The sequence below is a fragment of the Cajanus cajan genome, chromosome 6 (assembly GCF_000230855.2).
Source record: "Cajanus cajan strain Asha chromosome 6, NIPB_CcT2T_4, whole genome shotgun sequence".
Taxonomy (NCBI): domain Eukaryota; kingdom Viridiplantae; phylum Streptophyta; class Magnoliopsida; order Fabales; family Fabaceae; genus Cajanus; species Cajanus cajan.
This window is the reverse complement of record NC_138522.1, coordinates 44,826,986-44,899,074: the sequence shown is the minus strand read 5'-3', so window position 1 is coordinate 44,899,074 and position 72,089 is coordinate 44,826,986. Positions and strand designations below refer to the sequence as shown.

General features: G+C 31.3%; 7 protein-coding genes across 11 annotated transcripts in view; 3 read left to right on the top strand and 4 right to left on the bottom strand.

The window, feature by feature from the left end:
* LOC109800205 (YebC-like protein) overlaps positions 1-4,312 on the bottom strand; it is a 5,474-nt gene extending 1,162 nt beyond the window's left edge. Inside the window, exons 1-5 of the mRNA XM_020360953.3 lie at positions 4,046-4,312; positions 3,728-3,789; positions 3,227-3,383; positions 2,012-2,289; positions 775-895 (exon numbers count right to left, since the gene is read on the bottom strand). Of these exons, the coding sequence (XP_020216542.1) occupies positions 775-895; positions 2,012-2,289; positions 3,227-3,383; positions 3,728-3,789; positions 4,046-4,228 (801 nt within the window). The 5' untranslated portion in view covers positions 4,229-4,312. The remainder of the gene's footprint in view (positions 1-774; positions 896-2,011; positions 2,290-3,226; positions 3,384-3,727; positions 3,790-4,045) is intronic.
* A 10,833-nt stretch (positions 4,313-15,145) lies between these two features.
* Positions 15,146-20,521, top strand: LOC109800203 (elongation factor Ts (DUF810)). Its single transcript, XM_020360949.3, has 5 exons — positions 15,146-15,759; positions 16,035-16,904; positions 17,814-18,269; positions 18,705-18,894; positions 18,980-20,521. Exons 1-5 carry the CDS (start codon positions 15,187-15,189, stop codon positions 19,909-19,911), a joined length of 3,021 nt encoding a protein of 1,006 aa, XP_020216538.1. The 5' UTR covers positions 15,146-15,186; the 3' UTR covers positions 19,912-20,521.
* Positions 20,522-21,485: 964 nt separating this feature from the next.
* On the bottom strand, positions 21,486-24,495 carry LOC109800204 (Regulator of chromosome condensation (RCC1) family protein). 2 transcript variants are annotated; one of them, XM_020360950.3, is made up of 5 exons: positions 24,328-24,495; positions 24,066-24,245; positions 23,204-23,239; positions 22,922-23,079; positions 21,486-22,837 (listed from the first exon to the last, which is right to left on the bottom strand). In XM_020360950.3, the coding sequence occupies exons 1-5, from the start codon at positions 24,419-24,421 to the stop codon at positions 21,551-21,553; spliced, it is 1,755 nt and encodes a 584-aa protein (XP_020216539.1). In that variant the 5' UTR covers positions 24,422-24,495; the 3' UTR covers positions 21,486-21,550. The 2 variants fall into 2 exon arrangements, with proteins under 2 accessions (XP_020216539.1, XP_020216541.1); XM_020360952.3 differs by having other exon boundaries at positions 21,486-22,828; positions 24,328-24,494.
* A 3,161-nt stretch (positions 24,496-27,656) lies between these two features.
* LOC109800207 (SWIM zinc finger family protein / mitogen-activated protein kinase kinase kinase (MAPKKK)-like protein) lies at positions 27,657-37,725 on the bottom strand. 4 transcript variants are annotated; one of them, XM_020360956.3, is made up of 3 exons: positions 37,569-37,725; positions 36,159-36,229; positions 27,657-28,838 (listed from the first exon to the last, which is right to left on the bottom strand). In XM_020360956.3, exon 3 carries the CDS (start codon positions 28,567-28,569, stop codon positions 27,859-27,861), a length of 711 nt encoding a protein of 236 aa, XP_020216545.1. In that variant the 5' UTR covers positions 28,570-28,838; positions 36,159-36,229; positions 37,569-37,725; the 3' UTR covers positions 27,657-27,858. The 4 variants fall into 4 exon arrangements, with proteins under 4 accessions (XP_020216545.1, XP_020216544.1, XP_082933303.1 ...); XM_020360955.3 differs by having other exon boundaries at positions 36,164-36,229; XM_083077177.1 differs by lacking the exon at positions 37,569-37,725 and adding an exon at positions 37,323-37,468.
* Positions 37,726-43,503: 5,778 nt separating this feature from the next.
* LOC109800208 (Peptidyl-tRNA hydrolase II (PTH2) family protein) lies at positions 43,504-46,343 on the top strand. Its single transcript, XM_020360958.3, has 8 exons — positions 43,504-43,664; positions 43,982-44,188; positions 44,793-44,853; positions 45,011-45,047; positions 45,351-45,428; positions 45,517-45,589; positions 45,745-45,784; positions 45,928-46,343. The coding sequence occupies exons 1-8, from the start codon at positions 43,623-43,625 to the stop codon at positions 45,975-45,977; spliced, it is 588 nt and encodes a 195-aa protein (XP_020216547.1). The 5' UTR covers positions 43,504-43,622; the 3' UTR covers positions 45,978-46,343.
* Positions 46,344-47,257: 914 nt separating this feature from the next.
* LOC109800209 (protein NONRESPONDING TO OXYLIPINS 2, mitochondrial) lies at positions 47,258-50,815 on the top strand. Its single transcript, XM_083077176.1, has 3 exons — positions 47,258-47,511; positions 47,596-47,714; positions 50,507-50,815. The coding sequence occupies exons 1-3, from the start codon at positions 47,396-47,398 to the stop codon at positions 50,530-50,532; spliced, it is 261 nt and encodes an 86-aa protein (XP_082933302.1). The 5' UTR covers positions 47,258-47,395; the 3' UTR covers positions 50,533-50,815.
* A 7,539-nt stretch (positions 50,816-58,354) lies between these two features.
* On the bottom strand, positions 58,355-59,786 carry GATA9 (GATA transcription factor 9). Its single transcript, XM_020360954.3, has 2 exons — positions 59,418-59,786; positions 58,355-59,263 (listed from the first exon to the last, which is right to left on the bottom strand). The coding sequence occupies exons 1-2, from the start codon at positions 59,634-59,636 to the stop codon at positions 58,649-58,651; spliced, it is 834 nt and encodes a 277-aa protein (XP_020216543.2). The 5' UTR covers positions 59,637-59,786; the 3' UTR covers positions 58,355-58,648.
* Between the last annotated feature and the right edge of the window lie 12,303 nt (positions 59,787-72,089).

The window sequence follows — 72,089 nt, the reverse complement described above, 5'->3', positions numbered from 1 at the left end:
TTCAGCTCAAGAATGTGCCTAACTAACACTCAATTTGGATTCCGGAAAAGAAAGGAAATTAAAGGGAAAGGACTTTTGAAAATCAAAATTCTCACCTGGATGAAGAGAAGAAAAGTTGGGGTGGGGGTGGTGAATGTAAAGAATTTCACACTTTCTCCTCAATTTTTACTTCACTGTAACATTTTAAAATTTTATTCCTTCGTCCCAAAAGATTGGAAATGAAGGCCACAATCAGCATAATGGTTCTGGCTCCCTCCAAAGTGAGCAACTCACTTTAAAGGGCAAAGGAAATAATCTTCACCGATGATGAGCAAATCTACAGATAACATTATGTGCACGTACATAATAAATAATGCGTGTAGTGACATATTAATAGTTGACTTTCTCATCAATTACTTACTTTTCCTTTGCTTACTTCAGAAGAGCCAAATCAAAAACATAATAAGGGTGGTTTATAACATGTAAAACTGGAAAACAATTGTTAGAAACACTATTATACTCTCCAAGAAAGCTTCTCCAAAAAGGAAAAGTTTGCCTGCAGATGAAAACACTAAAAAATGCAACACAAAAAGAACAGAACAGTGAGTCAGAAAAAGACAATTCCCAAACTCATTTTAGAAATTGCACACTGCCATATCACAGATTAAACTTATACCTTCAGGATGGTTTGCCTGTCAACAATTGCATGCCATATGAATCCAAAAGGAGAAGGAAGAAAACAAAATGAAAATCCAAGAAAGGAAATAGCATATGCAACAGCCAGTAGAAACAAACCTCAACCGTGGTATTTGGAAGAAGCTCAGAACCATTATCAGGCTCAAAATCTATGCCCTCCTCTCGCAGCTTGGATAGTATTGATGAATAGTTCTCCGAAGAACCCACAATTTTATAATACCTGACAAAATGAAATAAAATGAATACCAGTAGGCAAGCTACAATTTTATACTCTCCTCTCCTTGTTGTGAAGGTGTAATCAAATAGAACAACAGAGATTGGAACATATTTCAGCCATTATTACAGCCACTGTTAGGAAACCATAAAATTGCTTACAATTATCTGAACTCTCATAAACCATGGGCTCTATCAGCTATCAAAGCTACCGAGTTAGTAAACTAATTTCAGTGTGAGACTACAAGATCAAGCAACCCTATTACAGAATACATATCATGTCATGGTGTAAGAAATGCCTACCCTATATATACAGAAATTAGAAAATCTGGGCAGTGAATCAATTTCACACCAATATAAGATTTGATACACTTATATCCAAGAACTCCTAAAAAAAAGTGATTTTTATGAATATATCTGTTAAGTTGCAACTATATCTCATTGATTTTGCTTGCAATATTTTTAGAAATTTTGAACAAACAATAGGTATCTATTTAAATAGTTGACATTTTTTTTATTTCAAAAACATATTATTTAAATGAGAGACCAGCATTTCCTTTATACCATGCCAGCCCTCATAATTGTAAGATGTGAATTGCTGCACATGGCAGTCAAAAAATGACAACAGGCAATAGACAAGCCTTCACTTTAAATATTAGAAGCTTGGGTTTCAAAGCAGACAATCAATTTCCACCGTTATCCATAAAGTTCATTACTCAAATCAAGGTGTTACAAAGCTTTTGGTTGGCTGGGGCATTCAGATGTAGATAAAGTGATCCATTCATGGATGTTTAATTGTACATTGTTAACCACACATATCAATCTACGATTGTACCTCCGACCTCTCAAAGTCAGCCACATTAAGTAGTGATTTTACTCAGACTAGCCAATGTATTATTCAATAATTGATAAAAAAAAATTGATTTTAAATAAGATGAGTCAAATGGATGATTTCATCATTGCTGGTTTCAAGTTTCCCCCACCAAGACCAAGCACCAAACCTATTATCTTGTAGACAGAACATAGACACAGGAATAAAAAGGTCATAAATTTTTTTTCCTGTGAAGACCAGAAATCTAATTGTACCAAAGAAACACAATAAAAATTAATATCAGATCATTACCTTTCTGACCTATCCTCTTCAGTGTCATCTTCATAAGTTGGAGGTTCAATTACATCCTCAGCTCCAGCATCTAAAGCAATGTCAAGCAGCTGATCTTTGTCAGCATTGGTGACTTTAATATTTACTACGCGAACACGTCTAAACTTAAACATCACAGATCCAGAATCTGCCATCTTTCCTCCATAGTCCCTTATCACTTCTCTAATCTTTGCCACAGATCGATGTACCTTATCAGTTGATACCTCAACTACAATACTAACTCCTCCATAACCATAAACCTGAAGGGTAAATGTAGAAGGATATGAGTTAAAATAATATTCCAGGAACAAATTTCCAAAAAATCTTAATCCAGCAAGAAGAGTGGAAGGTATTTAGTACCCAAGGATGGGTCCAAAACCAAAAATTATTATCTGGAAGAATGGAACATAATGCTTGTTTGGATAACTGGGATGAATCAATTTTAAGGAGATGTATTCTGGAATAGTTAGTAATGAAATAATACTTTGGAAGAATAATTATTATTTTCATGAATGTTTACCAAAATTAACTTTTAAGAAGAAGAAAAAATGTCAGTAGATAAAAATTTCTTTTTAGTAGCTATTTAAAAAAAATGAAAAGTAAAGATTCTATTTCATAATATTTTTTAGATATTAAAAGTGAGGATGGGTTATAAACTGATTTTTTCCCAGACATCCATTTGGGCAAAAGTAACAAAATGTTACTTCTGCCCAAACATAATGGCTTTGGAACCTGAATGTTATTCGCAGCATGGAATTGTCCAAAATGTAGTTGGTTTCATTCTTTTACCATAAGAGCATGACAGTGTCATCTTACAAGAGAGGAAAAATAAACTACTTCTGTGTAAGATTTGTGAATTCCTCGTAATGAAGAATTACACGAGAATATTTATGCCTCTATCTCGAAACATGACACTGTCATGTTCTTAAGAAAAGGGAGATGATACAAATACACTAAAGATGAAATTCTACAGAGCAAACATCATCTTGAAATCCTTTCCAAACATGCTCATTATGGTTAAACAACAATCAAGTCTTTAAGAAAATAACATAATGCTTAATATATATTTCATGTTTGGTTACAACTTACAGGGTGAGGTGCATTCTATACTACCTAGCCCCAGAACTGGACCTGCAAAAATACCCAGACCTATCTGTTTCCACTTGGCAAACAAATCAAGAGTAGCATTCTACCAACCTCGTAGACTTTTTCAATATAAGCCTCTTGTCCCTTCTCGGTAGCTCTCTTGATATTGCGCTCAACAATATCTTTAGGCACATCAAGCTCCTTGGCTTTCTCAAGTAAAGCAGCCAAAACAGAATTAGATGTTACATTAGGACCACCTTTCTTTACACTGCCATTCAGCATGATGAAAGTCATGCACAATACATTTCCTTAATCAAGAAAGAAAAAACAAGACAGTAACAAACTCCTCCCATTCAAACAAATACGAATTACGGAATAGATTATGGTCAAAATGAGGAAAATCTGGCATGGAATCCAAATGCAGTAAAGAAAAACCAAAAAAAAAAAAAAAAGGATAAGGAAAAATCGGGTTAACTATTTGGCATCATTAAATCCAGGGCATTGGAAGGTGGGTTCGCTAAATACCTATATCACCTCAAAATAAGTTGGGACCATTAATAACAGTGATGCAATGCAACATAAAAGGTAGGGGTTAGTTGATGAAGGACTTACGCAGACACAACCTCCTTTCCAATCCTTGAGTATAGTTTGGCCTTCTTTGCATCTTGGGCTTCCTGTAGTTGAGTCAAATAGAATTCAATCCTTTACCTTTTCAGAGAAATAAGCATAATGGTGTGCAACTATGCATAAAACGGCTACCCCGCTCATTCAGAAACAATGATAGAAGTATAACCTCATTTATGTAAATGAAAATAGTTAGTTTAATTATGTGTTTAAAGAAGTGAACTGGGAAGGAAGGTGGTAAATGGTAATACTAGTTGGGAAAATGAAGGGTGGGGGAATTTGATCAAACAGGTGGCATGCAAAAACCTTTCTGCCAGCAATTTTGCTGGATCTTCGGCCCATACAAAGAGGAGTGGAAGTCCATATCCTTCTGTGCGCTCTATTTGCGTTTGCATTTGCATCAAACCATAAGCTTTTGCCGCGAACAAAGGTGGAGGACGAAAGTGAAACCCGACTTGTCAAAGCCTGAAGCTGAAGCAGTGCTCTCATCGTTTTATTCCTCGCGCGCGACACACACGCAGGCTCACGCTATTTATATCTTTCACTGTTCCACATAACTTCAATGCATTTCTCTTCTATACTTCCGCTCTTATTTTTATTTTTATCCATATGGAAAGACTTAAAATATAATTCATTCATCCTACTCAAGTAATCAACTAAATTAACTTCACACAAATTCCATAATAAATCAACTTTTTTAATTTTGATATTGGATTGGTGTTAGTGCCTTTTTTTATAACTCCCCAAAAAAAATAAAAAAAATTAATTTTACAAAATAAACCACTAAAAATAGCATGCATTTGGTAGTACGAGTAGATGATTATGAAAAAATTGTCTTTATTTTTAAAAAATTCAAAAGTTTGATGTAGTTAGTTATTTAAACAACTGAGGGCTGTTTTGATAAAGAAGATGTGATTTTTTTTTTTAATAAGCTCTGACATAATTTGAGTAATAACTTATAACTTAATAAACTCAAAATATATTATAAGATATTTTATAAATTTGTTCAAATAATCTTATAAATATTGATAAAATAAGATAAATAAAAATAAGTTATTTATAAATTCTTTCAAATGAAGTTTAAGTTTCTTAATTTAGGGTTTATTTTTACAAATAACTTATTTAAGATTAAGAACAAACAACTTATTTAAGATTAAGAACTTATATTATAAATGTATAAATTTTAATAAGTTATTACATTTATATATATATATATATATATATATATATTAAAAATAGTTATATAATTTTAAAGTGTATGATGTATCATTATTTAAGTACGTATAAGATGTTATTTTATTTTTAAAATTTTAAAATTAAAAATTAGGTTTTGACTGAAAATAAAATAAAAAGCCTTAAAAATAATTTTACTCCCTACAAAATTAGTTTGTTTTTATTTTAGTCCTATAAAAAAATTTCTTTATTTTTCATCTATCCAAAATTGAAACTATTATTTTTAGTCCCTATTTTTTATGTGATCATTTTTAACCACTTTTTTGTTAACATAAAATATTACTAATATCATGTGAATATTTAATACTTCTAAAAGTTTGTTTAGATCTTTAAAATAATTGTTATTCATTTACCTTAAAATAATAGTTAGAAACAAAAAAATAATGACTTTGAATTTTATATGGATGAAAATTGAAAAAAAAATGTATTTTACAAAGATCAAATCAAAATTTATTTATTTTATAAGGATCAAAACAATGTTTACATATTTATAAGGATAAAAAAATAAAAAAATAATTTACAAATATAAAAAACAAAACTCTTAATTTTAAATGGAATAAAATCATATTCAAGTCAAATAAAAATATAAAAATTATTAAATAATTTTTAAAATGAAATTATACATCACAGTAATATTAAAAATAATAATAAAAATAAAAAAATTGATGGTCACCTTTCACCTAATTTTAATTTATACAAAAATAATATTAATAAAATATAATAAACCAATTATATATACAATTATGATTAAAAATTAAGGATCATAAATTTTAAAATTTATGATTCTTAATTTTTAATTTTTAAAATTTTTAAAATAATCTTTAATGATTATAAAGTTTGTTTTACGACTTGATGCTCGTACATCAATTTATGTTAATATTAAAATAATATTTAATCAATATGAGTTATATTTCATAATAGATCATATCTATAAAAAAATAAAAAGTTTTTTTTTTTAAAATTCAAAACTAATCCAACAAAACATGAAATATGTTATTGGATTAAACAATATTTTGTGTATAATATAACTAATTCATCAAATAAAATAAAACTTAAATTAAGATGTAACTTATAACATTTATTTATACAAATAATATTATTATACAAAATATTAGTTATTAAATAAAAATTGTTATTGACTAACAATTGTTAAGAAAAAAGAATTGTATTTTTTTTTTTTAAATGTGGATTTTTGAATTAGATTGGAACAACGTGGAGTATAACATGAAATTTTTCATGTCATGAAACACATATATTGGATCTAAATTCAAAATATTAATTCATCCAAATCAACTTCGTGATGAGGATTGGAAACATTTTTTGATATAAGTTAAAAGTGATTTTGAGAGTTTCTTTATTAAAAATAAAATGTATTTTTTGTGAAAAAAATTTAAAAAAAATTATAAATTCTATTGGTATTTCTCATCTATTTTTTTTACATATGATTGTTTGTTGTTTACTAAGACCAAGTCTTCCTAGATAAAACTTGTTAAAGAAGTTTTTGATGCATTCTGTCTAGCCTTTGGACTGAAAGTTAATATTCAAAAGTCCATAATTATGATGTCTAATGTGAAGGTGGACATATATGTGACTATAACTTAATTCTGACATACTTGCCAAATTAGAAAATATTTGGGTTTCCCAATGTTATCTAGTACTAGTAGGGTCCAAAATAGTGATTTCAACTATATTCTTACAATCATGATGTTTCTTTTCGGCATTAGAATTATTGTCTACCAAAGTTAACTTCTCTATTATTATTTGATGTTATGTGAATTTTATACTTGAGTTTGTAATTTTTGTTTCTTGTTTGCGTTTTTTAATTCTTACTTAAAAAAAATAAAATCTCTTACTCATCCTAAATTAGTGGCTAATATAATTAATCTTTTTAATAATTTATTATTGACAGCAAGCAAAGGGTGATCCCAATCCAACAATCCTTATATACGTTTGTTTAATGGGCTTTCTTATGCAAATGTGCTATTGAACAAGGAACAGGCCGTCGGTGCTAAAATAGACATGGGTCGATCCACACATCACAAGGCAAAAGTGACAAGCTAAATTTTCTCTACTAGACATTGCCTAGGAAAATTTCATTATTTCTTTTACAAATAAACATATTGGATCTTTTTTCTATAACAATGTGTGAATTAGGGATAAAAAGAAATAACCATGTGTGAATACATTATTAATGTCTATTGCATAGTTATGAATTAATAAAGTAGCAGTTGGTATTGATAATCATGGCCCATGAACCATGGGGGAAAACAACAAAATATTATGAATAATTTTAAATTGTGTTAAAGTGAATTGGCAGCTGGTTGTTGGCATGATTGAAGCAAACAATGATGCAGTAGTTAAAAAAAGGCAATGAGATTTTGTGCCAGTTATGCAATAACTACAAATTCATCTGCTACTATTCACAATCATAACCATCAGCACCTATGCTTTTCATCTATATTAACTCGCAAATTCCTACACATGAAAGCTCTCAACACCCACCTGTTCTGTGAATTAAACACCACATTGTATGGAGTATCAACATTTTGCCTTTGCCTGCAACTTCCAAATTAATATATATATATATCTTCTTATTATCTTTCTCATATTATATTTATAAAAAAATATATATATAAAATCATGTGATGCTTGGCTGTCTCTATATTACGCGTTTTTCTTCGTTCCCACGCCACATGGTTATAACACGTAACTTTCCTTCCTTGTTTGCTTCTTAAAATACAGACAACATACAACCAAATATGCTCTTACATCTTTATCCCATTTACATTACATTTTAACTATTACTTCTTCCATTTCAAGTATCGATTAAAGAAAAAAAATAGTTTCAAATTTAGTAGGAATGAAAAAAAAAAACTGGACTAAAATGGTCATTGTTTTAAAAATGCTAAATAAATATTACGCGTTAAACGATGTATATTTTGAGAGAGATGATGTATTGATAATATTGAAAAAAACAGCAAAATTCAGAGCTATTAGCAATCATAAAAGTCATAATTCATCTTGTTGTTAGACTGGTCATATCGTGTGTTGATTGATGTTGAAGTTATAACTCACAACAATGAATAAAAATAAATAAATGATAAATGTAAAGAATAGAAGTAAAGGAATAAAGGGAATGATAAATACAGGGTTCCTTTTGACTTCCCGCTTCTCTTGCGCGTGACTGCCTTCCTAGTCGACACCACAATCACACGCAATCCCATTCACATTTTCACAAATAAAATCATACTTTTAAAAACCGGTATTCGAATGGTTAAGGTACTGGGTTAGTAAGTCAAAAGTTGAACCGGTGAGTTATTAGTTGAACTGCATGACTCAATTTTTATTTATTTTTATTAAAAAATATTTATATTAAATATATTTTATACTTATAAATTTTAATAAATTCATATTTTATTTAAATTTCAAATTTTCTATCTTATTTAAAATTATTTTTATTTTTATTTTGTAAAAATATATATAAAAAACTGCATGTTAAACTGTATATTAATACAACTTAAAAATATAAATAATATGTACATATATAATATGCTTGCAATTAATATCATAAAATATATATGTAATATCTACATAGATATTATATTATTAAATATATAATTTAAAATTAATAATATACTATAAAAGTTATTTAAGTTGTATATATTATAAACAAATACAATAAAACAAATAGTCATTGTTATATTTAATAAGAATCTTTGTTCTTCCATTAAGAGATTCAATTATTATTATTATTTTTGTGGTTTATGGTCCCTTAAAATTTTTTTAAAAAAAATAAGAAAAAAAAGTGGTTGAACCGGTTTGACCCACCGGTTCACCGGTTGAACCGAAAAATTGACCGGTTCAATCTGGTTTGAAAGGTCGACTGCATAACCGATCCAACTTAAGATTCGGACCGGCTGGACCACCGGTTCCCGGTCCAACCAGTCCGACCGGCCGGTTTGATCCGGGTTTTTAAACACTGAAGAAAACAACCAATCCTGTTTAAAAATATTTCTGAAAAACTATTATTTTTAAAATTATAATAAGATATATTTTAATTATTTTTTTTCACATTTTTAGACTTTAAATACACTCTTTATGTACACGTCTATGGGAGATTAATTATTCCATCTAACATATTTTCAAATATAATGATTATATATATATATATATATATATGTTGTTTTTCCTTTCTAGATTAGTTCCAAAAGATATAAATATAGTACGTTATATATTAATTGATAGAAAGTCATTTTTACATTAAATGTGATGAAAGTTAACCTCTAATTTTTATTTTCTACATTAATTGTAACTACTAAAGTTGATTTATAGGTTTCACTTTCTACATCAAAACCAGACTCATGAATTGCCTAAACTGCTACCATCAGTACTATTCAACGAGTAGATAGCATGACTGAAATACTAATACAAGATAAAAACATATAATACAACACATGTCTAATATAAATCATCTAACACTCCAAGGTGTCATACAAGACATCAAAGAAAGGTGCATGAAGCATAAAGTAAAAGCTCTCATACATTGGGAGGTACATAAATAAAACACTACCTTATTCAATCAACTCCAAAAACTATATATGTTAGATTCTCAAAAAATATCTATATGATTAACCCAACAAAACATGAAAGTCAAAATAATGAGACTTTGGAATAAATTATGTATTTTCTAAGTTAATAAAAATCATTTTCACAAAAATACGAATATTTTTTTTATCTCTAATTTCTTATTAAAATTTGAGATTTTCACATTAATCATTATGATACTTCATTAATTTTATAATCATTTTTGAAGAAAAAACATGTTATGTACTGTTAGTTAAAAATAATTTTACACTATCATTTGTTTACAAACCTTCATAAATAATAGTTTTATTATAATAATTATCATAAAATTATATTAATAGTAATTTTTAATTAGTTGATAGTATAACTTTTTTTTACTAATAAAATATAACTATTATGTAACGATAAAAAATGATCCTTATATTTAATAAAATCAACAACTAACAACAAAAAACAACCAAATATCTAGGATTAATATATAAATAGTTGCTAGGAATGTAATAATAATATAAATATATACATAAGTATAAATCAACCAAAAGAGTAATTGTTCCTCAATAAAAAAAATAAAAAAATGTTACTCCTACACACACATATATACGCAGTAATAAAAAAATAACTGTAATATGTAATCTTAGATTATCAGTCAAACAACTCTATAACACCCAAACAAAGTAGCAACAATTACACTGCCAACTTGCATGGCTTCCAAAAGACAACAACATCCGACATATCCCTACTTTGCTCCCATGTAAAAACATGATCATCACAATCCAACTAGTAGGAAAACATATAAAGATAAGATAGATTTCAAAGTATCAACAAGGTATAGAAGAATTTAGTAACTATACTACAACTTAACTACACAACACAACACAACATGTCCTTAACTTACAACATAATCATACATTCACCACCATCTCAAATATAACACATAATTGACACCACAAAATCTTCAACTCTTCTATAATGTCACATAGTATATGCCCAACATCATATCTAGCTTGATACATATGACATAACACAACCAAAGTAACTCAACTTAAAAGCAACACAAGCATAACACCTCAATCCAACACTCCACAATCTTTCAAAAGATAAACAATTTATTCATGACACCATAATTCCTCAAATATATGAATTCATAGCATCTCAACTTAAATGCATCATAGCAATATAGATCAATCATACCAAGTGTAGAAGAAAATATAACCATACTACCAACACTGGTATGTAAGCCATACAATAAACACCTAATTGTCTACAACATGTTAACACAACAAACACCTTAACACGGAGTTCAACACCTTATAAAAGTAAGCAACTCAACAACATATGATCACATTCCATCACATCAATGGCATTCAACAATCAATCTGCAAAGTATATGAACACACCAAAACAACACATCATATGCTTACACCTTAACTAATGCATCATCAAACATCCACCTACGAAGATCTCTTATAACACCTGGTCGTTTAAGTGACTTGAACTTACCGAATCAATTCAATCATTTTCGTGCCTTAAACGTCTACTAGATTGACAACTAAATTAGGATACAAATTCCTATCTTTCGATTTCTCAAATGTTGCCACTTAAACTAGGAAAATCCAGTATAACAGTCAAATAGAATATAACTTGGGTATGAGTCTATCACGACATTGTCATGAATTGACCTAATCACTTATGGGAATAATCCACTAATTATCCTTGTGATACCACACACCTCTCCGGTTATTAGTTAAGAGTTGCAGTCTTCAATTTCATACCTTACTCTAACATTAACTAAGGATTTAGAGGAGACTCTATAGTCCACTCCAAGAGTTATTGCATATTCACGGAGAGTTTTTCAATAATTGACCTCGTAGAACACCATACCAATATTCACGCAATTGGGTATTTGACTTTCAAAAACATCATCTCTTTTAGTCTTCAGTCAATTAACATGTTTTAATGCCTATAACATTATCAACATCAACACCTCAACGATCATCATCTATATGCATTACTTCAAGTCAATGGATATAAAGATCAAAAACATCATTAATTCATAACATATTAATGCAATTTTACAATTTCAACCACATAATCACATATATATATATATATATATATATATATATATATATATATATATATATATATATATATATATATGTATGTATACACACACACACCATTTCAAATCAATATAATGCAATTCAATTAAGCCCCACATGGTGTGATTTCAATTTAAGGCAATTCTTTCTCTTCACGTTCAATGCCACCAATCATGCACCCGATCGGTCAAGATTAGAAGTCCCTTGATGAAGTCATGTTCGACACCTTGAAAGTAGGAATGGCAACGGGGGGCGGGTACGGGTTTCATGATACTCGTTCCCATCCCCGCGAGTCAAACTCGTCCCCATCCCCGTACTCGTACCCGTCAGGTATATGATTTTCATCCCAATCCCCGTCCCCATCGGGTATCAGGTATACCCGTACTCGTACCCATACCTCTCAATTTTTTATTAAAAAAATGATATTTTTAAATTATTTTTTCATTATATTATAATTATAATTATGTTATTTCTCTATCTCATATTATAATAAATAATCACATATAAAAAATATTAAAATTCTTTAATATAATTAAATTAAAAGTGAGTATTTAAAAATGGGAACAGGGACGGGTACGGGGAAGGGGCAGGTAAGTGCATACCCATACTCGTACCTGTACCCGATTTAATATATCAGGTTTTACCCGTACTCGTACCGGTACCCCCATCAAACCGGGTATTTTTCGTCAAAGTCGGAACGGGTTCAAATATTTATCGCGGGTACAGGTATATTTGTCATCCCTACTTGAAAGCGCGCTTGACATGATGATGAATTCAACACTTAGCATATTCAAAATTTGCCTCAATCTCACTTTAAAAACAGGAAACCAAGCATGCAACAACACAAATCAACTATACTCATCACAACCAACCCATATCTATAGTTAGATGCAACATGCAACACCATTTGATCAAAATCATCAAAATTTCACTCCACCTATGCTTCATAGGTAACTAACTTAATTTCATCCATTCAATCCCAAATCAAGCAGCACAGTTCGATCATGGGTGACTTCATTCAATCAACAATAAAGTATTATAAATTCATTAGATTTAAAGAGAACGAGAAAGAAGGAAGAAAAAGAACAAACTAATCCAAGTTAACTCCAAAAGCTCCATACCAACTTAGATCCTTAGCTTATAGTATGCCAACTAACTAATAAGGAAAGAAAAGAAACCTTCTAGTGAAATCAAATTGACAATCAGATTTCAATGGCCCGAAAACATCTCTCGCTAACTTCTTTATAAAATTTTAGAATTATGAACTTATGAAGTTCATTCTTCAAAATTATTCTTATATATATATATATATATATATATATATCAATTTTTCCTAAACTAACTCTCATGTACTTAAATTATATATTTTATAACTTAAATTTAGAGTTATCACAATTCTAACTTTTATCACACAAAAATTATAACAATAAAATAATACAAACTATATTACTTAATTACAATATTAATTATCACCATAAACATCTTTAAGAAAGTATGGTGCTACACATTAACCTTTTATCTTAAAAATTGTCATGATTGATCAACAATATCATTTTTTATACTTAAATAAAAATGAAATATTTGATTCTAATTAAAAATATAATTCATTTTATCTTAAGAAATTGCAATACGATCTAAAATGCTATCTACATCTGCTATTTAAAAAATGTTTAGTTACTTTTTATTTTCTATAGTTTTACGAGTTTTTATTCTTTTAGAAATATTTAATTTAATTCTTATATATTATTTTGTTTTTTAGTTCTATAGTATTATAATGTTGTTTTAACGTTTATAACATTAAGTAGATTAAAGAAAATAAAATATAGTTGTAGAGACTTAAAAATAGAATATTTTTAATTAAAAAAATTATAAAATATAAAGATAAAAAAGGTAATTAAAGCTTAAAAAAACTATATTTTTGGGAGTGGGCTGTTCCTCCTACAAACGTTCTGGAAGGCCTTCTTCGAGATTTTTCTTCGGATACTTAAAAACAAAAACAAAAAAGTGTTATATATTTTTTTTAAGAAAAAAATTAGATACAGTTTGAAATAATATGATTGGTGTTGTATGTTCTTTTGAATTTTATCTCCATAATATATATAAATATATATAATAAAATTTATATTAAATATAAATATATATTATTAAAATAAATTTTTAATTCTATAAAAGAATAACCCCAATCACACATTAAAAGAAATTGTAGTTAAATTTTGTTTTTTATTAATTGAAGAAGCAAATGTCTAAGAATTGACACTCGACGTTCATTATTCAATTGAACTAAAATATTAAATTCAAAGTTTCACAGCGGAGACTGCGGAGACTGCGGAAAACGTATACATATTATAATCCTATCACATATATACAATTTCACATACATTTATCCATTATCATATTAGGCTCTTACCATGCAATTGCAATTCACCTGATATATTATTTGCCTCGCATTCAATTCGACGTTTATACTTTTACTTGCTTCAACCACTTATTAATACTGTCAATTAAGAAATTGACCCAACTTTAATACTATTATTCAATTCAATTTCGCCCCACGTTAATAAATCGTAATTGCCTAATTTCCCAAACACAGCATTTATGGAATTCCAATCATGAGAAGAAGCCCTACGGGAAATTATATGCAAAAATAAAAGAATAATATGATCTTATAGGGGAAAAAAAAACAAGAACTTTGAAAAAAATTGAAATAAAAATTCTTAAGAAAGAAGTCTTTTGCATTAAAAAGAGGAAAAATACCGCATTAGATAATATTCCCATGCATTTATGTGTTAAATGTGCCATGTTCAAAATATAGTGTGCCCGTAAAAATGTTAGAGTAAGTTGGAATTATATTTCACGATATTATTATTTAAATAATTTAATTTGAATGTATTGAAATTGTAAATAATTTTTATATTACTATCTGATTGTAAATTTGTTAATTTTTAGAATAATTATATTTAAAATTAAATTTAAGATAGTTTGTAATTTTTTTTTGAAATAATAATGCATAAAATTAAATTATATTTATAATATAACCACACTAAAAATAAAGACAAGTAAATTTTCTTACATCAAATAACGCTAATGAATTTACGGTTGTTAACACAAATAGTCAGATTTTTTTATCTTAATAAAAATTAATTATTTATTTATTTATAATAAGTGTCATCATAAAGTGATTTTTACGTACATTAAAAGAATCAATAAATAAAAATAAATAATAATCTTACAAAATTAACTTTTGATAGTTAATATTCTTTACTAAAAAATATTGTAATACAATAATCATTTTATAAAAAATACGAGAATTATAAATAAAATTGAGACAATTAATATTATATTAAAAAGTAATCCAATTAAATGCAATTATTAATATTTAAAAGAAAAAGAAAAAAAAAAGGTTTTAGTAACAGGAACAGGAGAAATAAATATAGCAGGAAAGAGAAAAAGAGAATGGTAGAAAAGTAAAAGAGAAAGAAAGAAGAGGCAGTGTCCCTATCTGATCTGAACAGCACACTTTTAGCGTGTATGTATGTAGTCCATACTCTTGACTCTCTCGCCTCTCTTCTTCTCTCTTCTCTCTTCTCTCTTCTCGCAATGGCTCACCTCTTCCGAGACCTCTCATTGGGCCATTCCAAGAGGGACGCCACTCCGCCGCCGATAATGCCTCCCAAATCCACCGCCGCTGCCGACGACCTTCCCTCTCCGCTCGGCCAACTCGCCGCCGCCCTCTCCGATTCCGACCTCACCCTAACCGCCTACGAGATCTTCGTCGCCGCCTGCCGCACCTCCTCCGGCAAGCCTCTCAGTTCCGCGCCGAACCACTCCTCCAATTCACCGAGTCAGAACTCGCCGAACTCGCCCGCGCTCCAGCGATCCATCACCTCCACCGCCGCCAGCAAGGTCAAGAAGGCCTTCGGCCTCAAATCGCCCGGTTCCGGTTCGCGGAAGAGCCCTGGCTCCGGTTCGGCTTCCGGTTCGGGCCAGGGAAAGCCGAAGCGTCCTCTCACCGTCGGTGAACTCATGCGGAACCAGATGAGGGTTTCTGAAGCCATGGATTCGCGCGTGCGACGCGCTCTGCTCAGGATTTCGGCTGGCCAGGTCCATAACATTCTTCGTTTTCACCTTTCGATAACGCTTTTTCGCCTGTGCCGCAATGCATGTAGCTAGCGACTATTGATCTGCTTCAATTTCACTTGCCTTTTTGCTTTTCATCTTTGATCTGCTATTGTGTTCTCTCAAATTAGCACGTGACTGTCACTTTGATCCATGTTCAAATAACAAATTAGTTCAGGTTAACTTGTTCTTGATTGTTGCGTGTGTGAATGTGTGAATGAATATTGTGTTATTGAGGTTTAATTGAGTGTTTATTGCAGGTTGGGAGAAGGATTGAGTCTGTGGTGGTTCCGCTTGAGTTGTTGCAGCAACTCAAGGCTTCGGACTTTACTGATCAGCAAGAGTATGATGAGTGGCAGAAGAGGACCTTGAAGGTTTTGGAGGCTGGTTTGATTTTGCATCCTCACATGCCCTTGGATAAGTCGAATTCTGCGGCACAGCGGCTGCGGCAGATTGTTCATGCTGCACTGGATAAGCCTATACAAACAGGGAAGAATACCGAGTCTATGCAGGTTCTTCGTAGTGCTGTCATGTCCCTAGCAAATAGGTCGTATGATGGCTCTTACGCTGATTCGAGCCACTGGGCCGATGGAATTCCTCTGAACCTCCGGCTTTATGAAATGCTTCTGCAATCTTGCTTTGATGCTAATGATGAATCGTCCATTATTGAGGAATTTGATGAGCTAATGGAACAAATCAAGAAGACCTGGGGAATCCTTGGGTTGAATCAGACACTTCATAATCTCTGTTTTACTTGGGTTTTGTTTCACCGGTTTGTTGCTACTGGCCAGATGGATTTGGACCTGCTGTCTACTGCTGACGGCCAGCTGGCAGAAGTTGCGAAAGATGCAAAGACAACAAAAGATGCAGAATATTCCAAAGTTTTGAGTTCTACGTTGACTTCAATATTGGGGTGGGCTGAGAAAAGGCTCCTTGCTTATCATGAAACTTTTGACCGTGGAAATGTTGAAACCATGCAAGGCATCGTCTCTTTAGGGGTTGCAGCAGCTAAGATTTTGGTTGAGGATATATCTAATGAGTATCGCCGGAGGAGAAGGAATGAGGTCAATGTGGCACGTGAAAGAATTGAAACTTACATCAGGTCATCACTACGAACAGCTTTTGCCCAGGCAAGTTCTTGATGTCTGCCATTGGCTTTTCCCTTTAATAAAAGGTTATAGTCGTGAGGTTTATCATCTACTGAGATGGTAATAGTGATTCACAGTTTGGTTGTGTTTGACAATATAATGCCTACACATTTTTTACTTAAAATCAGTATGAGATTGTATTGGCACACAATCTACAATTGTAGGTGATTGCAAGCTGTGATATGTGTATCCGACATACTGATACGATTATTTTGAAAAGATATAGGATACAAATATAGGGATGTAGACAAAAAATCATAAAACATAATAATTATATAATTAATTACGCAAATCCAAATTAAAAACACCCTTCGTGGACAATATTTCAAAACAAAAAAATTATAAATCATTGTCAATTTGTCATCATAAATTACTTATTATGTACAGATATGAATAGTACTATCAATTTTTTTCCTTTTTTGAAATCATTCATAAAAGGACAGTTTCCAGTTTTGGTTCATCAAAGGATAATGTTTCTAGGTTTCTATATTACACATGCTTCTATATCTCATATAACTATATTGGATTTTCATAACTTTTTTTAAAGACTTGGATACATTACCGATATGTATCAGTTAAGTATTCAAGAGGATTATATCGAATATGGATACATAAAGCAAACCAAAGTATAAGTGCTTCATAGATTGCAAGTAAGTGGGGAAACTAGACATAACACGTTCAAATCATGCTCTGATTATATGTAGAAGGTCTATGAGGAACAAAAGTTTAGATATCCATATGAGGTCTAATTGATAGTTTGGTAATGTTAATAGATTGTGATCATAAATTGCATTTATGACTTTAGTTTTCATGTTAAATTCTTCATCTATCTGCCTCTATATTTTAATAGATGCATGTGCTGAATTATGTTTGTTTTGATGTTTTGCATAGATAATGGAGAAGGCAGACTCCAGCAGGAGAGCATCCAAAAATCAGCCAAATGCTCTCCCTGGCCTTGCCATCCTTGCAAAAGATGTTGGTAGCCTGGCAGTCAATGAAAAGCAAGTGTTCAGTCCAATACTTAAGAGATGGCATCCTTTGGCAGCAGGTCTTGCTGTGGCCACCCTTCATGCTTGCTATGGAAACGAATTGAAGCAATTCATCTCAGGTATCACAGAATTGACACCTGATGCTGTTCAAGTGCTGAGAGCTGCAGATCAGTTGGAGAAAGACCTTGTGCAGATAGCAGTTGAGGATTCAGTAGAAAGTGATGATGGTGGTAAGGCAATTATCCGTGAGATGCCTCCTTTTGAGGCTGAAGGTGCAATTGCCAATCTTGTGAAAATATGGATTAAGACTAGAATAGACAGACTAAAGGAATGGGTTGATAGAAATCTGCAGCAAGAGGTTTGCATTCATTATCTTTTTTTATTACCCGTTGATGATTTTCACTGTGACTTCCCTTGAAGCTTTTTTTAGCTGTTAGCTTCTTGGTGAAGTTTATCTGGATAAACTCTTTTTTGCTTATTCCAATCATTTTAATGGCCAAATTTATAACATAAGCTCTTGCGTGGTAGGAACTTATTGAATAAGCACTTAATTAAGTTGTTTTCCCAAACACATCCTTAGACTTGAGAGTTTATAGCCTATAATTAACATCATAAAGTGCTTTCTGAACATTTGTTTGTTGTGTGTGTATTTAAATCATGAGATTCTCTTAATTGATAAGTGATAACATGATCATAATTATGCATGTGATTAATTTTCATGTGTTTTGATTATATGCATTAATGAATGCCTTTATTTTGAACGAACTTAGTTTACTGTGATATCCTATCCTAGGTCTGGAGTGCTCAAGCAAATCAGGAAGGATATGCCCCATCTGCTGTTGAAGTTTTGCGGATTATAAATGAAACTTTGGATGCTTTCTTTCAGCTTCCAATACCGATGCATCCCGCATTGCTTCCTGAAGTGATGAATGGCCTTGACAGATGCCTTCAGTACTACGTTATCAAAGCAAAATCTGGCTGCGGTAAATGGTGTTGGAATTTTATAGTTGAGCACTTGAGCTTTGATATTTAGCATCTGTAATAACTGTTCTTTGTTCTAATATTCAGGATCACGAAATGCATTTCTTCCAACAATGCCAGCATTGACCAGATGCACTATTGGTTCAAAGTTTCAGGGCTTTGGGAAGAAAAAAGAGAAATCTCCAAATCCTCAGAAAAGAAACCCTCAGGTTGCAACAAATGGGGATAGCTCTTCAGGAATACCACAACTCTGTGTTCGCATAAATACTTTGCAATGGATCCTGGGTGAATTTGATGTTCTGGAAAAAAGAATAATTACCCTTTTACGGAACTCTGAATCTGCTCATGCAGAAGATTTTTCAAATGGATTAGCAAAGAAGTTTGAACTGTCTCCAGCAGCATGTCTTGAAGGAATTCAGCAACTCTGCGAAGCTGCAGCATATAGAATTGTCTTCCATGATCTAAGTAATGTTTTATGGGATGGTTTATACGTTGGGGATCCAGCATCTTCCAGGATTGAGCCATTTCTTCAGGAACTTGAGCGGAAGTTAATGTTCATTTCAGATACTGTTCATGAAAGAATTCGCACACGTATTATTACTGAAATCATGAGAGCATCCTTTGATGGATTCTTGCTTGTATTGCTTGCTGGAGGTCCTTCACGAGCTTTTACCCGGAAGGATTCTCAAATCATCGAGGATGATTTCAAATTTCTCAAGGAGCTGTTTTGGGCAAATGGGGATGGATTGCCTTCTGAATTAATAGATAAGTTTTCAACTACTGCTAGATCTATCCTTCCCCTTTTCAGAACTGACACAGAAAGCCTCATTGAGCAGTTTAGACGGGTGACCATGGAGACGTATAAATCCTCTGCCAGGTCTAAACTTCCATTACCTCCAACTTCTGGACAGTGGAATCCATCAGAACCAAACACATTGTTACGTGTTTTATGCTATAGAAATGATGAATCAGCTACTAAGTTTCTGAAAAAGACATATGATCTACCTAAGAAACTTTAACAACTTTGAGAACAAGTTAATCGAATGGGAGATGCATTCTGTTTAACTATCTGGTTCTGCTGGTATTTAGTACTACGTTGTCCGGCAGGTAATTAATGTGAGTTGTTGGGCAAGATTTATGTCAGGATGGGGCCATCCTGTAAGACATTGGGGAATATCGGCCAGCGGCTTAGTGCTACTGGCGTATTGTCCAAGTCTGAAGCGAGGCAGCAAAAAAGTTGGCCATGATTATGGCTGGCTTATTTGCCAAGGCAGTTGAATATTCTTTCTGATTCGTTAATTATTGGAAGATTAGAGATATCTCACGGTGGTTTATTCTGTGTTTAGTTTAATTTTTCCTTTTACCTTCTGAGAGTCCTTTCTCTATATATTATATGAAAATGGCATCTATGTCTCATTATTCTTTTGTTAAATTCCTTCGGATTGGGTTGTCCCTTTTACTAGTATGAAATGCAGGCATTGTATAATAGCCCACCATTTGTTGATTGAAGTTATGCAATTATTTCGTAGTATGAATGAAGAGGCCGGCGGTGATTGTAAGCTGGAATTTAACATTGTATATATGCTAATTCAGTACTTTTTATAATATACTTATACATATCCTTCTTTAGTTTGTCATGTGTGGTTATTGGACTTATCCTAACGAAGTTTCTGATAGGAAGTGTTGAGGTGTGCCATGTGTGGACAGCTAGAATACCTTCAGCTGCTTGATTATGGAAAACGCAAAGACTTGGTTACACATTATCTAGCGGGGTCGGAGTAATTGATTGCTTGCTTCCTCTTATTGTACTTTCTAGAATCGAAGTTGTTGCAAACGTTAAAAAATTTACACTTTAGTGATCCACCATGCTATGTGTTCTGCGGCTGTTGTTGTCGTCTTTTTGAATGTAGGGGAATTTTTCTTACAAATTATTAAAGTATTACCGAAAGCTGCATCAAAGCTTCAATGATAAAGTAATTTTTGGGAAGAGGAAAATAATAAATAAAAAATCTTCAGAATTTATACAGTTGTACTAAAAAAAATAGTTAATCATATATAAATTTGAAAATAAAAATAATGATGAATAATAACTGATTAAATGTAGAAGAGGAAATGGAAAGAACGATAATATTTTATAGTGCACAAGTATGTGTTGAAGACGAGGAAACTGTAGACAGCAATTATTACATATAACCTTGTTCGAGAAAAATGAAAATGAAATGTGTGCCATAATGTAATTTTTTTTGCTTGTTTTGCTACTAAAATAAAGCACTATAAGAAACTAAGAATGTAATAAAATAAATTATTACAAAAATGAGAAGATTGATAAGCAATATTCTCTTTGAAATACCTTACTATTGACTATAATTTATTAAAAACCACAAATTTTAACATATTTTTATTTTTAAATTTATTAATAATCACAAAATTTAATAGGTCTTATTTTTAAATAAAGAGATTTATTAAATGAAAAATTTACTTACCAAAATTTTCATTTTTGGTTTGTTTCCGCGGGTTCCACTGGTATACATTAAACACGCGCTGCTCATTTGTGTAAAGGAAGCGAGGTGAGATTCGGGTGGGGGAATTCTAATACTGACAATGTGCTATGTCGGATTGAACAAGTGAAAAATAAAACTAAATTTTTATTTACAGACACTAAATTTTCGCCTCTGAAGATTGGAGGCACTCCTTTACTATTTCCTTGATCCTTCTCTTCATTAGTTCATCTTTCACTCCCGCAAGCATGTCACGGTAAAACATTTCCAACCTAATTAGTTTCCTATGATCTGCTGCCTCTAACATCTTCTCCCATTCTTTTCCAATGTCAAATGAACCTGAATTCCGCAATGAATCAGGGATATCTTGCTCATCAAAAGGTTTTCCAAAAATAGAACCATGAAGTACACTTGCATATTTTTCCATTATAGATAGCTTTGTTTGGAGCAGCTTCATCTCACTCAATGCTAAGGATAGTTTCTCTTCTGTTTCTGTTGTTGCTTCAGTCTCCTTTTCTATTGCCTTATCTTGCTCTTTACCAGAGCTTTTTACTTCCTCTTCCTCGAAATCCTCCATCGGTGTGGGCCACACTACAACTGTGGGAGTGTAACAATCTACTCCTTTACCATCTCCAAGAACTCCACTCCTTCCCCTACCCCAAGACCACATTCTATATCCCTCTCGTGCAACAATAACAGTATGTGCAGCCCCACATGCAACTTTAACCGGATCTGGAAATTTAGGTTCATATGGCTTGCATGACATAACACGGGGAGAGAGGGCATCACCAGAATCTGTTCCAGAACGACTAGCATCAGGGCACAAACCAAGGCCCTTCTCCATTCCCCACGACCACACATCCCCGGCTGAGGAAGCAACACTCGTATGAAACAAACCACAGTCAACACAAATAAGTGATACATTTTGAGGCAATTCTTTAACAGGTGTAGGAAATAATGTGCTTTGAGTTGTTCCATGCCCAAGCTGGCCATTATCCCCACGGCCAAAGGTCCAGCATGTGCTTTCTAATGTGTCACTAGCATTCTTTTTATGAGTGAGCAAAGCAGTGTGAAAGGCACCACATGCTACCTCATAAGGGGACTCTTCATCAAATGTTTTAACAACTTCTGGATGCAACCTGCTCTCTCTATCCCCCAAGCCTAATTGGCCATGGTTGTTATTACCCCATGAATAGCACACTAGATCTTCACCATTGTAGGACTCTCCAGCACTAACCAGAGCTACAACATGCTCATTTCCACATGCAACCTTGACAACAGAGTGACCCTGAAAATCCCAAACTGGAGTTGGAGTGAAACTGCTTACAAGTGCCAACCCACCTTCTTTGCTTTGTTGTGGGCAGTTTCCCCACATCCACAGGGTCCCACGATTATCAATAGCCAGAGACATCATTCCTCCAGCTTTAACAGCACATATCTGAGATAGCTAAACAGGTGAGAACACATCAATTATGAAGTCACATCGGCTTATATTTCAGGTTAAAAAAAATTAATGCAATTCTTGTTATACCTTGAGTGATGTTGTGCCTTCTGCTTCAGACACACCCGATGAAGAATCAGAGGGATGCAATTCATGAAACTTGTTCAGTAAGTGGGGCACTAGAGAATAGTCTCCAACCGCATATTCATTGTCCTGCGATTCCTCTCCATTTATACCAAGTTGACCATCCATACAGTAGTCAAGGGTTTAGATGCTAGTACTCAATATATATTCAACAAACTTCTATAAGGTAAAAGCAAGTAATATCTGTAAGTAAGATCCACCAAGGGACTCCAAGCATATTAAGGATACAGTAATTGTAACCCCAACACCAAACAGCTCCATCTTCTGCTAACACATAGACAGAAGAATTAGACGGGGGAATAACCTCCAGATGAACCAGCCTAAGTTTACATTAGATAATCAATACTCATGGTGTTTCATATCTGTTTAACAAGTTTTAATGCATGCATACACTAATCACTCTTGTGAAAGTTTGGTTACAAGTTAAATAATAACTAGGGCACTTTAGCTTGAGTTCCCACCAATGGAAAGGGAGATTCAAATCAGGAAATCCCTCTCCCTTGTTAGCAAAATCCAGCATACTTGTGTATGAAGGTTTCCAAGTTTTTCCAGGTTTACTAATTAATAGACGGTGGCCTGAAGGCTGAAGGCGGCGGAGAGAGAATATTCCGGCCACTTTTGTTTGTTGATCTTTACTTTTAGGTTTGTTAGGGTAGGGCCGCTTCAATTCATCTTATTTTCAACATAATCATTACTTCTATATTTCTCTTTTCTTTTTATTATATATATTATGCTGAGTTTTGTATTACTTTTTTGTTTTCTGTAGCAGGGATTCGGTTGTTGGACTTGTGAAAGTGGTTAATGGAATTTATTTTTGTTCTGCTGTGTTAAAAAAAAAAAAATTGTTGCGGGTTACATCAATTGTTCCGTGGCGGAGGCTAGATGGGCCAAGTCACTGTCGAATCATGGCGCTTGGGCTGTTGTGCTCTTAAGTAAAAAGAGTTGCACCCTGACTATCAGCTATAGCTTTTGGCCTAGTGGTAAGCGCCGATCCAACAGTTATAGTGACTACTGTTTAGCACACTCAATCTGTTTACTAAAAATAGGGAAATTGGAAGGCATGAAGTATCAAGTGTTAGATAAACATAACCTGCTAGAGCAAGACTATGATAAGCACCAGCAGCAATTCCCACAATTTTGACAGTGTCTTCTGTTCCATTTGGATTTGGGTTTCCAAAGTTGAGTTTTGCTGGAAAAAGCTCGTCTTTTTCTGAACCAGTCCCAAGCCTCCCAAACATTCCCTTACCCCAGCAGTACACACTGCCATCCACTGCACGCAACAAACAATTCAACCATAAAAGAATGAAATTTGAGATTTCAATTTTGATTCACAGAAAATAGATTTGGGTTACCAGCAAGAAGGAGAGTGTGTGCTTCTCCCGCAGCGATGTCCACCACCTTCCGCGACGGGTTGCCGGACTTCTGAGATTTGCCGGCGTCTTCCATTGCTTCCGACGACAAACACACAAAACAAGAACACACGCTCTGTTATCCCAAACACACAATACACAATTCAATACCCGACAAGAAAAACAAGATTTTTTTTTTTTTTTTTTTTTTTTTATCACTTGCTCGCGCAAAACTTTAAGTTGTAAATAAATCTGAAAAATAAAAATATAACGGTGTAGTTAGCATTAATTTAAATTTAACTAAATGTAGGTAAATACTTTTTTATTTTATTTTACAAATATACAAAGAGTTAATTTTTAAAAGAAAAATTATTGTAAAATGTTCTTAAAATCGTATGTAATTACTCGATGCACTGTCTTCTCATTCTGATTCCATTGTTAAAATATTTTTATTTTTAAATTTTCAAAAAAATTGAAATTAATTATTTTATCATTTTAACTTATGAAAATACTTATTTTATTATTTTCTTTCTATTTTTCTCTCAAAGAATCACTTAAGAAGAATTTTATTCAAATAAATCCTAAAACTCAAACTATACGTTTCATTTGTTCAAGTCATTTTACAACCTTTAACAATTATTTATCCACAAACCATGTATTTTTTAAATTCCTATTAAATAATTGTGCCAAAAAATTAATTTTAAAACTAATGATAATAATATTTATTTTCATAATAATGATAATAATAATAATAATAATAATAATAATAATTTATATCTATTATAAAGGAGTTCTATTTCGGTAATTACCCTTTTAGTCTGCACTTTTTAATGGATTATTATATCTTCTTATCTCTTTTTTTAAATGACAATCCTTAACTTCTAATATTTGTTTGTGTGTAACTATTAGAGACACGAAATATCTCGTTCGTCCCTGCTACGTTGGAGGCACTTCAAAAGGTGGGATAGCTGGCCCCAAGATTTAACGCGGCTGCATACACAAGGCAGGATTCGAACCCCTGACCTTGCTTAAGCGTGGATCAACCCCTACCGCTGAACCACACGCTTGGGGTTGGTCCTTCTAGTTTAATCATAACAACAATAATTAGAAAAATAATAATAAATATTTTAATATAAAAAATGATAATAATTTAATAATAAAATAATTTTGATAATATCATTTTTTAATAATATCATTCATAATAATAATAAAAAGTATAGTCTTTAGTCTTGACATAGATAATAACACTCACGTTTTATATATATATATATATATATATATATATATATATATATATATATATATATATATATATATATATATATATATATATATATATATATATATATTCTCATGGTTTTAACACAAGGCTAAATTATTTTTATAACACATTAAAAATGATTTTGAAACTATTTTAACTAAATAAGATTTGAAAACTAAAAACAAATTTAAATAATTCAAAAAGCCTTTTAAACTCAACTTATTAACTTGAGATAACAATTCGAGTTCAATATGAACAACTCATAATTAAGACTAAGATATAGGCTCTTAAAAATAAGAGGAAAACAGATCATGTTTGTTTAGTTTGGCCAAATTGGCCAGATCGAACTCCTAAAAGCAAGGCTATAAAAATCTTAATGCGTATTTAGATACATGATAGATTAAGTGTGTGTTTGTTTTATTGTTAAAATTTGACAAACATACATTGAACGGAAAAGATAAAAATAATTACTTTGTATTTTAGTACTTTAAAAAATGTGTTTTTACCTTTTTGTTAGAAAAACGGTTTTCTAAACACGTTCTAAATTCACCATGATTTTTGAAAATAACAACATAATTATTTTTTCTACAAACTCGCCTTAATTTTTGTATTTATTATGACTTTCTATCACCAAATCAAAAATATGTTTAGTCCATTTGGCCCAACTCATTAACAATTTTTTTTAATAAATTTATACGTGTTCCTAAAAAGTTTATATACTAAACATATTTAATTTTAATAACAATAATAATAAACTTGGCCGCACAGTTGTTTCCATTCTTTATCTATTTTACTCCAATTGATCAATAAAAATATTGTAAAAGTAGTAGTATATAAAATCATTTTATGCTAAGAATATTTCAGAAATAAACTTAAAAGAATTAATTTTGAGCAGTTGATAAAATAGAGCCACTGAGAAATAATTTATATTTAAAAATTTTGAAAGTCTCGGACTTGAGATCAATTCTATCTATTCAAAAAGTTTATAGTGTGTTTGGATAGAAAATTTAAATAGAATAATTCATTTGTATGAAAAATTTTAAATTTTTTTGAGGTAAAATACCTCATTTGAACGAAGAATTTGAAATTCAAGTATTTGTGAAATTTCTTGAAATAGTAAATGTTTAAATTCTTCCAAAAAAAGTAAGAATTTGAAATTTTTCATATATCTCTTATCTCTTCATGTTTTTAATTATTAAATATTCAATTTTTTTAAAAATTACTAAATATTATCTAATGTTAATTTTTAAAATTATTGAATATTTAAAAATTAGTTAATATTTATTTTTATAAAATTTAATTTAAAAATCTTGACATATAAATATATTTTTTAAATCAATTTTATCATGATCGAATCAAATTATCATATCTAACCTAATAATTTAAAATTTAAAAAATTTGAATTAATTTATCCAAACAAAATATTTTAAGAATAATAAAAATTAAAATTAAAGTAATTTAAATATTAACAATTTAAAATTTTTAATTTTGTAAAAATTTTCATCCAAATACACCATTATAAAATTTTTCAATTCGCTCGAAATCAATCTTAGAATTAATTTTGGAAACAAGCAAACAGTGACATAGACATGTTTAGTTAGAGGCGTAGAGAGAGAGGTAGGAAGGAGGAGGGATTAAAAATTTTATTTGATTGAAAAGAGGAAAAAAAAGATTTTAATAGAGAAAATGGAAATAATTTTTTTATTTGATTTATCAAAGAAAAAATGAGTCATGAAAGATTTTAAAAATGAATTTATCTTTATATTTATATATTTTTAATTTAAAAATAAAATAAAATATATTTTAAACAGTATATTAAAAATATTTTAAAATTTTCCTTTTCAAATCTTTCTGATATAAAAATGGAATTAAAATTAGAGGAAAAGGAATTTCCTCCCCTCCCTTACTCCTCTTAAACAATAAAAGTTTACAAAAATTGGTAGTTTCCCTCCCTTCTATTTTTTCTCCGTCGAAACGCTATGTTTAGGTTGGCGAAATCAAAATGAAGGACACTGCTAGCAGATTAGGGGATTATTACAAGCATATCCACATTGTGTTGTGCCACTCTTGCTGCAGATAATTCTACTGGTAATTGCTAAAAGTAAAAGGCAGCATACAAAGTAAATATAGCAACAAAACAAGTAACAACCAGGGAGACAACAATAACACAAGTATTCTGACTAATTGCAAGCAATATAAACAATTTTTACACAGATACCAAGCATTCATTCGGTTAACCTTGGTTTTTGATTCTTTCAGCACATGAAACATAATTAGCCGGTGCAGATACCCCCCGCAGGTTGTCCCATATCATCCTCGCTAACATAAGCAGAGAGATTGAGATACTTATCCTGCTCCACCCTATCCCTCCACCTCGCCCTACAAATCACACAACTAGCCGTTCTTCTTCCTCTGCTTCTCTTCCACCTCATCAAGCATTCTTCATGAATGGGGTTACGGCATGTTCCACACGCCACCAGGTTTTGCTCCTTCCCCATTTCCTCAAGGCAAACCGGGCACGTTGCACCCTCCTCCATCTCTATCTTTGGCCTTGCTGACCCTCCACCAAAGAACAGCTGGTGAAACCTCTGCCGGAGGCTGCCCCCCGCCACCGCCTCCGGCAGCGTCGGCGTGCCTAGGAGGCGCTGAAGCTGGCAGGGACGGAGGGTCCTCCTCCTTAGACACACGTCATCAAGGGACACGCCAAGAACTCGAATGAAAACAAAGAGGATGTGCTTGCATGGGGTGGTACGGTCAGGGCAGGTGCATGAGGGGGTTGAGGAGAGGGTCACCGTGTACACGTTTCCGGTGGCGCCAAATATGAAGAAGGTGGAGCCGGCACGGTGGAGGAGGCGGAGGCGGTGGCGGAGGGCGCGGACTATTCGGTCTGAGATGGGTTGGCTTGGTTTGAACCGAGGGTGGTGGTGGTGGTGATGATTGTTATGGTTTGATGGAGAATTGGAATTGGAGCCAGAAGAGTTCATTGTTCCAAATGGAATGGGGAAATTAAGGTAGTTGGTAGTTGAATAACAGTTTAGGATTAGGCGAATATGTTGTTGGTTGTGGGTTATGTAGGATGGGTGTGGTTGGGATTCCTTGTGTAGTTTTGGGGGACACGTGAAGGAATAAGAATGGATGATGGGCCAGGGAATTTTGTAAGGTGCACAATTCCAAACCTTTACTTGCCAACTTCCCTTTTATCCGTGGAATGGTGGTAAACCATGCAGCACGCTTTAGTAATACACCCTAAAATCTGTAACTCATACGTACAAAGCACACTTTGTTATATTTGCAATCCTAACCATGGTTTTCTTATCTATTTTTCGTTGCTATATTTTGCACGTATATACACAAAAAACTAGGCATTTAAAATGAGATATTTTGATGTCCTACTAAGAATTAGTATTATACCATGCGTTATATCAGGATGCCATGGTAAAACGAACATATATATGAAAGGTTTCGAGATGCGACTTAAAATTGGAAATTTCTACTATATTGACTTGCTAGTTGCTATGATGAGTTGTGATGCACTTTGGATTGACGTAGACGAACAGATTGAGATACTTGTGCACTAATAAATAAACTCAAAAGTAAAAGGTTTAACATGTCATGATAAAAAATTAAAAAAAATCATTCATCTTCTCTCTTCCTCGTCCCTAGACTCTCTGGTGGATATCCCTTGGATTTCACTGCAATGATGAAGTCTTCCCTAATCCTAACGTAATAATCTAATTAAGAAAAATGACAATGGGGGTCATCATACTGTAGTAGATATTTGATCCGCCAAAAATTCCTATACCATAAAAATCCTTTCTTGTTGACCTAATTTTAATTCAACCAGAATTAAAAGAAAGTACAATAGAGTAAAAAATAAAATAAATCACACTTGCATCCTTTTTATTTTTTGAGATTGCACTTAATACTCTTTTGTTATTTAGAAAAATAATGAGATTTCTTAAAAGTTCAAAAGATGTTATGTTATTTTTCAATTCCCAAATAATGTCAAGTTCATAACATATTCGTGTCATATAATCTAAACGATTTTTAACGAATTTTTTCTTTCAAAAATGTTCCTTTTAATGGAGAATGTGAGAGACATTTTTTGGAAAAAAAATAAAGAGGTATCAAGTGTAATTTTAAAAAGGGAAAAGGAATACAAATGTAATTGAAAAAAGTTCAAACAAAAATAAGATTGACCATACAAGTTTTTGAATTATAAAAAATAAATTTGAAGTCTTTAAATATGTATTTAGTCATGAAATTAATGCTAAAATATATATTTTGTTGATTAAATTATTATTCTTCAAGATTTGTGACATATGCACTTTGATTAAAAAAAACTTAAAATTCAAGAATTTCAACTTCAGGTACTAATATGAATATTTACTCGTATAACTGAGAGAAGATAGATTGGCAAGTTATTAGAAATGCTTAACAGCTAGTCCAGTGAAAGTGTAACTGGAATTGAGTGGATAGAAATACCAAATGACAAAGTGGGACCTAATTATTTCTTCTACGCATTTGGTTTGAGTCAGGGAATTTTCTTTCCAATCATACTTCCTTCTTAATAGAATTTTTTTTTTTTTTGTAAAAATAAAATATAAAGTCCAAAAGAAGAAGAAAAAATATTACAAAAGATCTTTCTCAATAAATATACCGCTGTCAGAAATTTTAATAAGACATGGAGAGAAAATAATAAACGTAAAGTGTACTAATGTGACAAAAAAAAACGACAGAAAGAAAATAGGATGAAAAAGGTGATAGAAGAAAAATGAACATATGTATTTATAAGTATCCTTTAAATATTACCAAATAACAACATAGTGTAAGGAAATGCGTGTCTAACAAAAAAGAATGACGAGAGAAGTTCATACAAAACGAAAAATATTAATAATACATTCTCTAACACATTTTTATTAATATATCATTTATTATTAGTTAAAATTTATTAAAAACTGCATATAAGTAAGACATATTATATTCGTGAAACTATTTTTTTATGATTTTTAATAAACTTTAATTAATATTAAAGAATGTTTTTACCAGATTGTAATATTTTCAATGGGTGAATAGATGAGCTTTACGAGATAATTGTTTTACCAGGGAAAAAAAAAAGTTAAGGTGAATAGAGACTCTTTAGAATTAACCACAGGATATTAACTGATACTTGTATGCCTAAAGTAATTATCTATATCTACTATATTGGTACAAGCTGCTAGATGATTGCCTCTGATAGATTATATTGTTTCCTTCTGATGCAATTGTAATCCATTAATTCCTTCTGATGGCCTACGGAACTTATACAATATATGAGAGAATAAATGGACATGTTTTCTATACCAGATTATAGATATAAGTGTTAGGTCCAGAGTAGGTTTAATAGTTACTCACAGCTAAAACAAGAGATGAGTAAAAAGAGACAAGGGAGAAAATAACCACAGTAAAAATATTATTTACTGAAAGGGAGGAAATTACAACACTTCTCTCTCTATAACTTACTCCTTTGAATTAGGAGACTACTACTACCGAGAACAGATCTCAAGGTGTATAAGAGAGGAAGAGAGAAGAGAAGAAGATTTGGGATGAAAATTATGGTTTTCAGCTTCCCTATTTATAGGAAAGTCCCAATGGCATTTTCGTAATTTCTCCTAAACTTTTAATATTATTTTATTATCATGTGGGACCCGCTTTTGATTTAAAAATCAAAAATCACCGAAAGTGTTTTCGGTGCTGGCCGCCACAGCTGTCTAACATTTCTCCCACTTGAAGATTATGATTAAGTTAATCATATCTTCACACCATTTCTTCTTTATTGATACTTCATGTTGCTTATGTTTCCAATAGGCCAAATAAGGATCGACACCATGTAAACTTGTCAGTGTTGACAGGCTTTGTCATTACGTCTGCTATGTTGTCTTTTGTATGGATCTTCTGCATATCCACTTTTCCTTCTTCTACTACTTCACGAACAAAGTGATATTGAATTCCTATGTGCTTTGTCCTGGAATGAAAGGCTGGATTCCTTGCAATGTGCAAGGCACTCTGACTGTCACAATACACAGTAATTTTCTCCTGCTTGTGCCCGAGTTCTTCCAATAACCTTTGAATCCAAATTGCTTCCTTGCATGCTTGCGTAGCTGCCATGTATTCAGCTTCTGTAGTAGATAGAGCTACAACAGTCTGTAACTTAGACAACCAGCTCACTGCTCCTCCAGCAAGTGTAAACACATAACCAGTAGTAGATTTTCGTTTATCCAGATCTCCTGCAAAATCTGAATCAACATAGCCTCTGACAACAAACTCCGATCCTTCAAAACATAATGCAACATCTGAGGTTCCTTTGATGTATCTAAGGATCCTCTTTACAATACTCCAGTGCTCTCTACCAGGATCTGCCATAAACCTACTGACCGCTCCCACTGCTTGTGCAATGTCTGGTCTCGTACAAATCATGGCATACATAAGGCTTCCCACCGCTGATGCATACGGCACTCGAGACATTTCCATCCTCTCTGCTTCGTTGCTAGGACTCATACTTGAGGATAATTTGTAATTGACAGGAAGTGGGGTCGAAATTGGCTTACAGTCTTGCATGTTGAAGCGCCGCAAGACTTTCAATAAATAATTCTTCTGAGAAAGCCAAATCCTCCTGTTTTTTCTGTCTCGGTGAATTTGCATCCCTAAAATCTTGTTTGCTGGTCCCAAGTCCTTCATATCAAACTCCCTAGCCAATTGTGCCTTTAATTCTTGGATCTGATCTTTGTTGGGGCCTACCACCAACATGTCATCCACATACAACAGCAAGATGATGAAATCATTGTCATCAAACCTATTGTAGTACGTACAATGGTCTGAACTCAGTCTGTTGTAACCAAGGCTAATAATGAAGGAATCAAATCTCTTATACCAACACCTTGGCGCCTGCTTTAAACCGTACAGAGATTTGGTCAACCTACAAACCAAGTTTTCTTTTCCTTGTTCTTTAAAGCCTTCTGGTTGGAGCATATATATTTCTTCTTGGAGTTCCCCATGAAGAAAAGCAGTCTTTACATCAAGTTGCTCAAGATGTAAATTAAATGCAGCACACATAGCCAGAACAACTCTGATTGTGGTTAATCGGACAACTGGCGAGAATATCTCGTTAAAATCAATGCCCGCTTTCTGAGCATATCCCTTAACCACCAATCTTGCACGATATCTCTCCACTTGATCATTGCCATCACGTTTGATCTTATAGATCCATTTGCAACCAATGGCTTTTCGATCTTTTGGAAGATCAACAAGTTCCCATGTTTTATTTCTATGTAAGGCCTCTATTTCTTCATGCATTGCTGCCATCCACTGAGAAACATCAGAACTCCTCAACGCCTCTTGAAAGGTTGATGGTTCTCCTTCTTCAGTTAAGAGACAGTACGCATCATGACTTGCCATAACATAGTCTGAATGCCAAGATGGTCTCCTTCTCTCACGTCTTATTTGTTGAACTTCTTCATCATTGGCTTCATCTGGTTCTTGTTCCTCATGCTCTTGTTCTGCTTCAGAGGTGTCATCCTTTTTAGACTTTCCTCCTATCTCCACTATACTAGTGTCTTTGATAGTGCTGTCATTCTCCTGCTCCTTTTGCAGTTCAGTTTCTGCAAAGACTACATCCCTGCTGACAACAACCTTGCGGGCAGTGGGATCCCACAAGCGATACCCCTTAACATTGTCAGCATAACCCAAGAATATACATTTCCTGGATTTTGGGTCCAGCTTTGTTCTTTCTTGGGAGTTGTACATCACGTACACAGGACATCCAAACACATGTAATGAAGAATAATTAGATGGTTTTCCACTCCACATCTCCATTGGTGTCTTTAAACCAATTGCTGTTGATGGTGAGCGATTGATCAAATAACAAGCAGTTTTGACTGCTTCTGCCCAGAAAGACTTGGCTAATCCTGCAGTTCTCAACATAGCTCTTGTCCTTTCTAGAAGAGTTCGATTCATCCGCTCTGCTACCCCATTCTGCTGAGGTGTATGAGCAACTGTAAATTGCCTCTTGATACCCTCTTGCTTGCAGAATGCCAGAAAATCACCATCTATATATTCTCCTCCATTATCTGTCCTTAAGCACTTAATCCTTTTTCCAGTATCAAGTTCTACTTGTGCTTTAAATTCCTTGAATACTGGGAACACATCTGACTTCTTTTTGATTGGGTACACCCACAATCTCCGGGAATAATCATCAATGAATGATACAAAATATTTTGCTCCTCCCATGGAAATTTCTGGTGATTCCCAGACATCAGAATGGATCAAGTCAAGTATGTGTTTGCTCCTTGTAGTTACTTTGGCAAATTGTAATCTATGTTGCTTGCTTGTCACACAGTGCTCACAAAATGGTAAGGTTACCATTTTAAGCCCTGACAAGAGATTACGTTCCGCAAGAATTTTCAGGCCTCGCTCTGACATATGTCCTAGTCTACGATGCCACATCATCGTTGCCTCTTCTTGACTTATTGCTGCAACTGATGCATCTGCTTCTTGCAACGTTTCTCCCAAGAGCAAGTATAGATTTGATGTGATCTTCTCAGCTTTCATCACCACCAAATTGCCTTTAACTACCTTCAAGATTCCACCTTCAACGTGGATCTTGCACTTGAGATCATCTAGTTGCCCAATGGACAATAGATTCTTTTTCAAGCCCTTCACATGTCGTACCCCTTGAATTGTACGAACAGTACCATCATACATTTTTAATTTGATAGTACCAACTCCAGCAATTTCCAAAGCATGATCATTTCCCATAAATACGGATCCTCCTGAGATTGATTCATAAGTGAAAACCAATCTCTATTTGGAGTCATGTGCCAGGTTGCACCTGAATCCAATATCCAACATTCATGGAGTTGTTTTTCGCCTCTGGAACTTATTGCTTCACTGTACAAGATTTCTCCATCTTCTTGGGTACTAGCAACACAACCTTGAGAGGTTGACGCTTCAGAATTCTTCCCTCCTCCACTCTTCTTGTGCCAACAATCTTTCTTCATGTGCCCTCTCATGCCACAATTATAGCATTTGAGGTTCTTCCTTCCTCGAGATTTAGATCTACCATGATTTTGACTCCCACTGGAGCCACGTTCCATTGATCTTCCTCTCATCATCGTCAAAGCTTCTGCTTGCTTTGAACTTTCCAGTCTGTCTTCCTTATTCTTTCGCCTGGACTCTTCTTCAAGAATAGCTCCGGCAACATCCTCAAAGGATAGACGACCAACAACAATATTGTTTGTTATGTTGATGATGAGTTGATCATATGAATCTGGTAAACTCTGAAGTAGAAGCTCCGCACGTTCATTTTCCACTATGTTGAAATCAGCTGTTGAAAGCTGAGCAAATAGCGTATTCAGATTGTTGATGTGGTCCGTCACTGCTGTGGACTCACTCATTCGAAGAGTGTAGAGTTTCCTCTTTAAGAATATTCTGGTGTGAAGTGACTTGACCTCGTATAATTTTACGAGCGTGTCCCAAATCTCCTTTGCAGTTGTCTTCTCTGCTATGCTCGACAAAACTGAATCAGCCATTGCTAAGTGCAAATTGGCAACAGCATTGTCATCCATTTCTCTCCACTTTTCATCAGTAATATCTGATGGCCTGCCTTCAATTGCTTTAAGACAGTTGTCTTTTCTCAAAATTGCTCTTATCTTCAATTTCCACAGGGAAAAATTGTTCCCGTTGAACTTCTCTATCTCAAACTTTGCTGCCATAATTTCTTCTATTAAACCGACTTAAGTAACTTCCACTAGAATAGTACCGCCTACTGGAACAGTGATAAAATCCAGTAACAAGAATAATTCTTTTCTGATGTGACTGATCAGACAATACTGCAGCCACAGAGCATACTAAGAATTTTCTCCGATACTATACCAATGTACACCACAGCGGAATAATAAATAACCTAGTGGCTCTGATACCACTGTTAGGTCCAGAGTAGGTTTAATAGTTACTCACAGCTAAAACAAGAGATGAGTAAAAAGAGACAAGGGAGAAAATAACCACAGTAAAAATATTATTTACTGAAAGGGAGGAAATTACAACACTTCTCTCTCTATAACTTACTCCTTTGAATTAGGAGACTACTACTACCGAGAACAGATCTCAAGGTGTATAAGAGAGGAAGAGAGAAGAGAAGAAGATTTGGGATGAAAATTATGGTTTTCAGCTTCCCTATTTATAGGAAAGTCCCAATGGCATTTTCGTAATTTCTCCTAAACTTTTAATATTATTTTATTATCATGTGGGACCCGCTTTTGATTTAAAAATCAAAAATCACCGAAAGTGTTTTCGGTGCTGGCCGTCACAGCTGTCTAACAATAAGGACAGAGTCCTACTCAGAACATTGACATAACTAATATCAAAGTATAAACTTATACAGAAGTTACTAAATAACCCATTTTCAACCATGATAGTTATAAGTTCGAAAGCAGATAAAAATTGCATCATGAAATATATATCAAATATCAAGAATAGAGATCAAAATAGATTGATGATAAATAATGCAGCAAAAGATTTTCAATCTGAAAGTTGAGACCTTACAGTCTGAGAATAGGAGGTTCGAGACCCAAGTGGTTGATCATGCAAAAGTGTTGTCTGGTATTGAGACTGTAAAAACAAAAAAGTAAACTTTTGGAAGAAGTAAACTAGGTATGAAGCTGAACAGAACAAGGAGCATATCATGCTGCTAGTGATCAAGATATTCAAATAAAGCTAAAAATGCAAAAGGATCTTGAGTGAGGCAGAACAATTAAGGAGATCTAATTTGAGACAGCAGAAGAACAATTCTAAGCTCGAAGATTAGATTCTTCTCGGTTCCTTTCAAATGCTATTCTATAAGACCCAATGTAATAAGCTTACTTATAATCCACTTTCCCAGTCATTGTTTTTTAAACTAAACACAATTAGATATAATTACACATGTAACAGAAATATACACATCTGAAAAGAATCTGCGAGAGAGCAGAAATAAAGAATATGACGACCCTTTATTCCCTCCCCAGTCCCCTGCTCTAGTGACAATATTTCGAGGCGACAACTATTCAGCATTCCTACCAAAAATTGCAACACTTCATGGTAAGAAAACAGTTAAAAGAGAAGAGGTAGACTAATGGGTATTGGTACCACTACCACCAGTGTCGCTTAAGTGTATCATGCATAGAGTTTTAGATTCGAAATTTGTTACTATATTCATAACCAATAGATATTGGACCTTGCCAATTACAGTTAACTATCATTATTCTGCTCGAGCCTTAGAGGTGTAGGGTAAGTTAGTCTTTGCCTTAAATATAATAGTAAATGACACCACCAAGATGAAAATTGAGCAACAAAGCAACAGAATGAAAAATAAATAAATAAATAAAGGGCCTGAGGCCTATTAGATTTCACTCTCACTTTTCTTGTTTTGAAGACTGTATTTTAAAAAAGAAATCTGTTGTGCAGAGTTTCCACACACATGACTCCACATTTGTATAATATTGTTCAAGCTAAGTCTTATATTTGCTATTGATCATTATTCAAAATGCTCAAAATAACATACCAAAAACTAACCCATTAGGGTTTAAGCCTAAAATGAAGAACGAAGAGGTGTGTGAATCCCATGTGCACAACAAAATCCATATTACTCAGAAATCAATTTCTCATCCAAAATCTATTATGTTTTGAAAGTTGTTTGCAAAAACAATATATAGAAATAACTTACGGATGTTTTCTCGTGATGTTCTTCTACTTTTGTTTTCTTAAGTGCTCCATTCAAATGTTCTATTCAAGTACTCAGGAGACAGTTTTTAGAAAATAAAAATGTACTGAGTGTTTAGAAGAAAAGGAAAACTAAAGCCAGGTGATGAATAATCGTTTGCATATTTTCTGATTGTGTGAAGAGTGAACTAAGGACATGAAACCTAGTTTTATTTTGGCAACCAAACTTATAGGAAGAAAAAGAACTCACATGAAGGAATGGTTAACAGTAACAGTAACAGTAACAGAGTAGCATTGCATCGGAAGGAGAAGGGAATGGCGCCATACAATAGAGAGAGAGATTATGGTTGGAGTATACAGAAAGCCACAAAAAGAACAAATGCAGTTTTAACCTTTAAATTATGCATAGAGCCTCTATTATTTTCAAACTTACTTTAATATTTTTTAAATATATTTTTCTTTTATTTTGTTTTTCTTCCTTATATTTGTACTACATACCTCATTAAAAAAGTGTTTGCCGTGCGGTTTAATTTAATTTTTATCTTAAAAATTATCTAAATCAAATAAAAAAATTAAATATGATTCGATTTGAATGAATTATAAAATTTAAATTAAATCAAATTAATCTTTTATTTGATTTGATTTTGTAATTTTTTAAAAAAATTATTTAAAAATTTATTAAAAATATATAATATTATATTAGTGTTTTTTAGATTTTATGTTAAAAATAAAATTTAAATATATAAATATTAAAATATTTTGATCACTTAATATGTTTAATACTAATTCTTATTTTGTTATTTTAGAAAAAATATTTATTTTATACAGTTTTAATTATTATATTAAATAATTTTTCTCACATATATATTTTGTCACTTAATATTTTTTTCGGATGTTATAAATAATCCCTAATTTTATATTCTAAAATTCTTATAATTTTATAAATACCTTTCAAGTATTCTAATATATATTTGAAGAAAATATCTTTTAGTAGCTTATAATCTTATATGCTAGGTGTCAATTTTGTATTTTGTATATATGTACTATGCATTTGGAAGTTCTTTTGAATATCCTAGAGTAATAATTTTTGAAGGCATTATTATGAGAGATCATTTTTGGTAATTAGTTACTCGTGGTTTTGTTACAAGTCTTAAAGTGAAGTTATTGGCCATTTACCATGATTTATGAAAGGCTTGTCAAGGAGGATTCAAAATTGTCTTATGTGAATCTGACTCACAATGTGCACTAAATTTGACTCAAAAGAATTGTGGTTTCTTCCATCTATGCTACTCACTAATCATGTTGAGACACAATCAAAGTCTCACACTATTGGAATAGTGAGAGATCTTGATAAAAGATTTTTTGGGTGATAACCAAAAAGTTAAATAATGAGGACTTGTACCTAAAGTGGATAATATTTTACCAATGTGAAGATATGTGTGTATGTGAACTCTCAATGCATAACAATTAGTATTAGAACAAATGGTCAACTAAGTGACTGGCTTGACAAGTATGATGGTTGTGACGCCATGGAAATACTGAGCTATTTGGTAGATATACTCTATATATATATATATATATATATATATATATATATATGTATGTATGCATGTATGTATATGTTGTTTATATGGATTTGGATTGGATTATGGAGATGTGGATTTGAAATGTACTTACCTCTATGCATATTGTATGTTGATGTGGTTTTGATTAGTTGTTTAAGCATGGTAGTGATTTTATAGTATGAGATGAGATGTTGATGTTTTGAGATGTTGATATAGGCATGTGTGCACATGAATTTGGTGAATGATGCATTGTACACCATTATACTGAATTGGTACTAAGAGGGAAGAAGACTGATCACCTTCCTTCTCATCTTGGTTAAGTGAAGTATTATGGCATGCAACTCATTATTCCAAGCATATGTATCTGAAAGTGATGTTTGTTTGTGTGTTGATACATGTTGCATTTCATATGGTGTTGAGTTGTGCATATTGTAATAGAAAGAAATAGGACAGGTAGGAGATTGAAGGATGGGAACATAAGATAAATTTGGTCTTTCTGAGTGAATTTGAAGTTGTTTTAGAGCTTAGGGAGTTGAAATACTTCAAGGGATAAGATATTTGAGGTGAATAGTTGCTAAGGGTGAAATTTGAAAATTTTGAAAAATGACTATATATAGGGACTTAAGACCGGAGGGTCTCATTTGTCAGACAAACAATTTCAAGAGAGAGAAAGTAGAGAGAGGGGCTCTGGTCTGGAGAGAAGCTGAGGACACCTTTGGAAAGCTTATCAAGCCAACATCAATCTTTACAACTGGAGTTTCAAGAGATTTGGCCTCTAAAGCCTTGAAAAGAGGGATTAAAGTTTGAGTTGGGATTTGAGGGTTTTGTCCAAATCTTGCATTTTTGAGGTTTCTAAGGTAAGGGTAGTACTTATAAGACTTAATCTAGTATGTATGGGTTGAAATATCACATTGATTCCATGTTTTACGCATGATTGAGGCTGAATTGAGCTGGAGAGGGTTTGGTTAGGTTTCTTCATGATTTCTTCATGATTTCCATGGAGTAATGGTTAATACTTGATTTTATTGCTTAAAATGTTGTTTTTGGATATTGTTTATGCTTTATAATGGTTCAAACTCATGTAATTTGGATTGGATTCATGATTGGAAGGAATTTTCAAGGTTTTTCGAGGGTTTCTGGTTGTAAATGCGCCGGGCGCAGTTCTTGGCGCCGGGCATGAATTCATCAGAGGCCATCACTGCCAAATCACGCCGGGGGCAAGGTTAGTCACGCCAGGCGCAATTTGGTCACTGAATATTGCGCCGGGCGCAGCATAAATGCGTCGGGCGCAATGACCTCTGTAGGTCTCTGTTTGAGTTTTGCACCGGACGCGATATTAGTGCGCTGGGCATGAGTATGTTGGTCTTGAGGTCTTCATGAAAGTTGTAGCCTTGGATGTTACCTTTCCAATGGCGTTGGAATCACCCAAAAATGATGTCTAGAACTCCAGATATGATTGTTTTAGTGAACAGGGGTCAAGGTGCCATCATTGGTTATAGCTGTTGCAGTTTTTAGAATTTTTAACAATGTAGATGATGGAATTAGGACTTTATGTCTTCATAAGAGTTGTATGAAATCTTCTTATCTTTCATATGATATGAGATAAAGATGAGAATGATAGGAGTAGTATAACTCTTGATATGCTATTTTATATGAAGATTGTCATTTCACAAAGGGTAATTTGGTTAAGTTGATAGTTGTTTTGGGTGTTTAATTATTTATGTTGTTATATTGAGTAATTTGGCATGGTTATGGAAAATTTTGTATGTAATTATGGAATATGCTATGTGTGTTTGGTTTGGAAAGCTAATAGGACTTAGAGGAGTAAGGTTATGGTATGGATTGAAATATCTCTTAGTGAGATTTGGATATAATCTTTGGAAAAATATGAAATTTGGGAGTCCCATGGTGAGGATTCCAATATGGAACTTTTTCAAAGATTATATAATAAACCACTTCAGATGTTAGGTGGATTCTGAAGTACTCCTCTAAGTATTCTATTTACTACCGGTATGGGGGCAAGGCCGAGTCATACCGATGGATGAAGTGGCCGCGATCACCAGGGTTACGTGACGCCGTAACCCAACTGTATATTTTCCATGAGAGGTTAGGTGTGTGACATGGACAGGTGACATGTTCACAAATTCAACACTTGGTTTGGATGTGTTGAGGTCAACATTTGGTTTGGATGTGTTGACTACTTCATGGGATTATACAGTGGTGTGACTTTGGTTTGGATGTGGAATATGTATGCATTTGGTATGGATTGTATACATTGATTATGTATTCTTTATTATCATAGAATATGTATGCATTGGCATGGATGTGTATACATTGGATTTTGGATTGGTTTTTATTTGGCATGGAAATGACTTGTTATCATGTTGTCATTACCCGGGTATGGATACATACTGTTAATGAATATCTAGTTTAATGATATTTCATTTTATTGTACTATGGTTGGTTTTATATGTGCTAACCCTTATATTTTCATGATGTGGACTGTGATGATCTCACTATGTAGGGGAGCAGATCAGGTGTGAGGCTTTGGGATGACAAAAAGTCTTTTTGGGTAGCTGCTTTGAGAAGTGGCTAGACTTAGAGCTTGACTAGCACCTAGGGTGTCTTATTTTGATACTTTCATGATATTGTAATTATATTATCTTTTTGGATTACTGTATAACCTTGCTGATGATGACCCTTTTATAAAAATTGTTTTATATTATGGAAACAATTTATACGTTATTGTATATTTATACTCTAGTGTAGCTGGTCTTTGCTCTCTTTTCTTAATTATATATTATTTTATTTTAGTTATCATATTGATTATTGATGTGACGGCCTACGGCGAGTCGTTACAATGGTTGGCAAGTGAATTTAGGAATATGATCCTTTGTATTGAAAGTCGTCCTAACAATGAGTTCATATATGAAAGGAAAGTATTACTGGTAACATGAAAGGTTAGAAGATGTGTTATACTATTGCGAGTTAATGATAGAAAGGTTGTGCAAGTACATAAAGTGTGACTTAGCTCTTATGTTGCAAATGAAGGTTAAACTATGATGTTTTGTTTGAGGGAGAGATTGTTGAGATACAATCAAAGTCCCATATCACTTAAACAAGAGGGTGAACATAGATTTATATACAATTATTTATTTTCATTGGTAAGAGACCTTTTAGGTACACCTTGAGGGAAGCAAATGTGTGCACAAATTAACTCATTAAACATGAAGCCACACACGATGATTCCTTCACATAATGAAATAACTGTCATTCTTAGTTAGCTCTACACTGTTTAGTTGATAAAATATGATTTGTCCATGTAATATATTATGTTAGTTTTGTTTAATTTTTTTGAAGTATCATAAAAGTATACAAATCTACGCAAGTAAAAAAATAAGATAAACAAGTAGACAATAGACTAAATTGCAATTTTAATCTTTTTATTTTCATAAATCTGCAATTTTGGTCCTTATAGATATTTAGTTTCTCCAATTTAAAAAATGTGAAATTTTGGCCATCCATACAATTTAACATCTATTAATTGTTAAATTTTAATGTTAACATATACTTAATTGACATGATATTTAATAACATGACATTTAAAAATAAAAAACTAAAATAAATCATACTTATAAATTTTTTTAATAAAATAAATATCAATCATATTCAAGTATATTATATACAAAAATATTTTATATATTATTTCTTAAAATTTTATTTTTACATGTCATAATCGCTAAATATTACTTTACTTAAATAATGATGATTATAAAAAATATTAAAATTTTAAGGTCAATAAAATAAAATATAAAATAGAAAAACTAAAATTATGAATTCACAAAAATATTTGAAATAAAATGAGTGTTGTGATCGAAAGCATAAGGAAATAAGTATTATATAATTTATTTATCTAAATATAATATTTTAATAGAAAATAAACGAAGAAAAGAAAAAGTAAAAACTAGTAACAGCAATACAATATATAAAAACAATTTTTTTATTTTAGTATATATATATATATATTATTTTAATAATTTTAATTTTATGTAAAGTGTATGATAATAATTAATAAATGCTATAAAATTTTATATACAAATTTTATCTTTAAAACTGTTATTGAATTTCAATAACAACACACCATTTTACTAATACGTGTGCATTAAAAAAAATATTACAAAGACACAATATCTTCTTTTATACTAATGTTAATAAACGGTAAAGACGATTTTAATAGTGACACGAAAAAATAACCTATAATTTAATACATAGGAATTAATGCCATTCTTTCAGGAAAAAAACACTAAAAACATTCCAAGGCCGATTATTTTAAAATAAAAAACAATTAAATGGAGAAATTAAGGTTTTACATATTTCTTTATTTTTAAATAAAATATATTTTTAAGACTTTTGAAATATAGCAAGTGATTTTGTTTGAATCTAGGTCTCATTTATAATTATTTCAATCTCCCTCTACTCAATTACTAGACTAATATAACGAGTAATTTTAGTTTTTGTATAAAAGAATATTATTTTTTAAGAATTAATACAAAATATTTTGAGAGGTAAAAAACATATTTTTACTTTTTTCCTAAAAAAAAAACCTCAATCCTAAAATTGTATGCGGCATAGTCTCTCCACTGGCCAAAGCGACGAGGGTAGGTAATCTTGTTCCATCTTCTCATTACCCTTTGCCCATAACCCATTCATGTCCCTTCTTCCTTCTCTTCAAACACCCAATGTTCCCTTCATTCCTCAATTCTAATCAACCTCGGGACCAGGTTAGTTTATATCTTTCACTTTCCATATCTCTCTTCTTCTGTGTTTTTTGGTTCCAACAACTGAGCAAAACACTTATCCGCATGGTTTAAAATTTAGTAAAATTCATACTTTTTTTTATATACAAAATGTTTCACCAGCCTCTCCTATGACCATGCACTTCTCTCCCAGAAAAGGGGTAGTGCAAAATTCGCATCTTTTAAGTTACTTCTTTTTCCCCCTTTTATCGAGAACCGTGTCAATTCTATATTGTGAGTTTAGATAAGAACCTGCTACTTGTTTGACAAGTATCATACCTGTTGTTTGTATGTAAACGCAGCAACAACAGAGGCAAAAAGGAGAATGGTTAGCAGGAAGTTTCAAGCCAGAGAATTTCATTCCAGGTGTTGTTATAGGTTTCATTTTTGGGTTGTTGTTAGATTTATCAAAGCCCAGTAGAAATCACTTGTCCAAGAAAATATTCTCATCTACCAAACTTCAACAGCCACTCTCAGTCTCAAGTAATGGTGATCAAGAACTTAAAATGGTTAGTTTTCATTAGTTTATTTCATCGTATTTATCACTCTCTAATAGTACGGGAGGTTTGCTTGTCAATGGGTTATTCAATGCCTGTCACTCTGTTGTAGTTGATTATTTGTACATTATGTAAACAAGTCAGTATAGTTTGTTGGAAGGATATAGGTGATTGAAGTGGCGCCTTTACTGTCAATTTGTAATATCTCAATTAGTTGCAAGGTTTGACTAATGAACTTGTTTGATGAGTAAGTGCATACAATATATATGTCAGCAGTTTTCTCTACATTTCTTTTAATCAAATGAACTGTTAAGAAGACTAAATGCTATTTGATGCGTAGAAGAAGTGAAATAACTGGACAAATCCCAGGAATAAGTTTATAACTTCTGTTATTTTCTTTGTACTTTTTTTAAGTAACTGAAGCACTCAATATACAAAACCTTTTGGATAATGAATGTAATTATTCAATAATTGGTTTACTTGAACTCCTCTTCTGTTTCAGAATTTTTATGGGCAGGGTAAATAGATGTAATATGCAGTCCTTTTAATTGTCAGGAACAACTTCCACCGGCTGATCAGAAATTTCTGAATTCAATGATAAACTGTTTTGTGTCAGGTTCTGGTCGTTAGGCAAGACCTAAAGATGAAGTCTGGAAAGATTGCATCCCAATGTGCTCGTAAGATATAAAACTACTGTTAATTCTTGAACTGTTCTTTAACTCAAATTTCAAATTTGTCCAGGATTTCCTTTCCACCCATTACAAGCTTCCGTATTTCCTCTTCCCATCCTCTTTGTGTATTAGTTTATGCCTTTACCTTCATGTTTTGTTGCAGATGCTGCCACTGGCATGTACGCTGAATTAATGCAAAGGTACTTCTGTCCTTATAAGTATTCATTTCAGAGCATTGAGATGTTTTCTAGTTTTTTATTGGTGGCCCACTGGCCCTCCTGCCATGCCACCCACCAGCATCTCCTTAGTGAAAAAACAAGAACACAAATAGAGCTTGTTGACACTATTAGATACATATTAGAGTTGGTTATGATGAATTGATGATTATTCCATACCAGTGATTTTGTTATACTCCTTAGCCATGCTTTTATATCATTAATAGTGAAGTTCATTCAGGCAATATATTCTTTGGTTGTTATCCTTATTACTGTGTAATTTTGCAGTGATCGGTCTCTTTTGAGACATTGGGAACAGTGTGGCCAACCCAAAATTGTTGTGACTTGCAGGAATCAACAAGAAATGTAAGCAGATGATTGTAGTCTGGATAATGTAAATTCAATTGTTGTTCAAAAGAACAAGACCTACATTGATGACTTTACTTTTGATCAGGAATAAACTGAAGGAAACAGCTGAGAGTATTGGCCTTCCTACTTTTGTTGTTGCTGATGCTGGACGAACACAGGTAATACAATAGTGTTGCCGAGTTAGTAACAAACTCCTCGTGAAATTGTTACTTCTTAGGAATGCAATAGTGTTGAGGGGTTGGCTTTTCGTCTCTTCACACCCATCCATTTTTGGTCTTTGTTGTTATTATTGCTAAGGCTTTTGTGTCTTCAGGTTTTGGCAGGATCAAAGACTGTTCTTGCTGTTGGACCTGGTAAGCTTCCTGTTGCTTGTATATCATGCAAAAAAATCTAAATACTTTTTACAATTGAATGTTAAAGTCATGTATTTGTTGCTGATGTTTTTCAAAGTTGCTTTCTGATTGAATGCCTTTACATATTACTGGATTTATGTCAGGACCAAAATCTTCTGTGGATTCAGTGACTGGGAGACTGCCCCTGCTTTGACAGCATTCAAGAAGCATGTCCTAATATGATGAATCATCTAGGCTTGTTGCCACTTGGTCTGTGTTCCAACCTGTTATCTAGCATTTATGGTCTGATTAGTTATCCTTATTGTGGCCGATGCAGCATGATTAAGGTGGTTTTGTAGTTCCTAGTGTTCAATAGGAGTAATTTGTAGTTTTCCTTTTTATACCTCTAATTGTATGAATTTCCGTATCCTGTCTACCAGGGATGATTAAAAAACTTCATTTGTTTATTTATTTGGATGGGTTGGGTAAACTATCCTTCTGTACAAAGCAGGAAGTGTCATTCCTTTTGTTGTGCATCTGATAACTGCATTTTTTATAAGTTCAATATCCTTTTTATCAATCTCCCAATTGGTTTTGACTAGTTTTAGGACCTTCCTATGCATAACAACTAGAGAATCAGTGTCTTCCTGGTTAAGGTTACAAAAGTTGAAAATATTTATTCAAAAGTAAAGTATTTTTTCAGCTCGATCCATTTGCGAGTTGTAAGCATAATGGCGTTGTCTATTAAGCCACATTTAAAAATATTAATATTGAAATATAATTAGTTAACATTTAAAAAGTAAAGTATTTTTATGTTTAGTTTTAGAATTTTATAGTTAAGTACTACTTTTACAATGTTAACTAATTATATTTCAATATTGATCTATTTATTTATTTATTAATTATAAAAGTCAATAAGTTTACAATTATACAAATATTAGTGATTAAATAACAATGTAGAATTTTAAATTCTAAAAAAAAAAATAAGAATTTGAAATTATTCTCTTTTTTTTTTCTTACTTCCCTCTTGTCTTTTTCAAAGTTGACATAAAAATATCAATAATTTTTTTAGTTATTGAATATTTATTATTAAAAAAATTATTAAATGTTATTTAATAATAATTTTTAAAATTATTAGTTTTATAAAATTAACATTTATAAAAACTATTTAATATTTAATTTTATAAAATTTAATTTTAAGAATTTAGCTTTATTGACGGTGAAAATTAAATTGTCCTATCTAAATTAAAAATTAAAAATTTAATTGAATTAACTTGTTCAAATAATATATTTAAAAATAATAAAAATTGAAATTCTAAATACAAATACACTCGTCTACTTAATTAATAAACACTCCTTTTTTAATGTTCTCTTTACAATATTTTCCAGCTTTTCTCTTATAAAATTAAATATATATAAAAAAGATAAAAATGATATGATAAAAATAAAACTTTTTTTTTTTGACTGAAAGATAAAGTTTATGGAGGTGTGATTACTAAACGGATAATTAAACGAAAGGTAAAAAAGAAACAAAGAAAGAAGAGTGAAAAAGACAAAACCCTTTCCTCAAGTGTGACTGTGAGAGTGAGAGTATCGAAAGACCTAGCTGCGTGGCTGCAACTGCAAACTGCAATGGCTTCTCGTTATAGATCTCTCTCGCAACCGGCATTTTCCCTAATAAGATCCACCCTCACCAAACCCATCCCCTCAGCTTCTCTCCTCAAAACTCGTTCCCCAGTTACGCCCAGGCAAGTCAGTCCCCTTCAGGCTTCAGGGCTAAAGCCATCTCTTTTCTTTTACCCATTTTAATTTCATGTAATGTGGTGTTGCAGGCGTGTGGCTGAGCTGGGTTGCGTGCAGTCGCTGCTTCCTCTTCACTCCGCGGTCTCATCAGCACGCCTCACCTCCTGTCTCGGCGTCGATTCGAGGAGGTCGAGGTCGTTGTCTCAGGGTATGCTCTGCAGTGCCAACCCCGGAGTTTGATTTCTCCAATTCTTTTTTACCCTTTCCTCTCCGTAAGCATAACCTCATTGTCATCCTACACTCTCAATCTATTCTGCATCTTAGATTCTCAATGCTTCTTTCAATTTCTTCCACATCATGCACTTTTGCTTAGGGACCTCACACCTGTCTCTCAACTACTGTTTATCCATATCAGAAGAGAATGAATGCACTGAAATTTGGCGGAAATCAAATTTATATTGAGAGGGCAATGTGTCAGCATTAGAAATTGCGATGGTTCATTCTGTGTGCAGTATGTCGTTTAAAGTCTCTAATTTATTTATTTTATATTCTTTGTTTGCAGTCTTTCAAAATGTCTAACAATGTGATTGCTGTATTATCCAAATAAATTGATTTTTAAATAACTTAGTTTCTGCTTGGATTTGAGTTTGCAAACTTGATGCTATATGAACTTGATTTTGCAAACTTGACTTTGGTTAAAGAATGGGTTTGAGTGAATGGATTTATATGTGTTTGAGTAGACACATGCAAAATTGATTTTGAAGAGAAGTGATATCTATTTGAATGTTTTTATTCTAAAAGTAAGTTAGTAGTAAAACAGAAACTCAATATTAATTTTTTATCCAATTCTAAAGCTATTTAAAGTTACTTCAAGTCTTCAACTCAAAATTAATTTTGGTCCCAAATCAATTCCTCAACATGGGACCAAACATGTGAACATTTATCCAAAATTACATTAACTGGTATTTAATGTGATTTTGGCATAATGAATGTCGTTTGGATAGTGTTGATAAAAATCACTTTTAGATCTGTAATTGCTAAAACGGATGAATTTTCTTGTTTGGTATAATTAAATTAGTAATATAATATCAAGTTAAGAGGATATTTTTATCAATATACAGAAGCGTCATTTTACTCAATGCAAAAAGTTGAGGGGATCAAAACCAAGTTTGGGTTCCAAACCTATTAAATGATACTCACTACTTTCAATGCAAAACAAATCCTGCAACCTGAGATTTGGTCTCTCCAACACCAAACTACACTCCCTAAGTTGTTTGTGCATGCTTGTTGAGTGTCTCACATTTAAACTTGAGAGTTGAGGCTATGCATAGAAACTAGGAAATTCTTGATTTTTTATGATCTTTATATGAAATATCTGTCGTAAGGTGCAGTGGTGCACACATTCTCTTTATTGTCGCACTTGGATTTGAGACTAAGAACTGATTACTAAGGTTGTATAAGAACATGATCTACCTAAATGCTATTAAGGCACAATAGACCATATTTGAATCAATAATAAAATATTAATTGTTAAACCAGGATCAAAGCTTTAATTAATATTATGCATGTAATTTTTCCTATGTAAGAAATCATTATGTATAGATTTTGATCATCCATATTCTAGGTTAGAACTTCTGTAAGAGTAGAACTTATCTTAATCGATGCTCACTTTCCTGCCATTATGAAGACTTCCTATGTATTTCATTTTTTCATAGTGCACACTAAATAAAGAACTACTCTAGTATAGTTATCGATCCTGGATAGGCCAACCTTGAAAATGCCATAGCGGGATAACTGCTTTGCTGAAATTAAGTATGCTATAAAAAAATTTATTGTACATGTACTGATGCTAAAAAATTTAAACCCAACCTAGAGACTAGAGAGAGGAGAATACGCTGTAGAGAAAGATGAAACTTTGAACACCTGTTTTAGATTGTTGAATCAGCTGCAACAAAGGGCTGATCAAATTAGAGAGAACTAAGGGATACAACAGTAAGTCAGTAACTGAAGGCTGAGAGAACAGAGGACATACCAGAATAGAGGGCTGAGAGGGCCACTGCGATCACAGCCTGGTGAAACAGGAGAGAGTATGCTGACAGAGGAGGATTGATGTATGTGGTTCATCCAGACACAGGAGAGAGTGTTGCACAATGGAAAATTAGGTGAAACATGGGTTTTCCTAACATTCTGAATGGGTGAGGGGGATTGCAATCCCCTCTCCCCACCCCACAAATGACACTGGCAAATGGGGTAAAATGAATTTCTGAATTCTATCATGGTCTGGTTTTTGCCTGCACATGCGGCCAAGATGGCAGCTGCTAAAAATTACCCTGCTAATGGAATCCAATAACAAACTGGGGCGGCTCTAGTGCCACTATAGCCTGCTATGGACTACCATATATGTACTTTGGTTATGAGTCCCATTGCTGATACTTAATTCATTGCAGTGATAGATTCCAATAACTTTTTTAATATCACAACTTTCAACATGGGTTTTTGTGGTTAGACTAGTTTATTAGCTTGATGGAATGCAGTAAAGGATGCAATTACTTTTGCCATCCATTTGCAGGAGCTGAAAAGGGGATGCTAGGTAAAGAAAGTGTTTTTTGTTTCGTTTATACATATGCTTCAGGATTTTGAAATATGAACAGTACACACTTTACATTCCCAGAATAGACGAACTAGATGACATCCATGTGATTAAGTAACTCATTTATAGTTGTATTAAATTTCATAGTAAAACCTAAGGGTGCAACACTCAGTTGTATATATTCCAGCTCAATTCATTGCCGCTTATGGTTGCTATCTTGTATGTTTATTACCTTTAGGCTTTTATATATTCATACCCATTTTTTGTCAATATTGCAATTATGTAGTTATGCTGTGCTACTGCTTACGTGTGTTAAATGTCACTTGCTTTGCTTGGTCATTTTATTATAGAATAAACTTTGCTGTTATAAGTCAATGCTTATGTAATTTTGCTTTTTCAATTTTCCTCAGAAATGGGTCTCAGCACACCGCGATAAGAGACTTTGAAGACTTATTGGCAGATTAGAGTCATTATATACTTTGCTGGGATGCTCTACTGTTAATTATTTTAAAGTTTTATTGACAGTTTACTGTAACGGGTATATAGTTGGGAGAATCTTTTGATCTTCTGGTGTCTGTTGCAATGGTTCCTATAAAATGTTTGATCATTCCAATATTAATTGTTTTAAAGATGAACCCATGCCAACATCCCTTGGTATAAACAAAAAAAACAATTGCTGATTCACATCGCTATCATGTCTGCTATTCATGCATGTTCCTGAATATGTTAGCAGTAGAATCAGTGCATTTGCTTCCTTCATCTATAAGTGTATTTTTGGGTTGATTTTTCCTTGGGTGCTAGACGTGTATATAATATATTATGTATATATATACGTGAGAACCGACTTGAGTAGTGGGAAGGATTGAGTAGTTACCAAATAATGTTGAGTATGCTTTATTGGGGACATGATGTGCAGGTAAATAAAGTGGGGTGTAGACAAACAATGACAATGTCTCAAGGTTTTGTGTAAACAGCCTTGACGAAAGAGACTATGTCTCCATGATAACGATACATGAGCATGTGAGAGCCTCACTCCTTCGTACCTCGTAGCCTCTACCTCTTTATTTCTCCAAATGCCTAATAATAGACGCCTTGTTTTCTTAAGTTGTTATTTTTTTTTATTTAAGATTTTTATAATGATGGTGAAATTTTTAGCCTCTTTAACTATGCTTGATGGGATATCTCATTTTGATTTTTTACTTTTTGAATTTTTTATCTTTGATTTTCATTGAATAACTAGTGTGATTTTTTATATTTTATGTTCTATTTAACTTGCTTTCACTTCCAAGAGTAACTGTCCATTCATATTCTCGATTTAGCTTTCATCAGTCGATTTTTTTTATTTATTTAGAAAAATGCAGATACAAGAAGTATCTATCTATCTTTGCCCAATTAATTATAAGAGTGGCTTTGCTAATAATTGAATATAATGATTAAAGGGGTGTTTGATAGAGTTTGTTCGAGTCTATGGTAGTAGTATATATTTGTAAAACTATTTTCTTAAGTTTATTTTCTTAAGTTTTTGAGTAAATGTCTCTTGATCCAAGAGACAAGTAGTCAAGAAGCTTAATATTCTTAAGGTTCTAATATTTGAGGTAAAAAAAAATAAAAATTAATTCTCCTAGCTTGACTCAGATTATACCGAATAAAACAAAAAAAAAATTCATCAAAACCTATTTATTAGAAATAATAAAATTATGAGTAAGATTCATAAAAAAAAAAAAAGAGCAGGATTAATATAAATTTTATATTTCTTAATATATTTTAGTCAGTAATAAAAAAACATTTTAATTATTTTTAAAGAGACTATTAACATTTTTCTTTAGTTTTTTTCTAATATGTTTCAAGGCTAAATTTATAATGTAAATTATCATTTAATAAATAATTATTAAACACGTAAAAAACAATTTTTATTCTCCTAATGTGTCTTTGAATATTTTTTTTATTATATGTATCTAAGATATTAAATTAAAAACTATTGTTCTAACTTTTTTGAATGTTTGTTAGTTGAGTAACACATTCCTTCAAATTTGCAGGGCAATGCAACAGGGGTGAATTTGGTTCTTACAGCTCCAGTGCTCCTCCTTCTGAAATAGTGGGGTGGGTTTGGATCAGGCTATGTAAGAGGGGATGAAAAAAATTGAATCCAACCTCATCGCTGTTGAGTTTTATTAAATTTGGGATTTTTTTTTTCGGAAACTCACACATTTATTTTTTTAATTAATTTACTTATAAATCATATATTATGGCTTCGAATTTAATTATCTTGCTTCCTTCAATTACACTTTTTTTTTATTATCTATTAAAATTATTATAAATTATAAATGATACGTTATCTATATACTATTATATAAATGGATACTTTTTTAATATTTATCTTGATTTTTATTTTTTACATGAATCCTTTTGCCCCTTTTAATTGTATCAAATATTTAAATCGTTTATCCTTTTGAGTACCAAGATTTTTATTAGTAGCATCACTGTTTCTTTAATTAATTTTTTTTTCGTTATATCTTTCTACACATAAGATATTATTTTTTATTGTTTAAAATATATAGAAATATAAAATGTCTTGATTCCAAATAAATATAAAGCATGATCTATAAAATTATGTAAATTTTTAATAATTTTCAGTTAATAATAAAAAATATATTGATAAGGTTGTTTGGAGGGTCTCAAGTCTCAACCATAAACATTTGATGAACATGGCAAACACTTACCCCCATGCAGTTGAACAGTGATACTTTGTTGGAAGGTAATTGATGTGGCACTGCATATTTAAATACCGTAATGGCATGTATGTATGTATAGCCATAATTGTAACGTTATAGATATACAGTGTTGTTTCTTTAGTTTATGGGTTCAAGCAACTTCTTGTTGCTTCGTCAAAGATGTCTATGGCTTAGTATAGGAGACATGAATATCTTACCTTATTTTTTTTAATTCAATTTGTCGTTCTCATTATTTATATTATCACGGTAATTTTTTATATTCTAAATCTTGCTAATCATCTACTCAAATTACACCTGTCACTATGTTTAATTTGCTCTGTACCCAATTTAATATTTTGTTTTTGACAGGAATCTATTCTAATCATAGCTTGATCGAGGTTAGGTTAAGATTGGATGACTCCATTTTTGAATAATAAATATAAATTTTGAAATTAAATTATAAAATTACAAAAAGTAAGATATTAATTTTTAATAAATATTTCAAATATATTAAAACATGTTTTCATGTGATTTAGAATTTATTAATTTAAGTCAACAGATCTGAATCATCAGATAATTTATCATTATTTTTTTATACGTTAAATATTATCTAATTAACTTTTATATATTAAATAAAAATTTCTATTTTGCATGAAAGAATTTTTAGAAATTTTTCTTTAATAATTTTTTTAATCTGATTTGATTTTTATTTATCATAATTATTTATGAATTAAATTTTGATATTTTAAAATAAATTATTAACAAATAAAAATAATACTGCACTACAATATAAATATTTATCAAAAAATTTAAATATAATTTATATATTTAAAAATATCTACTTATAAAATTTTAAAATATAGTTTATGCATTGAAAAATAATATTTACTTATGTATATAATTTATTGTAAATTTTAACTAAATACAATACATATTTAGCATGAACATTACACGTGTTAAAATTATGATATTGATTAATATGGATCGATCAACTTAAAATTGACCAGAATATAACTTAAAATTAAATAATTATATACCTTATTGTTTTTTTAAATATTAAATTACTTGATTTTTTATAAAATAGTATTTTAATTTGTTCATTTCATAATGTAAATATTTTATATAGTTTAAATTTATTATAAATAATTTTTTTAAATATATAACTTATATTATACTTAAATTTTATAATAAGTAAATACATTTTAATATATATATATATAATTTAAATTTTATATTATACACTTAAATTATGATATAAGGTTATTTTTTATTAAAATAAATCGTTGATTTTAATGTGAATCATTAATTTAGTCCTCAAAATTATAATGATCAATTAAATTAGTCCTTAAAATTAATAAAATAGTTCCTAAAACATTAAAGTACCGATCAAATTAGTCCCAAACTGTAATGATAAGTCAAATTGGTCTTCAAAATTTAAAAAATCCTGAAATTACAAATCATCAAACAATTTAGTGTATATGTATATGTTATTAGTTGATGTCATCTAATTAACCGCATTAAAAAGTTTGAATTGAAACGTTAAAAGCTCGAGTGAGAGACTAACTAGGTAAACATGTATGGTTGTCATATCATATGAATGAAATACTTGGTAGAATGATGTTTTGTTTTGTTTTTTTTTTCTTTCCTCGTGTCTTTCTTCTCATTAGTTTTGCATTACTTTTTGATCTACCTTGTGAGAAAATGTCACCTCCTAAAATAAGTTATGTATAACATGCATAATTAAATGGAAGGACTTAGCTTTATTATGTTTCATTAATCATTTTCATTTCTATAATGCAAAAACTAAGTATTCAAGTCTAGTTGTTTGTCACTTAGATATTTCCAATTTAATATTCATGCATTGTTGGTGTAAAAAAAAATTACATTATTAATTATTTAAATTCATTATAGACATGACTAATACGATAATTATTGAAAAAATTAATAAATTTATTATATATAGTGATTTATGATTAGATGATAATATAAAATAATTTTATCATATGTAATCTTATTTTTCAGACACTTAATGTGTCAGTTAAACCTTTATAACGATGTTAGATGACATTAACTAATAATGTATAGGCTAAATTGTTTGATAAATTAAGATTTTAAAGATTATTTTATATATATTTTTTAATTTAATGGACCAATTTAGTTGGTTATTATAATTTTAGAAACTATTTTATCATTTTATCAGTTTTAACGATCAATTTAGCTGATCATTATAATTTCAAAAATTTAATTAATAATTCACTCATTTTAATTACGCAACCCAATAACCTAGTTAACTTTAGCTCAGATTCACTTTGGATTGGAACTTTTCTTGAGCATTATTACTAATACTGCCTATTCAGATGGCACGAGGGTAACTAAACTTGGCAATTGTTCAATAAAAATGAAAGTCTTTTATCTATTAAATAAAAATGCCCCTCAATATATAGTAACAAACATACGCATCTAAATCTTAATAAAAGTTTAACATTGATGGTTATTTTATGGTTTCCTGTCAACTGCTGATTTATTTTTTTCATTAAAATGCCTTGCCAAAGAATCTTTATCTGACCCTGCTATTATCTTATATTAAATTATTAATTATATAAGTTAATCTCAATTCATAGATTTATTCTCCCTCCTCCCGAAGGCAAGGAGAAGCTAGCCCAGTTATTGCAATTTAACTTTTGTTCAATTTTATAATGCATCATGATCAATCCATGAGAAATCATGTCAAGATTGCATGAGGGAGAAAAATAATACTCCGAATTCAACTCCAGCAAGGGAGAATAGAAAATAACATTAATGAGAGCCTTAAATAAGTGCATGAAGGTAGTGTGAGTGTAGGTATTAGAGAATGACTTATAACATAAATATATTTTTCTTAGTACGTGGTATGTATGTCCATAATTTTTTTTAACTATAATATTAATATGAAATATTTATCATTAAAAGTAGTAATAAAAAATCTTAAAAAAAATTAATTAATTTAAAGGTAAGATTTAAACATTTGATAACTTAATTGAAAGAAACAAACAATTACGTTATATATATATACACATTGTGCTTATAGTGAAGTGATCGAGTGAGCAATTACTTATCATTACTGGATGGTGACAAGAAATATGCAAATATTCATTGATACAGTGGGCTGTGCATGAAGCCATGGAAGAGTGTCATGTGACCACCACCGCAATCCTAGCTTCTCTCACTCTAATAATGCATTGCTTATTAATTTAATATATATACTTGAGCATATGTTTATACATAAACTTGGGTAAATCAAATCACTTCCCCCCCAACCCCTTTTCTTTTTTGCTTTATTCTCTGCATATTCTTGAGACTTTTTATAATTTATTGACTGAACAAAACAAGCAAGATACAATTTCCGGCAAAAGAAAAAGAAAAAAGACAGTAGATTCATATTTGCTTATATTCGAATGATGACTAATTTAATAATGATAATATAATTAACTTGGAAAGACGTTATATTCATTAAGTAATGATATAATATAATAGTCCTCTGGATTTGTGTTGCCTGAGGTCGTACATACACACCCACAATAATATAAAATGTGTGCATCGATGGAATTCCTTTTCTCTCTCCATTTCTTCAATTGCATTACTTACTTACCGAATCACCTAATTAGTTCAAAATACATGTATCACATGGGGCTGATAGGGGTGGAGAAATGGCTGTGAAGTTTCCCTTTTCTATCTCTTGTCACATGCATTGTTTTCACTGGGTTGGGAGGAAGCAAGAACAAATTCTTTCACGTGCATGAAAAATCAAGCTATTATACTTCAACCACTGACACTTTGAAAAAGAAACAAAGAAAGTTTGCTCTTACATATGCAGGACTAATTGCTTTTGAGTTTTGACAAGCAATTTCTAAAATAAATTATTATTATTATTGTTATTATTTTCATCAAGCAGTTGAAGCCAAAGAAAGCTGATATTGAATTCGAAGCACAAAATGGTGAGTGATACATATAGATTTTCTTATTAGTTGATCTATTATTACTGTAGTATTGGATAAGCCCTGACAAAGTTATTAGATATTTTTAGATTTTTTTGTAAATAATTATATTAAATCAAAAAATTATAGCCTCCTTTCTTTTATTGTATTTCACTCAATAAAACTTAAAAATAATAATAGTAAAAATAATTAAAAAAATTTATTCTTTAAATGATAAATAATTGATATTTTAGTATGTATCAAATAAATTATCAATCTGACAAATTCAATTTTAAAATATATAATTACTTAATAGTCAATTGATCTGGTCAATTCTTCTTAATCTAAAGTTTCATTATCGAAGGTAGAAAATACCTATAAAAACATTCTAACATTTAAGTTGGTATAAGTATAAATAGAATGAAATTAATAGAAATTCTTTAGAAAACACTTTATTTATAGCACTCAAACGTGACTGATTTACATGTATACCGGTGTATAGTCATGTAATAATCTTATCCATGATGTAATGGTTAATTCATAACAATCTTTTGTTTATTTTGGTAAATTATAACAATCTTTTGTTTAGGTGTAAGGAGCATCGATCATATATATGATGCAACTTTTCAGTAGTGTATTAATCCTTGGAATGATGCCGTGACCTTAAAAGGGATTTGGATTATTAATTAGAATCATCTTTAGGGTTAGTATCTCAGGCTTATTTGGTAAAGTTTCTAAATATGAGGAAAACATTTTACTCGCATGTTACGTTCAATATATATCGATCGAATTAATTCTATTTTTTTTTTTTTTGCATAAAACAGTCTGTTTCAAAGAAAATAAGAATAAAATAAAGGAACATTTACATGAGGTATAAATATATGATGAAACAAAAAAATTTTCTTAAAAATAATTGGTATATATATATATGTAAAAACAAGTAAAATATTATCACTATTTCAAATCCAATTTTAATAGGAATTAGTTGGGTAAGCATAGCACTAGTAGTATGAAATAATTATTTAAGGTTTTTAAAATAAAATACTGAACAACACTACTTTAAGTATCATGATCTTAAGGAGAATGACAAAAGTAATTTGGATCAATTTTAATTTTATTGAGGTTGTGTATTTGATAGAAGATAAAGGGAAAGGAACATTCACCAAAAACTGAAAAATTTATGCTGACTACTCAGGAACATGACTGGCACCTAGATTTGGCACCAATAATGTGCTGACATGAATGGATGCGGGAAGTGTATGCATGCGATTTTTATGTGTGGTGATATCTTCTACCTCCTTCTAATACTTATCCCTTATCAACAATATGTTAATTTTTTTTAGCTTTTTCTCTTTTTTTTCTAAATTTAGTATTAATATTTTTAGTTTCTCCTCTTGTTTTAAACTTAGGAGGTTTCCGGTCGTACCGCAGTAGCTCGAGTCTTTAATTGCTTCAACATTGTGAACAGCGTGGCGTGGCCGATAAACGAGTAGCCTTTGGTTGAAGTGGTCCATGCAAAATTAAGCAACTCCTCTTAACTACTAATTAAGAACTTGAATTAGTTGTAGTTGAACCGATATTCTCCACCGTAATATATATGATATACGAAATCAAATTTCATTTTATTTCTTTAATTTGTTTAAATTTATGGTAATACTCTTGATATATCTATAATTAAAGTCGTCATCCTTAACCCAACTACCATGGCATAATTTAGTGAAAAAAAAGACAGGATTAGGAAAATTTAGAGTTTGTGAGTTTTCAAGTCTGTCAAAATGACTTGAAGAAACATTACATATAACATAAAGAGAGAATTTAGAAGTTACATGAAAAGAAATGAAAGGAAAAAAAAAAGAAAAGTGTGATTAATTAGTAGAAAAGAGCGGAACTAGATGAGGTTGGTGAAATGGGGCCCAAGGGGGTGATGGATCAAGTAATCGTCAGCGTTGGAAGATGAAGAGACATCAAACATGACGTTCTGCTGATGCTGCAGATGGAGCAACTGCTGCTGCTGAACCCTCACCATTTCCTTCTGGCGCCGGAGCTCAAGCACCTTACGGTGGGAGTTCGAGTGCTTCGTCAGCACGAACGTTGGGCTGGCCGCGGGCCTGTACTCGGGGACAAGCCGCCCCGATTTGTACCTGACGCCGCAGGCGTTGCAGAGCGTCTTGGGGCCCATGGGCCCCGTCCGCCACTGCGGGGTCTTGTCCGTGGCGCAATGCAGGCACTTCCGCCCCTCCGCCCCTCCCTCGGCGCCCTCCCTCCTCCGCGGCGCAACCAGGCGAGAGGCCCAATCCCCTCGAGACCGCTTGCTCCGGGCCTTCCCCGGAACCGACCCTTGCGCCGGGCCCAACACTGGGCTGGCCTCACGCCTTTCCGAGGAGGCCCCGTCGCTTTCCACTCTCACACCCGATATCAGCTGCAGCTTCTGCAAATCCTCGCTCGAGAACGATTCCTCCGCGAATTTCGACAGCCACTCCAATTCCGCAAGATCATCGTACTGCTGCTTACACACAACACAACACAACTAAATTATCATTTCTAAGTAACAACAAAACACACGGCAAGGAAACAAATTACAAATGTGGTAATAAGGACAAGGGATTTGTTGGACGTGGCATGGGAATATATATGTTAGAGACACGTGTGTAGAGTACCGGCACGGAGAGGTCACCGGAGAAATGGTCTTGGGCGGCTGGGAAATTGCAGTTGGTGGTGGTGTCGGCGGGGGTTACGGCGTGGGCGGGGAGGGAGTCGGTGAGGGTGGTGGCGGCGTCTTCGTCGTTGGAGAAGTCGAAGAAGTCTTCGACGATGAAGTGGTCGGCGGCGGAGGGGTTGTCGGAGAAGGAGTTGTGAAAAAACTCATGTGCTTCCATGGCTTGGAATTTGGATGAAGTGAGAAAGTTTAGGGAGTTGGAGACACAAAGCTGTGGTTTTGAGTGGTGAGAGAGAAAAGCAGAGGAGGGTTTATTTGCGTTTAAAGGGGACAAGCGGACACCTATATTGGAATTGCAATTCCACTCCTCTTTCTTTAGACTACTGTAATAAATATTTCTATATTCTTTTTTTTATTCTCTCTCTTTTTCTCCACATTCATTTAATAATACCTCTCTTTAATTCACTTCAAACTCAAACTAACCAATTCAACTTACTTCCTACTACTTTTTACCCTTTTCTTTTACTTTCTCCCACTTCATTTCTACTTGTTTTTCCAACTTTTCTCTCCTTTTCCTCATCTACCTAGGCTTCTTACCTCCCCATCTTCTCGTTACTCAAACGTAACACAAACTAACTAATTAATATATATAAAAAACACCTATCCATGCACTTAATATCGCATGATATATAATATTCAACAATGATTAGAGAGCAGATGAAATCTCGCATTCTTTTACAAATCGCAGGATAAAATTTGTTTCTCTTCATTAAAATCTATATGATAAGATCTGATGTTTCAAATTTGATTTTCTCTCTTACAATACACTAACTTAGTGGAATTTAAAAGTTTTCCACTAGCATATATATGTTTGGAGCAAATGCAATCGAAAATGAAATCAGACCCCAGACTCTGGTTATCAATCAGCATGCATAAATGTCGTGAGATGTAACATGCAATTGCTAATTGAACGTGTAGCAAAACTTGATAAATACATATTTATTTATACTTAAACTTATTACTTTCATTTTACTAATTAAAATATTTTTTGTATTTCTTCATCAAACTAATAAAATAAAAGTACTATTTTTATATCAACTTAATTAATTGCGCAATGCTTACTAATGAAATAAATATTTTAATTAAATGTGCAACATGTAATCAATAAAAAGATTCAAAGGTCATTTAAATTACAATTATAAAATATATTAAATTTATGTAAAGAAAATTATTAAATATGTATGATTATACGTCTGCGTACAAGTCAAAATTATATTCTGTAAAAAAAAAAGTCAAAATTAGATGGGCATTGCAGTATTTATATTCATATTTTTTTGTGAATAATTAAAAAAATATACTGAAGAGATAAAAATCTTATTTATTAATAATTTTTGTAGCTATCCATTAAATTTCAATTGTTATATCTAAGTATTAGTTTTGCGGAGGACAGTCTGGAGATTATAAAAAGTGAAACGGTTAAACTCTATCTAAACTCAAAATGGAGAGCTAGGTGCCTATTAATGAGTGGTTACATAATTAAATGATAAAGAGATATAATAATTACATTAATTTGTGTTAATTAAACTCAACCTATTTATGGCTGAGAGTAGAACATTAGTGTCCAAATATATATACAACCCGATTCTTCACCCTTTTCTTTTTCATTTTCCTTTGTTAAGTTTCTCGAGAACCGGGTTTCTTTTATTATTATTGTTATTATTTTTCTCGGATACTCACATGCTAATATAATAACATTATATTTTGTCAATTAACTAATTAGTACTAGTATATTAATAATATTTATAGGCACTCTGATGAACAGTTTTTATTTTAACACAAAAATAATTAAAATCAAACATGCACCAAATAACAATCACGACATATACAGCTCAACTGGATGATATATGAACGGTAAGGATAAGGCAAGCGCATCACTCTCTTCCGGGCAATAAATTATTGTATGATTAGAAAAAACTTTATATTTATAATATCTTAACTAATTTTCACGTCAATTCAATTTAATTACTAGAATGAGTAAATTAATAAAACGTAACTATTTGTTATAAAAACAATGATTGAAATCAGAGGCACGTGCTAATCTAGGCTCCTTCAGAAAGCATGCCAATGAAATTAGTTTATGCTTTTAACCTTGTGTTGCTAGGGTTGATGCAATTTTTGGGCATAGGAAACATGTTGGAGGATCATGCTAAATAAACTATCCAGCTCAGGTAATATAACCCCCAAAAAAAAAAGGGAAAAAAAAACTAAAAACACAATAGACAAAGAGAAAACAAAATATTATAAAGAAAAAGCATATGATATTCTCTTTGACAAGCTTTAGTAATTAAACAATTCAAGTATATATCAGTTTACTAACACAAATTACGAAACCTAACGGAGTCATAACCAACTTTTTAATCATTTGACTGCTTCTAAGATGGAAAAGTATCAAGCAAGTTAATTAGTTCATGATTATTTCATCGAAAGATATTAAATATAATATTTTTGTTGCTCCCTTCTCCAATTACAAGCTAGTTCCTCACTTCAACTTTTTAATTTGGATTTTGGAACACAGTTTTTCCGTTCAACAAGTCTTAAATTACTATGTTTTAGGTATTACGAACTATATATATATATATATATATAAAATGATCTACTACAAAAACCATTCAAATTAAATTCTAACAACCCCAAATTAATTGTCGTACCTTGTGATAATTAATTATAGAAGCACTGCATTTGGTTCTACTGGTGTACTGAATAGCACTTCTCTTATTTATTTATTTTTTATTTCTACTCCAAGGGACGAACCTAGCTAGCTAGCTACCTGAAACAGTGCAGGGGACATGTGCTCTAACTTTTTTTTATAAATATTATTGTGTATTACTTTTTCATTTATTTATTTTTATTGTTTTTAACTTTGTTTCCATTACGTTAATTTTTAGGGTAAATTGCTTTTTATCTTTCTGTAATTTCTTATTTTCTCAAAAAATATATATCTCTATACCCTTTTGGTCTCGCTTGATTCGTACTTTTCTTTTATATCGATATAACAATGGTTAAAATTGTTGCTAATAAATCTAAAATTAATCATAGTCAAAAATAACAAAAATAGTCATTATAATTGGTAAGGTTCTGTCTATTTAAGGATTTTGACAAAATGTATATTTAAAATTTAATTTACTATAACTCGTAATTTTGACTCGACATTTTCTTATTAACTATAAATTTTTACTAAAGTTTATACTTAAATATTCTATTATTTCATTTATAATATAAAATGATAATTTGATCAAATTCATTCGATTTATAGTTTAACATAGTTATATTAATTAAATGATATTTCAGTTATTTTAATTAAAAAAAATGTTATTAACAATAAAATACTACAAGAAATATTACATATAAAAAAATGTCAATATATAAATATAATATATATAAATACATATCTATTTGATATATAGTTATGCACGATTTAAATATTAATTTTAAATGAAATTTAATAACATATTTTATATATTACTAAAATTTATATTTACATTTTTTAATAATATATTAATATATATTATATTTATTATATATAAAAATAATTTTTAATGAAACACATCACTATAAAATGTATGAGTATATTTTCAATATAAATCGATACTTTTAGCGGAGCACCATTTGTTTTTTACTTCTACTTCTTCTAATGTCTTAATATTTTTAAAAATAAATTCAATGATATTTAAAATAAAAAAATAATTAAAAAAAAAAAGTGGTAGCTTAAAATTGACTGAACTATAGAACAGTACAAGGGTATCTCAAAAAATGAAGAGGGCAGGGCTTGCATGTGATGTGATGTAAGTGTGGACGAGCGCATGGATGTATCCCCGTGCACCTGCCACGTGTCATGCACCGACAAGTAGAAGGGTCATAAAACTCAGGTTTTGGTGTCATTAATGGTCGATGACAATCCCTATGCGAGTCTTCTAATAATCCTCGTAGAAATTAATGAACAATGGATAAGGTAATTACCTTACTTTATTGCTTTAATTCTAAGAAATTCAGAACTAACGCAAAGTATTTCTGTTTCCTCTACGCCACTTCATCTCTCATATTCCTTCTATTTTTTCAAATCATCAAATTAAGTACGTCAAAATAAATAAATACAGTAATATCAATCATAGTAAATAATAAAAATCATATAGTTGTCAATTGACATGTATAGATGCAATTTGAAAAAAAGTAATAGTACCATAAATGTTCTGTATATCTTTTTAACTTTTCATTTTAATATAATTACACAATAAGTTATTTTTTTTAGTAGATAACAAATAATAATTCTTTCACCTTTGCAAATTATTACTATAATCGTTGTTTACAATTATTCGTTCTAGAAAAAGTAAACTATTTATAAATATTGTTCGCTTTAATATTTTCTCCAAAATTAATGATATGCAGTATAAAACTTCATTATTTTAATAATCATACGTTGTTGTGTGTGTGAATATATATATATATATATATATATATATATATATATATATATATATATATATATTTGTTAACTTAAACTTATTTTTTTTAAAATAAATTAATAAAAATTATATTTTTATAAATACACCTAGGTGTAAGATTTGATTTGTTAATTTATTCCTTCTGAAAAATGTAATTTTAACAAATTTTTATGAAAATTTGCTAACATGCATTCATTCCTCTTTTAGAGTAAGTATTTTAGTAAGTTATAGTTATTATTCTTTTTATAAAGAAAATACATCAACGTCTCAATTCATTAAAAAACATACAAACAAGTTAGAAGATATATATATATATATATATATATATATATATATATATATATATATATATATATATATATATATATATATATATATATATATATATATATAATATGTGTGTATGCTAACGTATGTAACAATGATGATAGTAATAATAATAATAACATTAATAATATTAGTTTTAATAATAATGACAGTGATGATAAAATAATGAATGTGACAATTATACATAGTTATGATAATTATAATTATAATAAAGTTATGGTAACAATAATAATAATTACAATGAAGATAGTAAAAAAATTATTCAACTCGTCATTAGTTCATAATAGTGTCATTTAATTATTCTTTTCAAAATTATTTAAATTTCTGTGAGATAGTAATAAAAAATAAAATAAAATAATAAAAATAAATCAAAGTAAAAGAATTCCACACACATTTGCATTAGTGTATTTAACATTGTATTTTAATTTATTAATTAATTATATGACATATGTTGAATATTTGTTGAATTGTTGTTATTTTAGAACTTTGAAGGTTCATGACTTCTTAAGAGTTAAGTTGTTGCTGAGGTACTTTTAATTAAGGATCAAGTTAGTCTAGCTTAAAAAATGTACATAAGGTTTTTCTTAAGACGTTAATTTCATAAGTTTACATCTTAAGAAACTTAGAGATAAGTTAGAGAGGAGCTTTGGAGCTAGAGAAATTATTTCTCCTTCTACTTTCATTGATTTCTTCTAGATCTTTCTTGAAAAAGGATTGAGTTGATAGAGTGGTGTTTCAATGCCTTGGGAGTTAAGAATCAGGGCTGGAGAAAGTCGTACAACAACCTCAAATTTTAGGTTTTATTTATCTTCCCTTGATTTTTTAAAAATTTGAGGTAAGAGAAGTTTATTGATTGAAACTTATTGATGTATAATTGTTGTTTGCTGCCTAAAATCATTATTTATAGTTGAACTTGTTTGAATTCATTAGATGATGGTGTTGTCTTGAATTTTGTTCCCTTAAAAAGGTGTTTTATATGGAATTGATTGAATTGAGATTAATGCATGTGGTATTTTGTGTTGGAATTGTGCTATATATACATGTTTTTAGATAGAATTGCATGTTGTTTGAATGAATGATTACTAAGTTTGAGCCAATTTGAGGGTTCTGCCTAGTGCGAATTAAAATTCTCATTACGTTGAACGTGCCATCATGGTGTTGAATGTGACTCAAATTAGGAGCTTTCTACTTTGATCATGTTGGGTATGGGATTAGTAGAGTTGAGTGTGAGTCGTTGAAGAACTTTTTGACTTAGTCATGTTGGGCATGAAAATGAGAGACGTTGAGCGTGATTATTTGAGGAGCTCTTTGACTTGGTAACATCAGATGCAAGTTGATAGACGTTAGGTATGACTCTTTATTTGAATGGCGTCAAACACAAATTTAGTGACACCAAAAGTAAGACAGATAGAGACTCTTTGTCTATATGAGATCAAACGTAGATTTATCTACGTCAGATATGATTGACACATGGATTCTCTGTCTCATCCACATCGAACACATGTGATTTAGTATCAGGCATGAATTAGTAAAAGAGTCTCTATCTCAAGGATATCAAGCATGGAAAGATTAGCGTTAAATATAATTTCGTAAAAGAAAACTTGTTAATTAATTGTTAATGTGTTGAAAAAATATGAACATATTTTAATTTCAATTATTTATTATTATTATTATTAAATGAAATACGTGAAAATATGAAGTGTTTTTTTTTACATACTAGTGATTAGAATGACTAACACGATTGAATGAAAAAATTGAAAATAAAAGTAATTTTTGGAGTAATTTGATTCTGCTCAATGTTTTAAACAAAATATTTGGAAATACAATAATAGTTTGAAATTATAAATTATGGTTTACGTAGCACGAGGGTATAATTACTAACCGACTATCCATGATATATTTATAATATTGGTATTTATATGTTACATTAGATTAGTGATTATTTTAGTGGTGTAGCCACAAGGTGCACGTGATGAAGAAGAGATGGGTACAGTGTTACTCTGTCAGCGAGCATGTGAGTGCTCCGCTCGTGTCAAAAGCCAAAACTGGCGGTGGTCAATCACACGTGGCACGAATCTATACGCCATAACCTTTTTTTTCTCTCTACAATCTTCCCTAAATTTTAAATATCCTACACAACGTGAAACCACGTGACTTATGGGTGCTCTTGCTTTTTCTCAGTAACCCTCTTAAAAGACCCTAAATAACTTTTTTTTTCTTCACACCACCTTAAATAAACTTCTTTCTTAATCTCCGTATAATAGTAGGTTTTTAATTTTAGTTTTTTTTTTCATTTTCTTTGTTGTGCAAAAAAATTGTTTCATTTTTTTTTCATCATATTGATCATTAAATTTAACAGAGAAAAAAAACCAAAAATTTATAGAGATAAAAATAGCAAAATGAGAATATTACAAGAATTATGAAATAAAATAACTAACATTTAGAAGGACTAAAATGAAAATAATTAGAATTACATAGGATTAAATTAAAATAATTTTATTTTAATGGAATCAAACTTCTATTTAAACTATGTTTATAAAATTTTAATTTTAATTTACACTTATACAAAGTAAGAATATTAATATTTGTGGTCATCTAAAAAAATATAAAACTTCACAAAAATCTGGTAAAATTGTAATCACTTCTAAATTATGAAGAAAATATATCAAATAAAAAATAATTAGAATAAAATATAAAATATAATAAAGATGTCAAAAATGAGTAATAACTTAAAAACATAAAATAATAAAAAGCTCTTTTTCATTTTGCTTAATACAGTCTATAAAAGATATCAATGTGATAAAAAAAGAATGTTATATTTGATTTTTTTTTCTTCTATTTATCTGATTTTTTTATTCTTTCATGTTCGCGTGTTAAGATTCATTTTACTATCTTTATCTTATTTTATGTTTAATTTTTTCCTTCTTATCTGTTATATATATATATATATATATATATATATATATATATATATTTATATTTATAAAGGCGATTGTATTATTATATAACTTTTATGAAGTTGAACAAATAATTTTTATAAACTTTTTTGATAGTCATTGATACATTCGTTAAATTTATTTATTTATATTATATAGTTGTGAATTTATTATATTTAAAGATTTAAATTTTTTAAAATTTTTAATTCTTATAAAATAAGATTAAATTCATTTTTAATCCTTTTTAATTTTTTTAAATCTTTTTTATTCTTTCAAATTTTTGTATTTTTATTTTGGTTCTCTCAAATTTTAATTGATTTTGTTTTGGTACTTTTCTATTTTGATCCTAATAATTTTGTCATTTTTTTAATTTTTGTCCCTTTAATTATTTTTTGACTCTTTAATATTAGATTTAGTGGTCAATTTGACAGTAAAGGAAAAAATAAAACAAAATTTTCTTACATGACAAAAATAAAAAAAATGAAAATGACTAAAAAAAAAGATACTTTATTTTAAATGGACTAAAAAATTATATATAAACTATTAAAAAATTTATCTAATAAATCATTTATTAAAATTTATGTGATTGTAACGACCTGGCTGGTCACTACACATCTCAACCCACAACACAACACCACACAGGAGAACATGCATATATATATATATATATATATATATATATATATATATATATATATATATATATATATATATATATATATATATATATATATATATATATCAGCAGCTAAAATATATACACAAGGTCCAGCCTGGGGCTAAAAAAAATCAGAGTATATACAATACACCCAACACAGCCAAACTAGTGGCCAAAATAACAAAACATCAAAAGAATAGCTCCATCTGCCAGTTGCAGACCTGCCTCTAGACACCAACCTATCCCTGCTCTGCTCCCATACAACGTATGATCATCGCAGTCCAAACCACATGGAAACAACAAAGGGTAAGCTAGTGAAAAGAATCAACATACATATATATAAATACATGAATGGTAAACAGCTATAGCTATCAGCACATCAATCTAGTTCAGCAAGATCAGCACACAACACATCACATATACAACTCACATCATTCAGCAATAACAGTGTAGTAAACAAACAATGCGTCGTCACGCATATCAGCTAGAATTGGTCGCTTGTAAGCGGTATAGCTCGACCTGGCCCCTATACCGTGGTCGCTTTGTACACGTGTGCCTCGACCTTGCCCACACACGGGACCACTAAGAACTTAGAGGAGAACAACATAGTTACCACTCCAAGGGTCATCTTTCTAGGGAGGATTTTCAACAAATTAGGCTCTACGAGCACCACAGCCACTCAATCCACACAATGGGATGAGGAATTTCGAAAAACATCTCCTCTAGTCCTAGTGATCAACAGCTCAGCCTTACGGCCTACAACAGCTCAGCCTTATGGCCTACAACAGTTTATATCAGCATACAACACAACACAACATTTCAGCAATAATAGCATACAACACAACTCAACATTATACAGCACAGCTTAACATCATAATGCAACAATTATTATCTAACAGCACAACCATATTCATCATTTACAGCTCAACTCAGCATATAACCACATCTATCAACAATTTCAGCATAATTCAACACATATAAGCATATGACAGCATAAAGTGACCATCACACCTGCGCCCGGCGCACTCATGGTCGTGCCCGGCGTGGCACAACCATAGAGCATCAGGGCTCAAACGCGCCCGGCACAATACCAATATTGCGCCCAACATGCTAGGAGGCAGAGACCTCAAAAGGTCTCATACGCCCGGCGTGCAAACCCGCGCTCAGCGCAGGGTAAGTAGAGACTTCCCCAAAGTCTCACGCCCGGTGCAATATCAACTACACCCAGTGCCACCCCTGGCAGAGACTCCCAAGGAGTCTCCACGCCCGGCGAGACAAGGTCACGCCCGGCGCCACACCAGAAACCCAAAAACCTTTGTTACTCACTGATATCGCGCCTAGCGCGGTCCAACCACGCCCGGCGTGGGCCATCTAGAGGCTCACACTCTAAAGCTCGCCCAGGGCATACACCATTGCGCCTGGCGGGCTTGCCCAATGGAGCCCTCTGGTGGTCACGCGCTCGGCACCAAGAACTGAGCCTGGCATGATACCCAGCAGCAACCCTCAAACTTCGAAAATTTCTTCAAAAACCTGCATAAACAGCCAGAAAATCCACATGCAAACCATCCAATAGTTCACATTTTCATCAAAGAGTTCAAAATCATCATCTTTTTCAACATGCAACCATAAACAAGGAAAATCCCAAATTTTCACCCCAAGACCCCGGAAAACCCGAAAATCCATCTTCTTCAAAAACAACCAACAATCATCAAACCATCAATGAGTTCTAAACTCAATTTCGCACAGCAGCATGAATCCTAGCTTCCCTTACCTCGATAAACAATCCGAGCTCCGGGAAGAGAAGAACGATGAACGGAGGAAAAGAGAGTCGGAGAAGAAGGGAAACAACTCAAAATCTACACGGCTCAACAACAAGAACAACACCTACTCAGCACCTCCACCTTGAGACAGCAAGAAAGAAAGATCCAAGGCAAAAGAGTGAGTAAGGAGAAGTGAGAATGAGAGTGAAAAAGGAGTGAGGGAGAAGAGAGTGAAAAACAAAAGCAACGGGTCTCACAGTGATGATTGATTAAAATTATTATATATTAAAATTTTGTAAAAAAAATATTTTAATATATAATTTTAATGTATGTTTGAGAACAATCTTTAGTTTTCTTAAAAATAATAAAATTATTTTTTTTATAAAAATTATATAAATTAAATAAGCATTTAAAATGCTAATACAAAATAAGTTATAGTATAAAATAAGTTTATATTGTTACCCAACATAAATTATTGTATGCGACAAGTTTATTAATTTTATATTATCTGTCTTAAAAGTTATATCTCATGTGATTTCTTATTGATTGATGTTTTACACTGGATATGTATATAAATTTAATCAAAAATACTAACATTCTCCATTATTTACTTGAAGATTTATCTCAAATTATATTGTGTTACTGCAGATTCGAAAAATTATTCGATAAATTATCATTTCAATTTAATTTATCTTTAGTCTTTTAATTTAATTTAATTTATTTATAACTATTCAATGTTTAACCGTCATTCAATTTGTAAATTTATAGTTAAAATTAGTAGCATAAGATTAAGGGTGATAAATAAATTTATTTATCCATTATTTATTCCATTCATTCACTAGTTAATTCATTCAATCTATTTATTATAATATAAATAAATAATAAAATAGATAAAAATCATTTTATTTAATTTTATAGATGGTTAGTAATTTATTATAATATGAGATGCTCATTGGATTGAGATTTTAAAATACTATTTTAACACCAAAAAAGATCTTGAGAATATTTTAAAAATTATAATAAAAAAAAAATATATATATATATATATATATATATATATATATATATAATGACTTATAAAAAAGAGAAATAAAATACTTAAAAAAAATAATTTTTAAAATATTATTTTTATGAATGAATTCAATATTCATCTATAAAAAAGTTGTTAATTGATAAATTGGATGATTTTTTTTGTTTTAAATAAATCGAATGAATAGAATTTTGTTGAATTTTTTACCGAATTAAATATGAATGAATGAATTATTTTTACTCAATTTATTATATTCCTTCTAAAAAATTATCTAACTCATCTGGTTGACACTCGTATATAAGATAATGAAAGTTTGGCTTAGATACATGCTTTTAGGAAGAATTGAAAGTTAGAATGAGAGAGAATTTGATGTTCTTGGATAAGCAAAGTCTAAAACATGCTCAGGTAGGATTTTGCACAGGCTGGTGACTAAATGTTGAGGTTATCGTGCAGGATTGTCATTATATGCACAATATGACCTTCATCTTTCTTATGTCCCACCATATATATATATATATATATATATATGTATATAGAGGAGGGTTCAAACGACACCGGTGTAACTTTTACTAAGTGTTACACCGCTCAATAATTTTATATTAAATGTGAATTTTGAAAATCCAACCGTTAGATTGAAAATTCATATATCTTAGATTATATATGTCAAATTTTATATTAATCTAAGATGATTTTGATACTTCATTCTTATAAAACAAAATTGACGTAATATATACATTTCAAAATATACTAAAATATGAACACTTTGATTACCTTCAAGTTGTTGTTCAATTTTAACAAAATTTGACATATATAATCTAAGATATATGAATTTTCAATCTAACGGTTGGATTTTCAAAATTCACATTTAATATAAAATTATTGAGCGGTATAACACTTAGTAAAAGTTACACCGGTGTCGTTTGAACCCTCCTCATATATATATATATATATATATATATAACCATCTTTCTTAGGTTAGAGGAGACATTTGAAGCAATGAAGAAATGGAGCAGACAAGCTTGAGTGAGAAGCCTAGGATCGATGTTTTGGTTGCCTCTTTCTTTGCCAAGTTACACTTTATTTTGTTATAGAAGAAGAGAGAACGAATAAAAATATCTCCTAATTTAAAACTAATTTATTCAAAATGTAAAGATTACACCATTGCTTCCTAGATCACTAATCTTTTTTCACAACTTTCACAGTCAATCATTCCTTCAACAAGTCAATTTTTAGAGACCCGTAAAGTGTACAACTTCTTTTATTATATTACCACATAAGAAAGGAAATGATGAATTATTTATTGATATTTCAATATGTCTACTCATAGTTTTAGCTTTATATTTTTATTATAATATTTTGATTTTTTGTTTTCTAAAATTATTTAAAAAATAATAATTTCATATTATTTTTATTTATATAAAATAAAACATCTACAATTTTGGTCAAATGTACAATTAACAGAA

What these genes read in the sequence shown, in the direction of transcription:
- LOC109800203 (XM_020360949.3), top strand. Translation starts at nt 15,187, where the DNA reads ATGTATGTAGTCCATACTCTTGACTCTCTCGCCTCTCTTCTTCTCTCT. An exon ending in TACGAACAGCTTTTGCCCAG is followed by an intron (nt 16,905 to 17,813) that starts GCAAGTTCTTGA and finishes TGTTTTGCATAG; the next exon opens with ATAATGGAGAAGGCAGACTC. An exon ending in ATAGAAATCTGCAGCAAGAG is followed by an intron (nt 18,270 to 18,704) that starts GTTTGCATTCAT and finishes ATCCTATCCTAG; the next exon opens with GTCTGGAGTGCTCAAGCAAA.
- LOC109800204 (XM_020360950.3), bottom strand. Translation starts at nt 24,421, where the DNA reads ATGGAAGACGCCGGCAAATCTCAGAAGTCCGGCAACCCGTCGCGGAAG. An exon ending in ACACACTCTCCTTCTTGCTG is followed by an intron (nt 24,246 to 24,327) that starts GTAACCCAAATC and finishes TGTTGCGTGCAG; the next exon opens with TGGATGGCAGTGTGTACTGC. An exon ending in TCATAGTCTTGCTCTAGCAG is followed by an intron (nt 23,240 to 24,065) that starts GTTATGTTTATC and finishes ATGTGTTAGCAG; the next exon opens with AAGATGGAGCTGTTTGGTGT.
- LOC109800207 (XM_020360956.3), bottom strand. Translation starts at nt 28,569, where the DNA reads ATGAACTCTTCTGGCTCCAATTCCAATTCTCCATCAAACCATAACAAT.
- LOC109800208 (XM_020360958.3), top strand. Translation starts at nt 43,623, where the DNA reads ATGTTCCCTTCATTCCTCAATTCTAATCAACCTCGGGACCAG. An exon ending in GATTGCATCCCAATGTGCTC is followed by an intron (nt 44,854 to 45,010) that starts GTAAGATATAAA and finishes GTTTTGTTGCAG; the next exon opens with ATGCTGCCACTGGCATGTAC. An exon ending in CTGATGCTGGACGAACACAG is followed by an intron (nt 45,590 to 45,744) that starts GTAATACAATAG and finishes TTGTGTCTTCAG; the next exon opens with GTTTTGGCAGGATCAAAGAC.
- LOC109800209 (XM_083077176.1), top strand. Translation starts at nt 47,396, where the DNA reads ATGGCTTCTCGTTATAGATCTCTCTCGCAACCGGCATTTTCCCTAATA. An exon ending in CGTTCCCCAGTTACGCCCAG is followed by an intron (nt 47,512 to 47,595) that starts GCAAGTCAGTCC and finishes GTGGTGTTGCAG; the next exon opens with GCGTGTGGCTGAGCTGGGTT. An exon ending in GTCGAGGTCGTTGTCTCAGG is followed by an intron (nt 47,715 to 50,506) that starts GTATGCTCTGCA and finishes AATTTTCCTCAG; the next exon opens with AAATGGGTCTCAGCACACCG.
- GATA9 (XM_020360954.3), bottom strand. Translation starts at nt 59,636, where the DNA reads ATGGAAGCACATGAGTTTTTTCACAACTCCTTCTCCGACAACCCCTCC. An exon ending in CCGGTGACCTCTCCGTGCCG is followed by an intron (nt 59,264 to 59,417) that starts GTACTCTACACA and finishes GTGTGTAAGCAG; the next exon opens with CAGTACGATGATCTTGCGGA.